The sequence below is a fragment of the Ceratosolen solmsi genome, unplaced genomic scaffold (genome assembly GCF_000503995.2).
Source record: "Ceratosolen solmsi marchali unplaced genomic scaffold, CerSol_1.0 scaffold10, whole genome shotgun sequence".
In the NCBI taxonomy this organism is placed as follows: Eukaryota; Metazoa; Arthropoda; class Insecta; order Hymenoptera; family Agaonidae; genus Ceratosolen; species Ceratosolen solmsi.
In genome coordinates this window covers 22,805,517-22,877,605 of record NW_011948412.1, presented here as the reverse complement: position 1 = coordinate 22,877,605, position 72,089 = coordinate 22,805,517, and the positions used below count along the sequence as shown (strand labels likewise).

General features: G+C 24.5%; 1 protein-coding gene across 1 annotated transcript; it reads right to left on the bottom strand.

Annotated features, from left to right (window-relative positions):
* Positions 1–34,072: 34,072 nt before the first annotated feature.
* Positions 34,073–65,423, bottom strand: LOC105366150 (uncharacterized). The gene is made up of 7 exons (XM_011504482.1): positions 65,352–65,423; positions 62,773–63,273; positions 61,722–62,115; positions 50,462–50,598; positions 48,495–48,747; positions 38,906–39,130; positions 34,073–34,224 (listed from the first exon to the last, which is right to left on the bottom strand). The coding sequence occupies exons 1-7, from the start codon at positions 65,421–65,423 to the stop codon at positions 34,073–34,075; spliced, it is 1,734 nt and encodes a 577-aa protein (XP_011502784.1).
* Positions 65,424–72,089: the final 6,666 nt, after the last annotated feature.

The window sequence follows — 72,089 nt, the reverse complement described above, 5'->3', positions numbered from 1 at the left end:
GGAACATATTTCACGGATGCCTGATCGATGTCGCACGACTAAACGACGAATGCTTTTACAGAGGCGTTAAAAGCGGTAGAGATTCCTTTATTTTTTATTGTCCTGAGCTTGTACTCGGAATTTCAGTTTCAAGTATTTAAGAGTCAATGCTTAGTCTGATCGTCAATAAAAGAAGAGGGATAATAAACGAAAATTATTAATGCACGCTATGCTTCGAATGTCGAATCATGTTATCTGCAATGAAGATATATTTATCAACTCTTGGTAATGAGAATTACAAGGTTTAATCAGGAAGTAAACTTATAAAATAAGTTTATGCAAAAGTCTAAAAAGTTCATTAAAAAATATTTAGTTAAAAATAATTTATTTTTTAAACAGAAATATAATTACAAAATATCATTCGGATTTTTATAAATATTATTCCAACAATTATTTGAAACAAATTATACTGATTCTCAATTATCAATTAAAACATTCATAAATATTTATAAGAAATGATCGATTATTTTTCAATGACCAATATATCAATTTATATTTATATACAAGAATACTGTACTGGAAAGGTATATCCGATAATTCACATATTCCTCATAATAAAATTTTATATTTTCTAATACAATTAATTAATAATTAAACTGAATTTTTTAATGATAAATAAGATTAGAATTAATTTTTATATTTATTTTTCTTAAGTTGGTAATATAAAACACTAAAGTCAATAGATATCGCAATATAATTATATATATAATAATATTATATTATTATATATAATTAATATACATGATATTCATACTTCATAGAATTATTTAAGACAATAATTTTTAAATTAAATTGATTAATAAAAGCAGGTACTTATATTGAATAGAAGAATTTATTCTTTTTTTAAATTAACACTTAAAATTATATGATAAACTATTAAAGAAAAATAATTAATTTTATAGAATAAAATTGTATTATTTAATAAAGTTAATTAAAAAATCGAATTGAATAGCGGAGTAATTTCAAAATAATTTTATAAAAAAAACTTTTCTTAATATTAATTAACGAAATTTTTTAAATAATTAAATAATTGAATAATATAAAAATAATTTATAGGATATTATAAAAGCTAAGTTTATCCTATTACATTAAAAATGTAATGAGTCTTTGCGGATGAAATGTTAAATATTCCACTGGTACGAGAACCAGTTGAGGCGGATTCCCTTCTCCCTTTTGATTTTGCTTAGTGGCGGCGTCGCCATCGTTTTATCGACGTGATCTCACATCTGCTGAAAAGTACACCTATATACGTGCTCGGCAATTGCAATGCAACGCTACTGAGATAAACACTCGCCCCAAGTGCGTGCGAGCGCGTGTCAAATTAAATTATAGTCCAGCGATGATGTGTCACGAGGTCTCCCATTCATGATAACTGTGTGAAGGGAATTTGAGATTTATCTAGAAATAATAATGACAGACTCTTGAGATAAAAAGAGAGAAAAAAGAGAAAGAGAGTCGGAAAAGGGGGTAGGGTAAAGCGAGAGAGAGAGAGAGAGAGAGGAGCGAAAGAAATAGTAGCGTTCATGGTACGTTGATCGATATCTTGTTGATTATATAATACGTCTCTTATTCTCATGATAATCTGTTGAATACTCGTAAGCACTGACATTTGATTGTTTATTGCTTTACTATTCACTTTAAAAATTCATTTCATTTAACTATTCAATATATATATATATATATATATATATATATATATATATATATATATATATATATATATTTATGGGAGTGCATATTGCTAAATATTATTACACAATCAAATATATTCAATGTAATTGAAAAATTATTTATTCGTATGAAATTATTGTTTTTATTCTTTAAATAAAAATTAATAAAAACAACCTAGTGCTTTTGTTTATTTTACAAATAAAAATTTTAATTTATATTAATTTAAATAAATTATTTCAATGAAATATTTTTAATTTATAAACCTTTATTATATATAACATGCGAACTGATTACTCAGAAAATAACTCTTGATTTTCATACTTTTCATTACATTTATTTAAAAATATGGATATCATTTTTATATATATAATTTTATATAATTTTATTCATTTTATACACACTTTTATTTTATAACAAATTCAATTTACCTAAAATAGAAAAATATAATTACTAAAAAGATAACTGAGAACTAAAAATAAACGTTGTATTATCATAAACACAATTAAATTTTTCTATCAAATTTTCTATCGAATTGGTATTTGCATAACGTTACAGATAAATTACTCTGTTTAATAGTTTGCAAATGTACTATCAATAAAATCATAAATGGTTTACTAAACAGAAATTTTTGTATTTAAATATTCAAATAATAATAACTATTTTTTATACGAAAACAAATACACACTATGCACAATGTTAAGCATATAAATCTGGAATTTTGAAACATTTCCAGATAATGAAACATTAAATCTAACTATTACATTTTTATGTAAAGCATTGTCTACTTGCTAAATGCATTATACATGTAAATTCATAAGTTCTTCCTAATGGTACTGTGATTCTCAAAAACACTTGTATTTTCATATAAAATGTAGATTATCACTTTCGTAGTCGCAAAAATACATTTATTTACGAAAATTCGATTAGCATTAATTTAAAGCGTGTTTTTAAATCTTCTGTTAAAATTTACATTTTGAAATCTGCGTTTAAGATATATTTATTAAAGAGGAGATTTATTAAAGAAGAAATCTTCAAAGAAGTTAAAAATAAAAAGGAACTTAACTTTAAGCCCATACCTATAAATTAATATTAATAGTGAACCGACAAATTCATTGGATACAATTATAGTATCTTATTATCTTTCAATTGATTTTAAATAAGAATATTTTAATATAATTTATGTATAATTATAAATTTTTTAAATTATGTATAAATTCATCATGTTAGTTTATTTATCCATACATTAGTATGTTTTGTATATATGCAATTTATATATTTTTTTTGGTTATTTAAATTTTCATATTATACTCTTTCATTTGTTCAGATTTTTTCATTTGTCATTATCATTTGATCATACTATAAAATATTAATTCAAGTCATAATTATAATATAATAATAATATTATTATTCCTATAATTTATAAAAAAAAAACTAACAATATTATTTTTATTATTACTACTTTTTATGAATTTGGATCAAATAATGATAAAAAAAATTACAAATAAAACAAATTAAATATCAGGAACTATTTTTCATATAATGTTAAATCATTACTCACATAAATAAATTAGGTTTTTTTTTTATTTATATATTAAGTTTATTTATTTATTCAATACTAATATTGGTATGTAATTATTTTACGAAATTACTTATGAAATTTTTTATTTTTCTATGTTTCCGAGAGAATAAGAGTTAAAAACCTAGTTATTAAAATAAGATTCATAACTATCTTTTAACCATACATACATATATATATATATTTTCAGTTAATTTAAAATAAAAATATTGACTATAAATGTTTTAAAAATTGATTTGTCAATCAAATATTATATATATTTGTTATTTTCATTTGGCAGAGAAAATATTACTGCCTTGAGATTAATATCTAAATCAAAATAGATTTTTTACTGATTAAAGTATTAGTTAGTTTTTTTTCAATTACGTATGCATTGTCTAATATTCATTTCATGTTTAAATGAAAGTAAATATATTTTCTACCGCGGTAGTTAGAGCTGCAGTAAAGATAATTTCGTGTAAACACTTTTAATTTTTAAATATGAATATAATTTAGCAAGTCTAAAGATATGCAGTGACAAAAGAATTTGTTACAAATATTACTGAGTTCAATTACTGCAAACTACTAGTTTGATTAGATTAATTTCGTTATCACAATTTCTAATTACAATTTTAATACTAATAAAAATTTAATTTTGTAAAAAATGTTATTTAAACAATATTAGGAAAAATTAGCAATTTTCTATAAGTAAAAGGATACAACCTTACTCACAATTACGAATTTTAATTCTAAAAAGTGAACGATTTATTTTATTTAACTATCATTCAACATCAAAGAAAGGGAGATTAAATTATGTAACTTATATAAAACTTAGTTGAAATTTAAAAATTAAGGAACATATTTAAACATATATTTTCAGATGAGCAAATTGATTATATTAGTGATGACTGACATTACATAAAAGACCTAATATTTATAATTTGTATGAACCTAAAATGTCCTAACAAAAGACTATCTATGCTTTTGCAAACAAATCAAAGTTTCCGCGAGAAAATTCAAATTTATTACAACTCTAAAATCTATAAAGTATCTATAAGTCTAGAAATACATAGTATTTTTTCCTATATTTTCATTATCTATTTAAATTTAGATTTCCAAATTCTAGATGTATGACTAAAGGTGAGAGCACAATATAGCGTGGTCTTCTATTTTACTACGTTAAATTCAACATATGTCGTAAATTTGCAGTGGCATTTGTATTAACCCCATCTCTTTGAAGACAATCACTAATTTGTATTTGCCATGTGCAGCTGGTTAGTGACCTGCGCTAGAAGACAATTTCAAGATGTAATGGAATTGCTGCTCGAGTGTTGTCCCTTATTCAAAACAGCATTGCGTTAAATGACTTTCGTCTACAAATGAATTCAAAAGCACCGAAGGAAATTGGATAAGCGAAAGCAAGCCAAAGGTCTAGTAATCAATTAGAACAGCTTCGAATAGATATTCTATTCTATATGCATTATATACATTCTTTTTTATAAAATACTAAGTTTATTCAATTTTCAATTCAAGTACACATTGAATTTTCAAAACACTTCAATCATTTTAAATCTATTTATAATGTAATTATAGTTTTAATTTTTTATCGAGGTTTTAATTATAATAAAGAATTATTCATTTTAATTTTCTAATGCAAGTAAAATATTCATCAATGTCTCTATACTTTATTTTGGATATTTATGCTTAAATAAAATAATCAGAAATTAATAATAAAATAAGAATCCACACTAAAAGTGTAAATGTAAACATTGTAATAATTTTATATAATTAAATGGAATTTTCAAAATAGAATATTATATATGTTTTTGTAAATTTTTATCATAAACTAGACTTCAGAAATTAGCCGTATTTTTTTATATATATTTTTTAGAGTAAATATCCATTTTTCTGATATAATATTCTTTTATATTTAATGATCAATAAAATTTTATATAAACAATACACACATACTCATACATGCAAAAATAATAGTTTATGATAAAGCAACTAAACTTTTCACTCCTATTTTTATATAAGAACTATTTTTAACCATTCTAAATTCATTCTTTTATATTCTAAAATATATTTTGAAATAAAACTATCTTTTCCAATATTTTCCAATTTCCATTAATGTTACAAATTCTCTTAATTGTAGATAACTGTTTGTTTGGAAGAAATAATAGTTTAGATAAATTAATATTTATAATAAACATTAATCGAAATAATTCGAGAGCTATTTTTAATTTATATATAAAAATATGCTTATATGAATAGTGTTATATATCAGTTCTCCGAATTGAAGCAATTTTCTTATACTAAAACAATATTATTATTTTAATCATTGAAAATTATTGTTTTTTTAATTCTTCAATTCTTATAAATTACCATATTATGAAAAACCTATGCTAACTTAGATCAAACATACAGCATAAAGTTTCTTACTATAAAAAACATCTACCCATTATTAAATATTACCGCTAGTCACCAAATAAGAAACACTTTGTGTAGCACATATGTGTGTTAATTTTGACAAATGTTATCAACGCTATTACTATTATCTATTCCATATATATAAAAACTTAAAGCATATATAAATATATAAAACTTAAACTTAAAAAGTCGAACGGAGTAGACCTCTCGGATGTAATCTGTTGATGATGCCTCTAAGGTCTAAAAATTTAGATTGAAAAAAAATATCAGAAGCTTATTGTTGATGAATCGAAAGTTCTATCTCTAAATTGATGTAAATTATGTTCATATTGCTATTGCACATTGTAACGTCATACAAGAGTTAGTAAGTATTAAATAAAAATAATAGATTCATATTTCAGTAAATTAATTTTGGTATTTTTAGATAAGTCTTATTGAGTAATAAACTATAAATCTTAATAAAATATATCGATATAATAGTAATGTACATGCACAAAATTTTATTTTTATGTAAAATTAATTAAATTCTATTTTTTATTAGTTATAAAGCAGTAAGCTTATGTTTCAATAACACATCTCTCTGTATATATGAATTGGCAGTAATAGGATATTGAAATGTCTCATACTTATTTTTTAAGTAATTAAATAGCATTGCTGCATGAATTTTTAAGCAAAATTCGATATCCGATTACTAAAAATTAAACCAGTAATTGCAATTCAGAAATAAGTTCTTAAAATAAATTAGTTTACAATGCGTATAAAATTCAATATAAACATTTTAGATAATAATAAGACATCGACAAATTTTAAATTCAGACATTCTATTAATAATGTTTTTAATATTTAAAAATATCTACATTAGGATTGGTATGAATTATATTTCATATGGAACACTATTTTAGTAAAGGAAGTAAACATTAACGACATATATCATTTATGGCACATTAAAAACTTAATTTTACGTAGTACATTAAAAAAATCAAATCGAAAAAAACATGAAATGTTAATATATTACATATTTTGCTTCGAAAACTTTATATTGTATAACATGATTTTAAGAAATTGAACAAAAACTTATATTAAACTAATGAATATGTCATAATATTTGAATAAATATTAATAATATTTATATTTCATCAATTTCACTGTAAGAATTTGAAGTAGTGAATTAAAACTTATTGCAGACAATTATCAATTTAATATAAATACCTATAGTGTATACTAAATCATTTATTATATATGACGATACATTGAAAAGAATAGGATTTTAATTGTTAATTGTATAAATTAAGAAGAAAAATGTTATCAAGTTATTATTCTTTAAAAATTCAACATAATATTCCATATCTTCCTTTCTATTGTAGAAGAACCGTATAATCGATTCGGTGCAAATAATTTATTCCTTTCTGGTTAATGTTACGATGTTCTCGCTTATCTAGCGGATCGAACGCATAAGCACAATCCACTTATTACACATATCAGCTTAATAGCTTTTAATTTTAATACTTCTCACGACCTTATAAAAGAATGAAATGTTACACTATTAATTACATATGTTTCTTAGAAATCATAATAGAAGTACAAAAAGTCTCGATTGTTAATTTTCTTAATACATTTATTGAAAAAGCGATTTATTAATCCATATTTTTGTGAACTTTTTTAATATCCATCACTATTTTACTATTTTAAAATAAAAGTCCTTTTTTATGGTTTCAGCGCTCTTTTATTTCGAAAGCTTTAATACTTATCCGTTAGTATAAATATATTTTTCCATATTTGTTCCCATGGTTGTATTTTATATGATTAGGAAAAATATTTCGATTTATTAATTACGTTCTTCATCTTAACTCTTCTCGTATTCACCATTTTATTATTACTATACCATTCTAATTTTTTTTCCTTGTTAATTCTCATATTTTCATTCGGTTAATTTTCATATGTTTCATTACTATTTTATTACTACTGTTATTTTAATTTTTTTTCTGGTTATTCCACAAATTTGTATTTTTATAAAAATTATGTTGATATTCTTTCACTTTATTTATAATTCTCTAAACATTTCAAATTTATATTGTAATTTTCTTCGTTTATTATTTCAATAGTTTCATTCACAAGAATCTTAAAATGATATATTTGTTTCTACTTCATTAGATTATAAAAAAAATTAACAATAAATAAACATCTTACCAGAATTCTTAATTTCTTTTGATTTATTATGAATCACATTTGTATTTATTAATGTAATTTACCTAAAAGTACAGAACTAAATCTTTAAGAAAATGGAAAGTAATAGATTAAAAAATTATTATTCAACATACAAAGCATTTATTCCATTCTTTTGGATCTTCTATTTTACGACAGTAATTGAGAGCCCTTTTGAAGCATTGGAAATCCCCTGCCTATTATTTAGAATTATATTATATTTACGAAGAAATTTTGTTGCTTAAGTTCAAATTGATTTATTTCTAAACATTATGTTTAATGTATCTCAAAAATATATTTTAAGTACATTGATATATTTGAAACAAATTCAGTATTATTTTTAATATTTCAGGTATAGTAAGTAGTAAATTAAGTGATTTTATATACAATAACATTGTGTAAGCAAGTATTAGCAATCTAACAAATATATCCTTAAATTTTATAATATTAAAATCTTTCAAAATTAATATATAACCCATTTATTTCCTAAAAATGATGTTATATTTTAAAAAAATGGAATTTTTCAGTTATGTTATAATATTAGTAATATTAATCACATTCACTAAAACAAACAATATAGTAACTAACTTATATATTCGTTACACAAAAATTTTATGGTGAACTTATTAAATTTTTAAATTGTAATTTCCACTTAGAAATTAATAAATATTTTGATTAAAATTATTAACTAATTTTTATAAATATTTTCAACTATAATTTAATTGAATATATTTTTTCTTTATACGAAAATAAATATAATACAATTGGTATATATATATATATATATATATATATATTATTAATAAGTGAATCTTTTGAATAATTAGAATACGTACATCTACATGTAGAATAGTTAGCAGGACACATAGAATTACGTACATATATAATACATAACGAAACATAGTGATTTTATCGTTATTTTTTTTTCTAAACAAGAAAATTCTTTTATATATTTTAAACGAAATATATTTTAATAAAGTATATCCTTTTTTAATTTTATTCACTAAACGTTTCTTTTTAAACACAGAGATTCAAAATGTTGTAGCTTAAAAGTAAAAAAATTGTAGTATTAGAAATAATATATAGCAAAAGACTATTATTCCATTGTACATATAGATAATAAGAACAAACAACTAAAAAATGTTTTTACTATTATGAGGTTATCTTTATGTATGTTTAATTTACTACATTATTTATGTTTCTTTTAAATTACAAAAAAATGCGTAGTGTAATATTTTAATTTGATTTACAGCAATTTTTAAGAAATATTAAATTCATGATTTTATATTTTCAAAATCATTGCTTTTAATAAAATATTTATAAAATATAATATAAAAGGTATATCAAATATAAATATAAAAGAAATCACATTAAGGTTTACAATATTGACACATAAGAATAATATATGAAAAGTATATTTTATCCAATTTTAATGAAAGTAATTGTATAATTACTTCATTATATAATTAAGTATTATATAATACCAGTAATTATATAAAAAGTAATTGTAAATTAATAATTAATTTTTTAAATATTCACAAAGGCAATTCTTTTTAGTGATTTAATTAATAGATTAAAAATTGTATATTAACTGAACCCATTGTATCATTCAATCAGTTGTAATATTTATATGAAATTAATTAACTAATCATAACGTTCATTTATTACTAGCGAAATATGACTACTAAAAGATTTCGTTAGATTAAAAGATATTACTAGTAATGCTATGAATTGGTAAACTGCAAAAATTATAATTTAAAATGAACAGAAAGTAAAATAAGTTATAATATTTAAAGTCAATTTAATTTGAAATTTTTGTTTTTGTGGCTACTTTATTGATTTAAATAATAGAGTATATCTCTCTTCATAAAACTATCATTTTATACGAAAAAAACTTAGTAATTATGATTGATTTATAAAATTGAATACTAAATACAATCAGTCAATGAAATATAATAAATTTATTTTAACAAAAATTTACTCGAATCTTTATATATTTTTTTTTAATCGACATTTCTGCATTAGTCTATAAGTAAAAAATGTTCTACTTCAGATAATGTATTAAAATTTTTATATTATTATATTTATTCATATATAGAATTATTTACATGCAATAAGATTTTTAAGGTGGTAGAATTTTTTGTCATAAATATAATAAACAAAAAAATGTTCAGAAACCATTTTTGTTCATATGTTTTAATGTATATATACTCTAGATACCCGTTTCTTTAATGAAGGAACCTAAATTTTTATAATGGTTGAAATTATTTAATTTAAATTATAGTTAAAAAGAATTTTCTTTTTCTAATTAAAGTAATAATGATTTTAGTGACAATTCTAAATTTAAGTATATAAACTCATTAAAAACAAGAATATATCATCGTGCGATATCATTGAATATTTAAATAATAAAAGTTAATCAACTACAACTTAATTTGTTTCTTTCTGAAGTGAAATATTGATATTTTTGTTACACATTATCTAGAAATATAAGCGTATATAAATGAATGATTGAATAAGAAATTATTAACTGTTAATTTAACACTTATTTAGGAATAAATAATGTAGCTATATGCAAAGTATATATTGACGTAATTCTACTTACTTCATTACTGTATTCAATGACGGTATTTTATATGACACATTTTGATAACATATTTTCTATGAGGCTTGAAAGTAAGTCAATTTAAAATTAAGCACAAATATTGTGAAATATAAATGAAAAAGAGTGACAGAAAAATTAACTCGAAAAAATGTAGAAAAAAAACTCCGTTAAATAACTATTGACTCAATGACCTAAAAGTAAACTTTAATGAAGAATGAAGAGTTAGGATTTATACTTTGAATAATATATTTTATTACTACTTTGAATTTTTATTAGATAATTCAAATTGCAACCTACATATATCTATTTAAAAAACTGAATTTATTCACATACTCATTTCATTCATTTCATTAATAAACTAAAAAAGAATTTTAATATATTTAAAAAAGGTTTTTGTTAACATAAATAATTAATTTAAATGAACTTAAATTACATATCCATCAATAGCTTAAAAAGAAATGAATGAAATGAATCTTGTAAAATAAATGTTGTGTAGAATTTTACTTGTGAAATCTTATGTATTTCGTATTAGCTCATATTTCGTATTACGGCAAATTTAAAAAAGGTTTTTGTTAACATAAATAATTAATTTAAATGAACTTAAATTGCATATCCATCAATAGCTTCAAAAGAAATGAATGAAATGAATCTTGGGAAATAAATGTTGTGTAGAATTTTACTTGTGAAATCTTATGTATTAAGAAGATGATATATAGCAAAAATGGATTCACAAAATTGTCAAAAAATTAGAAAATATAAATACCATAATTAAAGAGAAAATATTAAATTAAAGGTAAAAATTAAAATTAGATTAAAATCCAATTAAATACAGTAAATTAAATCAAATATGTTGTTTGATTAAATTAAATTAAATTAAAACCAAATAAATATTTAAATTTATTTTATGAAATCTTGAATTATTTGATCAATTCACTTTAATTTATAAAATATTTCGCTTAGATAGTATAAATTTGAAAAGATTGTCAAACATTTATTTTCTTTAAATAATAAAGCAAGGCAAATATTATTATAATATTAAATCAACAAAAATTTAACAACATAAAAATTGTTTATATATTGATCAAATATATTTAATCGAAATTAATTTAATTACGAGTATAAAATTATACGGTATAATTTTATTATATCATGTTTCAAAAAATAATTGGTATATCATTTATAAATAATATTGTTTATTAAGAATCTTAATTAGTTTAGTAATTTAAGTTAAATGTTAATTGAATCTATACAATGCTATTGATATTTGAACTAAACAGTTAATAATACAGAAATGAACAGGATTTTATATGGTTTGTCCAAGAAATGGTTTGTGTAGTTTCGCTAAATGTAACAAAATACGTACAACATCAATAAAAGGCACAGACCAATATAAAAAATCAAATTTCTATTCGCTAAAGAACAAATATTAAAAATTTTCTGTTTTGGAGTTATTCAACAACTTAGTATAACTGCCTATTTATTTTATATGTACAACTTTATTATCATATATAATTTAATATAATTACATATTGTATGTAATGGCTTGAAATATTTATATTAGGTATAAAATTTTAATCAAAGAAAAATATAATAACTAGAAAACAGACATTAATAATTTTATCAATAAGCTAACAAAGAAGTTTATACAAAAATGCATATACGTTCCCCTTTAATTACACAATTAAAAAATTTGTTATAGTCCCTATGAAAAATTTGTAGCCTTAGTAAATCTGATAATGCAGATCTCTATCAAGTAACGTCAAGTTCCAGCTGTGCCTTATGGAGATTACTATCGCATTGTTTATTAGATTTGTAGATAATTGAAATAATGTCGTTTGAATTACGCGATGAATTGGTAGAAGTATGGCCTTGGATATCCGAGCATGACATTACAAGCAGACAAATAAAATTGGTCGCGGGTACGTTGAATGCGTAGTTTTTTTCCCGATAAGTTAAAATATTTTATAATGAATTTCATAACTGTATTTGGAGTGCAATTTTTTTCTTTTCCTTTTTAATTTATCCTCTGCATTTAAATTATATATAAAAGATTAAAATACGTAATTTATTTAAAGTTGTTTAAATTATTGAAACACTCAGAATATTTTACAGCAAATTTTAGATATTTAATAATATGTTTATATACTGCGAGAAAATGATTTTAATTTATAAAATATAAAATGATAAATTGTAATTAATATGTCACTACATGTAATTAATATTATTAAACATAATTTATAGTATTTAACATTGTCAGTTTACAAATTTCATGTTTATTTTTACAAAATTCATTTATATATAAATATAATGTCTAATTACTTATAATGAATAGATTTCTTGAATAATAAGAAAAACTACGATTTCATTTTTTAACTTCAAATATAATTATATCATAATTATCATAATTATATTATATCGTAATTCAATAAAGTTACATAAAGCGAACTACAAAATAGATAATAATCATATAGTTCTTAAATTAAATTAATATATCTTTTTGACCAATTAATATATATTATATTTCTCTGCTTTGTGTACAAAATATTTATAGTATGAAATATTTTCACATAATTCTTATTGTATTCCATTTATCATCAGAATTATATATTAATGGGAGTGTATAGATGCGTGCGTATGTGTGTATGGAATTACGAATAATACCACTGAAAAAGCATTCAATCTGTAATTTAAATATTCTAAATATTTGTAAACTGTATACTTACATAAATTTTTGAATATTTACGACAAAAAAATTTTAGATATATAAATTATCTTTTAAGTGATCAAAATAAACCTTATGCTTCATTTTTCCTGGAAAATTTTTTATTTCTACTAGTATATTCTAGAACGATATTCTGTACTAACATTGTCTATGACAACACTTAGGTAACTATATTTTTTAAATATATATATATACTTATAGCATATATATATATATATATATATATATATTTCATATATGCATCTTATTATTATATTAAAACTTAATAAATTTAGCCTTAGTGATTTTCAATATTAGAAACTCAATATTTTATTCATTATATGAGAGGTTCTATCACAAAACCTCGGCCTGATATGATTCCTTTCTCTGTATGATATTTATATTATTGACAGAGAGGAATATCTACTATTTATACATGAAAATTTTATTAATTAGCAAGAATTTAGCATTGTCTTCAAATATATGTATAAGAATTCAATAATTATTTTGAAATATTCATTTATAAAGCACATTATAAAAGCACATGTAAATATATAAAAACTAAAAGTCATTTCATGATACATTGAAGGCAGAATTAGAATTTTATTCTATATATAATTGAAATTAACATAAAATATTGATTGCAAATTTAAGTTAAAAATAAATTTATTATTATAAATATATATTAAAGATAAGAATTATTTGAGGCATGTAAAAGTATAAAACATTGTGATATTATTTCTGTAGTTAATAAAATATATTAAAATCAAATCAAATCAAATCAAATTGGTTCTGGAGTGGTTCCATTTTATTGTTTATCTATATAAAAGTATCTAAATAGAACATTTATATATATATATATGTAATTTTGATAAATTTAATTATCAGATATTAAGCGAGATAAATGTTTAGAACATTTCATATATAAAACACAGTTTATCAGAATATTATTGATGAAAGTATTAATCATATAAAATGAGTTATATTTATTTGAATTAATTACAAATAAGTAATTGAGAAAAATAAAATTGCATATATGCATATAAATTAAAATGAAATATTTAAATTATAATAAATTATATAAATGATATTTTTTAAATATTAAGAATTACAGTTACAAAACGCTTCTAGTTTTGGTACAAAAATTAATATGTACAAATTGAAAGTATAATCAATTACCACTTCTTCGTATTATATTTCTGTATTGTTTGATTATGTTATACATGAATATATTCATGTATAAAATCCAAAAATTTGCTTTCTTAAATCCATAATAGTTTCTCTCGAATAAATAAAAAAATGCGTAGAGGCAAATATGATTTGATAATAGGCCTTAAGATTTCATGAAATGTGAATTACCCATCGTATTTAATTTAGATTCCTTGTAAAATTCTATATTATATTTTATAGATGTACTACGCGATTTATTTACTATTATATGATTTTATTATATTATACTATATTAAATTAAATTATATTATATTATATTATATTATATTATAATTTATTTTAAAAAATAGCTTGTATTTAAACAACCTTTTACTATTACACGATTCTACATAATTCAATATTTTAAATATTCTAATCATTTTAAATCGTTTTAAATAGTATCAATCAATCTTTTTGTCGAAAATAATTAACAAAACTAGTAGGATTCTTTTGTTACGGATAAGATTACAAGTAGAAATATAATACCGTATAAATATTTTAATAGGAAAGATTTAATACTCTTTCGTATTTAATGTGAAATCATCTATTAGCTCACCATTAATTATTTGAAAAAATGCATTATATGATATATATTCATTTAAGTATTTATCTTCTCTAATTATGCTTTAATACCATTTCGATTTTATATTTTGATTAAAAAAATTATATTTCTACTTCAGAAGTAAATAAAATTTAATACTCAGTTTTTGAATATATGAACATATACGAAAATAGAAGGGAAATCATTACGGTTTTTATAACTTAAATTTTTACAGATTTTTTACACTAAATTAATGTATCAATCTTTAAAATATTTTTTCATTTTAGAGCCTATACAATTTTTTTACAATTTAAGTTACTTTTTATAAAGTATTTCTTTTTAATACATTGATTTATGAATGTGTCACAGTAAATATTTTTACAGATGCATTGCTATGAAATATTTGTAATAGGATCTAATACTTTATAAAATTACTTAATACATAAATTAAAAATATATATAACATAATAAAATCTAAAAATGATAAAATAGGGAAGTTTATAATAAATAAATAGTTTTCGCTAATTTCATAATTTATTTTTAAGTGAATATTTACAGAGTATCTTGATATTAAAGTGAATGTTGTTCTAATGAATAACCTAATTAATTTATATAAAGAGGGTATGAAAAAAAAGTAAAAGCAATATAATTTAAGTAATGTAACATATACATCAATATTCCACTATTACAAGTAAAATTTGATATGGTAATGAAATACATATAAATCTATTATACATTTGTTAAATAATTTTTTATTTGATTTAAATTAGCATATAATCATGAAATGTATTAGAAAACGTATTGTAATACAGTAATACTAAAGCAATTTTTAATGTATAAACTTTTGTTAGTAATATAATATTTTTTATATCATATTCCTTATCATATTCCTATATATCATATTTTGATAAATCAACTTAATCATCAAATTTTGATAAATTATAAACGCATGTCATTTTAAATTTTACTCTTACAATAAGTTGTAAATTTTCTTTTCTTTATTAAAACATAATTTGTTCATAAAAAACATATTTCATTTATCAGTTTAAGGATCTTATAAATAATAACTACAATAAAATTATTTTGAGACGATCTGTATTTTATAAGTATACTATATATTTGAATATTAGTGTTAAAAAATTATTTTTAATGATACATAATATAAAATCTTTGAGACGATAAAAAATATTTTTAGTTAATAAGATGATAATGTTATGAAAGAAAAAATATTTATTATAATAATAAAATCAAAGTAAATATAACTATATTGTATTAATTTACCATAATAATTAAACTTACTAACCTATTATCTGTCTTGCAAAAATGACTGGTGTTGAACTGATAAATTAAATAAAAATAAAAAATAACCTCATCATTTAGATACTAATGTTTATATACTTCATTCATTATGTTATTTCTTGCTTTTTTATTTTACGAAATACTTTTTCGAGCAAAGGAATTCGTTTAAATCAAATTAATTCATCATTCATCAACAGAAAATTATTGAAGTTATTACGGAAAAAATTTTATTTCCATATATAATATTCATAGCTGTAATTGAGTGTTTTACCTTTACCATTATTTATAAATTTCCACTTGCTTTACTCTAAATATTTTACGATATTTAGAAATTAGTTGAAATTTATAAATATAATTTATATAAAAATTAGTTATATATTATAATGGAATAATAAATTAAAGATATTGTTTTTACCAAATACTCAGCATATAAATGTATGGACTATTTATTCAGTAATATATTCATTTAGACCTTTTTACTACTTAACGAGTTATACGTTTATGTGTGAGCGTATATACGTACATTCACGAGTATTTGGAGAAATAAAAATGTTATAATTTATATATATATATATATTGTATGATTTAATTTAATGTTATTAAATATCGGAATTGAAATTATATTGAAGACTGCACTTTTTATATAGAAAAGTATTGGTATGGCATCCAAACTGTTGCAACTGTTACCGAAGGTACAACTGCTTTATTATTTTATACTGATTCCACAGATGCGGCTTTTTCTCCAATTGTCAAATATGCTTATATACATTTTTCAATAGTTTCAATTTATTTCTAATCATGCTATCGTATTCCGTGACGATAGTTATCTATAATAATGTTATTTCAGAAGAAATAAAGTAATATTTGGTATTATTTACATAAATAATCTATAAGTGAATTTCTAAATTAAAGTTTTTCTTTAATTCTTAAAATAAACGTAAATAAATGTGATATTGCACGCGATATATCGAATATTCGTAAGCTAATATTATTATATGTATATGTTAAATATGTATTTATGTAAGAATTCATGCATAGAACTAAACGAAATATAGTAGAAGTATTAAATCAATTGTAATAATTATATCTCGACACTGTTTATTATAAGACAAAATGCTTATAACTTCTTTGAAAAATAGTAGTGACAATTGCTATAAATAATGTATTCGTTCGTATCACGTACTCTTTCGTAAATACTGACCAATCTAATTAACCTGAAATAAAATATATAAACATCATTTTTCGATACAGTTTTTTAATGTTCTATACCCCAACGTGAATAAATAATATTTAAACCGAAAATTTGTAATTAAGTATGTAATTAAAAAAAACGCTTCTTTGGATAAACATTTTATTCTGAATCCGTAAGAATTTATTCTGCTTTTTTCTAGTTTACATGACTGATTCGTATCTGATTATTTCCATAGTTAAGAAACCATTTATACATGAAAACCATGTAGTTGAGAATGTTTTGTAAATTTGTTTTTATCAAAATATGTAATATGTTATAGAATTAAATTAATTTACTTCAAACTTAAATGAAAATATGTTTTTTTTTAATATTTATGCTATATAGGATGTTATCAAAATTTAAAATGAAAAATCAAAATAACAGTTTTATTATTGCAAAATTTGAATGTTATAGTAATTTTCGTATTGTTTTCACGATATTATGGTACTTTAACAATAATATTTAATATACTAAAATCATTGTAATATTTACTTATAATATGTCATAACTACGATATAAACATAATTCATAATAATTACTTCAAATGTTATATTACAATTCCTATAGACAATTACTCAATACATCTTCTAATCTATTGAGTTAAAATATTAAGTAAAAATAAAAAACAAATTCTTACAAAACATGGACAAAGTACCGCAGGAATTACCTACAACGGAAACGATAGAGAACGATATATATAGACAACCCCAGTGAGGAAACAAAAATTAATATTTAATAAAAAAGGTTGTATATAACTTTATAATTAATCTACAACAAATATACAAACATTTTTAAATGTTAATAAACAATTATATATATTATGGGTCAAAAATATGAAAAAATTTCAAAATAAGCATTAACAATACTTAAAATAAAGGTATTAACAATTAAAAAATTTAATTCTACTATATAAATATGAATAGTAATATTAATTAAATAAAGAAGAAAGATTATCCACAAATGGATATATCATAAATTTATACAAGTAAGTGATTAAAAAATATGAATATATAAAAACAGGGAAGAAGATATGAATCTGAATAATTAAAGAAGAAAGTCATCTCCCATTTGAAACCACGTTTTTGCCGACGTGTTAAATATCAGTAAAATATTCAGTATGGTCTATTGGTCAATTAATGTTAATGTCCATACAACAACGTCTTTGTGCAGATGAACTGAAAAGAAATATTTTGAAAACTTTTTCCATAACGAAAAAGCGTAAGCATATTCTCTATTGAGGAATAATTTGACATGTATTTTCATATACATACATCTTTTTTAATTATTCTGATTCTTCATTTATGGGATCATTGAAAATTTTTTTTGATATATTAAGTGAATATTTTACAATATTATTTGTTAATCTATTTTAACTACTACTCAGTTTTAATAATTTCAAACATACAATCATGTAAATTAGGTATATAGTAATTGTGTTATTCAAAGAAATGGAACTTCATTAAATCTCATTATATTCAATTGTTCTAAATATTGCTTTAATATGCATTTTTTAATATATGTATCAAATATTAACAATTAATAGAATTTATAATTTTATTATCCATTATAGGAATATAAATAAACTTATGATATTTAAAATATAAGCACTTAAAAAATCACGATTTCTTTCTAATTAAATACAATAAATAAAACCGTTTTCAAAAATCATGAAAAGAAAAAATATGAAATTACAAAATGTGCAGCTTTAACAAAATTTATAGATTTTGTATTAACAAATAATATCTATTTTAAATATTATAATGAATGTTAATTGATATGTATAATAGTGTTAAATATATTATCTCGAAAATTTCATGGCAAGCTTTGAAGAAATTTTCACCTTATAATGAGTAACGAAAATATGATGACATAATACTAAATATCAAGAAATGATACAATTTTTTACAAATAAATTGTTCAATGTAAAAAAATAAACAATTTTTTATATAAAATGTTCCATAATATCAAAATTATAGTTGGTGCAATAAAAATAAATAACTTAATGTTAACAATTGATTATATATCTAAAATAAAAGTTGAACTCTAAATTAATAAATTATGTATTATATATAAAGTTATTCATTACTTGTTATATTAATAAATAAGTTGATTATTTATCAAAATATAAACATGAAATATTACGTTAACTGACAGATAAATTAACTAAAAACTTTTTGAAACTTTCAAGATTTATTTGACCATATTTTTTAATATAATTAATTACATAGTTAAATGCACGAGATGCTAATGAATTTACTTATATTCAATATAGAAAATAATTTTATTTGAAATTCTTATTAAATATAAAAATAGTACACGGTTTAAATAAAGCAGTTATTAAAAATAAAATATGAATCAATACTAATAGAAATTATTAATAATATTGAATTTTTTAATAATACTAAGTTATATAATTAAGGATAGTTATTTGAAATAGAAATATATAACTCATTGTAAACAATTGTAAAATTCTAGGATAAAGATTTTCGTTTATTTAAAACAAGAATTATTATTTAATTATATACATTAAATATTAAGTTATTTTTTATTAGTTATTTTTTAGTTATTTATAACTATTTAAACATTTATCGAAATAAACTCTTCATATTTTGGTTTGCTCATTAAATATATTTTATTATGAAATAATAGTACAATAATTTTATTTGAAAATCATATGAATTCATTATGCAACAAATTTTACATTTGCATGTTAGATTCAACATATCAATATATTAATTATTTAAAATTTATTTTACTTTTCAAGTATCTAATTTTATGAGTCAATTAATTAATCTACATTAATTTACAAATATTTTTTACTTGCCTTATCTAACGATATTATCAGGCATCGTTATTAAGAAAGAACAAAAGTGAAGATTAACTTTCTTAAAGTTAGGATCAAACAGAAATCTACTTATTCAATTAAGTTAAAGCATAATAATATTAGTATTATTAAAAATAAAAACTAAATTAATTGATTTAATTCTATTATATTCTAAAAAATAAGATAGGAATGGGTGAAAATAAAATTCTTTCATGTTATGTTCTGATATCTTGTAATATATTGTTTTTATTGAATCTTAATAATATAATTTTTACATGTAATATTTTATAATAAACATTCATATATGCTTACATAATTTTATAATTCCGATTGAACATTAAATTCGTAACATATTCAGTATATTATTTTTATCCATGCAACATATGCATGTAGACTCCTAGTCCTACATTTCTACATATAACATATATTTTTTCTAACTCGCAAAATTATATTGTATATATGTATCTGTATATTATATTGTATACATGTATTGTATAAATTTTCAGTTACACTCTCGACTGTTATTCATATCTGTTATTAATTAATTAAGAACTTCTTTTGTACGAAATTATTTACAAAAATGGTTAACCTGTATCTCCGTGAACTGAAACTTAATTCTATAAAAGTATTTAATAATAATATAATATAAATATTTTAGACATTTAATTTGATTAATTCATTGACATTAGTCAATTGTATACAATTATTTAAATATAAAAAACTAAAATAAAACAAGTATCTTTAATATATAATATTGTTTACTAGAATTATATTAAATTTAGCTCATAATTTTCTTAAATTATTATATAATTCAAAATTTATAATATTTCGATCCTTAGAGTGCGTCAATAACATGTTTGTAATCAAACCAATAATATTCTATTTAAAGGTAATATTTAGCAAGTAACTAATTATTTTTATATTTAATAGAATAATTTAAGAAAATTTAGCCTAGATCTATGTAAACTGTCGAAATTTTTATAAACAAAGATCATATTTAATTTTTAAAGAATATTGTATTTATTATATATAATCATTTTAAATTAATAAATTTGAATCTCGTAAATTATAATTATGTTAAAGCAAATAACTTTAATGTGATATTGGCACTTCCATTATTAAATAAAATATTTCTTGATAAAAATTTCTTCTTGCGGTTATTTTACTATTGATATAGAATATAATATATTTTAATATTTGTTTTTATATTTGTAATGACTAACAATAATATAAGAAGTAGTGAGTCATTGATATAATTTTTTATTTAGAGATATCATTTATTACTATTAAATTTTAAATATATCATATTGTTGTATTTAGCTGAGATTTGATAATTACGATAGATATAACATTTCGATATCCTAAAATTGCCATTTTATTAACTCAGATATTATGTATTCTGAAATTTTTACTTATATTCTTAACAGTATTTTAAATAAAAATATACCAGAATATGTATATTGAACATAATACAAATGTAGTATATACTTAGTTATATAACTATAGTTTAAATTGTTGTTAGAATCGTATTTAAAATTTATCATTAGAATTAGGTGGCATGTATTAATATTCATAATAATTCATAATAAATTCATTATAAGCAATTTTCACTTTCCTTTTTGTTGTTACATATAAAACTATTAAACTCATTTTTTGCAATTTGTTGTAACCTCAGTAACTAACAGATTTATAATTCAAAACTTACACAATAATATAATTCAAAACTTAGACAATAATATATCTACAAAAATATACTTCAAAATTCTCCTAAATTTGTAAATAAAATATTTTATCTATTTCTTATTGATTGATGTCCAATTTAGTATTGATTGCATTTTTGATATTTTGATTGATACTCCGATATTTCTTTTTTTAGAAAATATGCTATCACTAAAAAAGAGTAATAATAAAAAATGTCTTGAACATTTATATAATTATGAATAAAATTTTAAATTATTAATCGGTCTGATTAACTTATAAAACATTAAATGAATTGGTAGATATAAATAGTTCTATATTATGTAATTGTAGATAGTTATATGTATATATATATATATATATAATTTTCAAAATTATAAAAGAAAAGCATTTCATTGTAAATTATATTTTTGTATGTATATATTTATAATTGTATTTGTATATATGAGTGTATATTTAATATTCACATATACGCTGTATAGGACAATATATAGAATAGTTACATAAATTTGGAAATATTATATAATTTAAAAAAAAGAATGATTTATATTCGGTTCTGTAATATAATGCTTCAATATTACAAGTGTCGTTAAGTGCTGCATTCAAACTAGTGAAAAATAATATATATATATATATATATATATTGATTAAAACATATAAGGTTAAATTTTCATGATTACAATAGAACTAAGTATTATATCGAACTATTTTTATTTCAAATTTTATTAAACATACAATTTGAAATTCTTAAAATAACTTTATTTTATAATTTAATATATCAAAAATAAAATTATCACATTACTTAATTTGATATTGTTTGATCAATCAGGACAAACTTTGATATATTTATCATATATACAAAATGGTTTAAGTTTTACGATGAGTGATAAGTCAATATAATATTAAAAAATAATTTTTTATGAAATAAGCTCGTAATATACGCGAGTGCATACACTTTAATGGAGAGGATTTATTTATAATTTAACTCTCATTATATTTTTACGTATTACACGAAATATCAGTATAAAATATCACACATTAATAACCTATTTTTTTTAATTTTAGCAGTATATTTCATAATTGTCTTAATTTCGGTTCCTGCCTACAATATAATCTTAAATTTGTTTTTGAGTAATTAATATGTTTAACTGGTAATAATTTAGATATTGTTTTTATTACAATTACGAAATATACACGTAAGTCTACGAAAAATATGATACGATATCTGATTCAAATTTTGTGATTTTCTTTTGTTTTGAACAAATTGCGGATATTTTTGATATTTGGAATTGAATATTCGAGATTGCATATTTCTCATATTTTAATACTGTGCAATATTTAAAGTGAATTAATTAAAATGTATATTTATTCAATTACTCCTTTATGCAAACATTTATAATACGCAATTGTAACGCAAATTACAAGTAAATAAAAAAATTTAATAAAACACAAGGATTTTGAAAAAATTCCTTAAATTCTTTCTTTTTTTTTAATGGATTAAATTATAATTTTCATTGTTTTAATGTTTTTATTTTGTGTTGTCAAAATTTATTAAAATTTACATGTTTCAAAATTTAAATGTTCCATTTCTAAAAATAATAATTAATTACACGATAACAAAATGTGAAATAATTAATTTTATTTTAATCGTGTTAGGATGATAAAATTTTAACGTAAATTGTCCATTACTTCATCGAAAATATTAGATCAAGTCAATGAATATTTATAAATATCTATATATGCTGGCAATTAATTTGACTCAAATTTATTACTTTTTGGTTCATGTAAAACTATATATTTTTCTTTAAAATGAATTCATATAATTATACTGAAAATAATTTTTTTCATGCAGAAAATTTGTTTAGTTTATACTGAAATATGTAACTATTAACTAGTATTTTTTATAATTATAGTTTGATGATAAAAAATGTATAAAAGTATAGTTTTATCATACATGAAACTGCAATAAGGGCGAATAAAAATATAGCACTGTTTGTAGTATAAAAATATAACACCCACATGTGTAAAACGATAAATATTTTGTTTTAATTTTGTTATACAATGTTTAAAAAATCTAAAATAAATAATTGTAATAAAAACAATGCAAATAATATATTTCATAAATTTAAATAAATAAAAGTAAAATTATTTTCTATGAAAATAGTATTGTATATGAAATAATATATAATAAAAAGATTATCGAAACTAAATATGACCAAATTATGTGGTTTTATACAATAGTATTTTGATTTAATAAAATTTAATTAGAAATTTAATAAAAAAACATCTTATAATCATTAATTTCTTGTATAATTAATATGCAAATATTATAGCTGCCTTCGATAATATTGTAAAAATTATAATGTATATATACAATAATTTTCCATAAAGATACGTTAGCAATTGCATAAGTTTATAACACAAAAACAAAGAACGAAGCTCGTACTGTAGAATCACATCGAATTTGCGTGTTAAGTACATATTAAGATACATATTAAGTACATATTAAGTACGTATATTATTAATCTTATGGATCCGTTTTCAAACCACTGCGCAGTTGCAAATATCTAAAAAAAATACACAACAAATAAAATAATAATAATTTTTTTTAATAATATAAACTAAAGATAGATGTTTCTTTACTCACGCCTTATGCCAAATGACATCGATTATTTTAGACTGAAGTAAAGTTAACATTACAATTATCAGTCGCATTCACTTAGAATAATTTTATCATCTGCAATAATTTTTATCATCGACTAATCCCAGCATATTGAAAGATATTAATATTTTGATATACATAGTGAAAAGGAAAATCATTGAATAGATTACAATCCTATATATTAACCCTGGATATTTATGATAAGTAATTATATTATTTTTTTTTTTTGGAGGGTTTTCTTCATAATACAAAAACTTCACTTTAGTGTGGACCATTATACGTAATAAAATATTCAATACTTATTAATTATTTAAATTATATTGTGAATCCTCTTGAAAAATCCTCACATATCGTTACTAAAGCTTTAATTAACTATATATATATATATATATATAATAATAATAATATAGAAAACATGTTTTCTGATTTTAAAATATGTAATTTTTAAAATTTTAATTTCCATACATTGGCTCATAGGATAATTTATCGTAAGAATACTTTGAATTAAAATTTTAGGCATGAAATGTATATATATATATGCATTCATAAATATATAATTACCTTTTAAACTTTTTCTAAATCATATAGTAATCGTATGCAAAAATATATAATGTACTGAAAATACGGTGACACATACACTTCGCCTAAAAAGTTAATGTAGTTATATATTATATAATAGTTATAATGTAGTTATATATATATATATATATATATATATATATATATATATATGTACGTATACATACAGCATACGCATACGCAAACACATTGACTAAAGATTTTTAAATTCTTAACACTCTTAATAGAAATTTATTTGTTTAATACGATATACATGTACCAATACCTATATATATGCTTATCTATTTTTAAATTAAACAAAAAATAAAAATGAAATTAAAAAAGCTTTCTTTGACAAAATTAAGTTTTTAATTTGAATTTATATATTTTCAAATAAATGCAGTACTTTGTTGGAAAATGATAAAATATAAATGAATTATTCTAAAAATGTTTCGTATCTGAAATTATGCAATGGATATGTAATTAGATCCATTAAATATTCTATATAATTTACATTATATTTTAAACCATTCAGATTTAATTATTAATAATTTAATATCACAAAGTTATTATAAATTAAGAAAATAATATAATAATGATACTATATGATTATTTTTCATAATAATTTAATTTAATATTTCTTGAAACTATTTAATTTGTATATTTGTATATGTATTTTAAACACAAAATATAAATATACTTTTATTACGTCATATGATTGTTAATTATGAAAATATTATAATAAAAGTATTAATTTAGATTCATAGTATTGAAAAATGAAAAAGAAAAAAAATAAATAGACGATACAGACTTTCAAATATTGAACCTAAATTTCTTTTATATACTAAATGCAAATAAGCTTCATCTTTTTAACTTTATAAAATTTAATTGAAGCTTAGATATCATACGAAAATATTTTTTAACTTAATATTGAAAACAAAATTATACTGATCGTTTTAAAGTGATTATATTTAATTATATTAAATATAATCGAAATTGAAAGAAATAATGCCTTTTAAATAAATTTCTCAGGTATTAATTAGTTCATGATATTAAAACATCCGCTCCTATATTTGCAAATAATTTATAATTTTTATAAAAAGAAAATCATAATAAAATAAAATCCTTTACATACTATGTATCACTTGAAAATAGTGTTGAAGGGATCAGAACAGATTAAAGAGCAAACTCACTCGAAGAAATAGAAGAGACTATGGATCATAATTCGATATCAGGTAAGTGATAACACGCCTCTTTAAAATGCCATTTTTTAATTATAATCTTCTCTAATTCTTCTGAACTTGACTCCCCGGATGCATCTCCTTCTATTGACCCAGACATCCTCTCCTCGTTCTTCTCTATGTTCGTATCCATCTCTACTAGAATCTTCATCTCGAGTGGCTTCTCACGTTTCGCAACCGCCGAACTTTCAGAAAATCTTCTTGAGTCTCTCAACTCTCTGATTTCCTTCTGTTGTGTCAACCGTCTTGTTTATATATACCTGAAAATAAAGAAAAGAAAGCTAAATCACGTATAACATGAAAAATATATAATGCACGACCATGTACAATCATATATATTATGCATGAAAACGAGCTTATTTTTATTCCCAATTTCATATTGAATAGCTTTATTGCACATATGTATAGAGTTAATGATTAAACTGTATTTTATATAGAATTATAATTTATATGTATTACTAGTCTCAATTTCGATTTTATGTTTATATTTTTTAATTTATATGTGAATTCAAAGCTATATCATGAATTTTACTAAATCAGTATATTTATCCAAAGTATTTAATAAAAATGTTTATGATTTTCTAAAGCTAAATTCCTATACATATTTCTATTTTTTTATAAAAATATACAGATAATATGTAATAAAATGGTTACATAATATATTGTTAAAGAAAAGTTCATGGCATAGAATTAGTATATTTAATCGAAATTAGTATAAATACATTAAAATTATATTTTATCTAAATTATAAATATTAATATTTTTATTAAAGTAATGTTTTAAATGTAGGTTTCAATCACATGGTTTATTAGTGATAAGTGTGAAAGCTTATTAAATTCACAATTAAATGTAGAAAATACTTCCAATATTTACCATTAAAGATTTTGATGATTAAAGAATTTGTTTTCAACAAATAGGTAGTCATCATTTTAAAAATTTATTCTTAAATGTAAGAATACTGTTCGAGATTAAAGCCAGTTTCAAGACCGCCGATTGTCGGCATCGCTGACCCTTTCAGATCTCAGATTTCTGTAAACACTTGGATGAAAATTTTTCGTCTACTTATTATGTTTTGATTTTGAGTGGCCGGTAATGTTTATATGGTCTTCGGGTAATAACATCGCCCGGAAGTCTCTAAAGTTATTATGTCGTTTTTCTTCTTTCATCGAATTCTCGAAACATCTAGCTTTTTCTTTCTGCCCTCATGTAAGGGCAGCAACGATGATGATTTGTTGCCAGCTAAGTGAGCCGCCGCGTGGATATATAAGACAAGCACACGACGTGCCTCGCTCTCTTGCTAAACATCTCTTGCAGAACCACCCTCGCCGAACTGCGATTGCAGCTAACATTTTGCCGTGACCCTACCAGTAGAGTCCCCTTCTATCAGTAGACGCCATAGCACACGGGTCTCGGTCTGCCCTCAGCAGGATCGCCATGGAATGGTCGGTATTTTCAGCAGAGTCGCCATGGAACGATTCGGCTTCGTGCGCGTATTCAAAAGGCTTATAGGCTCATTGTAATTCTATTTCGTGTTCGCTTAACTGTAATTACAGCTCAATGTTTTAATATATTGTGACGACGACACGTGGCCGCATATTCTGCAACCAATTTAAAATTACACGTAAATTATCAAAAGGAAATCAGCAAGATTAGGTAGTGATTTAACAGTGAAGCCAATTGGTATCGTAATCAAAAGGGGCACATCAGCTACGCAGAAAATCAACACACCTTGTCAGCAGTTTACAAGGTACATCTCTTATATTATCGAATAAGCTAGTCACAAGAGTCTATCGGGCATAGTTATGTGCTCTCCGAACTAACACTTCGACACCGTACAAGCTCGCAAGAGTTGCCACAAGTAACGCAACACGTCAAATACATTGTCAAATCCAGACAACAATTTACAAAATAATCGACAACAAAATACATGTTCATCAAGTCCTTCAGAGCTCGAAGCCTTGTCATTTATGATTCTTGCGTGTGACTAGTCCTTTCTACTGCTCCCATTATAACTAAAAACATAATTGTTTACGCACCAATTTCCATCAAGATTTTTTACAGTCTATCATGTATAATCATTCTTTCTACCAAGCATCTTGATTTCAAACACCATCTTCTCATGCTCTTTCATGAGCATGATCGACTACACAGGTTGATATTTACAACATCAGCATAACCTCAATTCTCAAGATACACTATAATTCCAATAGCATCTACAACAATCAAGAACACAAGGAACAGCCTCGCTACTACAATAGAATAATTCTCTCTCTTTACAACAGTGCAATATTATTATAATATTTAACAAATAATAAACATTGGTTTTACTAAAAATACAATCCACTTATTTCCTAATCAGTTATCGTGACGAGAGACTAATCCACTGAACTATTGAATTGGCATTTCGAGCAATAACAAAAATCCTTAATAATCGAATAGATACAGAAAACTTATTACATAATTGTAATAAAATCCAATTTTAAACATAAATTTAATCAAACTTGGGTCAATAGTTTTATAACAATCACACCATTATTATTGTTACTACAAAATTAGATCAGATTACCATAAATTCAGTTAAACGCCAATACATTAAAATTTATTGCTACAACTCTAAAATTTTTCAGTAACTCTTCCTCATATTCCCCTCTTCATTATAAATTATAAAATATTGAATTATTAAAAGGTACTCTCAAATTATCTTTGAAAAAAAAATTTTTATTTGTTAAAATATATTTGAAAATAATCTGAATTTATGTGTGTATAATTGAGTTAATTTTTAAAGTATAAGTAATATAATTATCAATTATTAACTAATTATGATTATTTTTTATTTTATTATTATTAATTTATTATGATCGAATTATTAACATGAAAAATGATGTATCTCTTATTTACTACAGTAGTAAAATAAATAAAAAAGAATTTTTATTTTAAGTAGACCTAATTAATTAAATATATCGCATAAAATCAATATCTTCATAAAATTTCATGCCAAATTTATGAGCATATGAAAAAGCATATGCGTGATTATATGATCAGAAGAGAAATTTTAAATATAATTCATTCGAATCATTTCATATTATAAAGTTATTAAGATCCAAAAAGTAACTTTGTAATCAGCTTTCTCAGATTGCAAGCTTAAAATATGCATATTTATCGATTACATTTCTTACACATATATTAATAATTGATTATATTCCTAACAATATAAAAAAAATCTTTTTAACCAGATAAAACCCTCGAAATATTTTACATATTACATGAAATTTTCTCCATGTTGATACAGAAATATATATTTATAATTAGTAACTACATACTCTTAAAAATTGCCATTTATTATAATACCTAGATAAAAAAAACTTAGACTAGCTACCATTTGAGTATGTAAGACGAAAAATCATATTGAAAAATTCATTATTTCATCAGTTTTTAACATAAATATTTCATGTAGATATTTTTAATTAATGAACATTAAAATATAATATCATTATTAATTTTTTACATAGTTATTTTTAAATTTTACTTGTAATAATTTTAATCGGTATAATTTTTATTTAAATACAACCTATTTAAATACTTGTATAAATATAATATTTGAGAAATATTAATATAAAACTTTATTGGATTATTAATTTTCAAAATTTTAAAGTTGTAGAAAAATCGATATTTCATATAATTATAGATTTATACATATTTATTTCTATAAAATGAATAAAAAAAAAAAATTAATAATCTGTTATTAAAATATTAGATCATCGATATTTATTTTTATCAATTATATAACATTTATAAAATCCGTAGTTAATTTACAGAAGTCATTTAATTATAAAATTTTTCTGATGTATAAGAGTGATCAACGATAAACAACATGCACAGCAGATTGCATTCGAATGAGTTTGTGAAAGTAGACGATTTATTTTCATTGCGTGGTTTGCAGGAAGTTGCATATACCTTAATTTTTTGTTGTAAAATCAAAAGTCGATTGGTTTATTGCATAAGATATAAAACACGATTGGTTTTAACAAAAATTTTTAATGCCATTCGTAACTAAAAGAACCGCACTTTCGAATAAAATTTTTGAAAAATTAAACTTACGACAAATTTATTATTACATCATAAAGTGTATTAATAATTTTTTCCCAGTAATATATTTGTATAATAATTAAGATACATTATTTACAAGCAATTTTGATTCAATTTAATTATTTCTAAAAAAAAATAAGACATAAAGATTCATTCAATTATTATATTTTTATAAATGAAACCAAATAACTTTAACTTTTTAATCGCTTATACTATTAAATTTATTTGAAACCTTCACAATGTTTTAATCTATATTAAAAATTTCTAGAAGCAGATTCTAATTGATGAAAATTAAATATGAGGCAATTTAGCCAAGTCAAAATCCATTTAATTTGCGATTACAACATACTTCATAATCTCCAGTTTACTAATCGCATTTGATGTTGAATAATTAGACAATCATATCAAATGATAATAAAGATTAAAAACTGTAGGCAAGTAATAAATTTAAATACAGACAGCTGTATTTAAAGTTTCTTGGTACTTTGTAATGCGTTTATTTAAAATCATAAATGCTTTCATTTAGAGAAAATGAAATAAGTATATGACTACTTGAAAACAAAATTAAATGGATTCAAATAATTTTTTTAATACAAATTATTATTATATAAATCCTTTTTTTTAATATATAAAAATTTATATGATACTATATAGCTCATATAGATAATATTTATTAAATATTATGTAACATAGAAATTTAATGTGTTTTAATTAATATATAATTAATTATTACAATATTATAACTTTTGTAAAAACAAGGAATGACTTTAATTTTTTTATTAGACATATTTAAATAATATTTGTATGGTTGAAATTTAAATAAACTGACGTTTCATTTTTTCTAATTTATTTTCTAATATTTCTTTATATACAATAAAGTTATTTTCAGCATATTGATAAAACAACAAATTTAAAACTATAAATGACATAAACTAATTATATATATTCCTATTTTTTGAGAAATTTGCAAATTAATAATATAACAAAAATTAAAATTGTATTGGTAGATAATAAATAATATATCTTTATACTAATAAATACTTAACAAATTTGTATATTATTAATAAAATTTGGTTATTTATCTGTAATACAAATTTTTTTAAGGACAATATTTTTTCTATCGGCATAGTAAACATTCCTTTTTATAGATATACTCTACATCTACTTTTAATAGAAATATCTATTGCAAATATAAATATAATTAAGACTGCCTAGCCACAGTGTAATTATAAAATTTTAATGCTTGTATCTGCAAAGAATATAAATTGAATTTTTATTATAATTACTGTACCCATTAGTTAACTATGTATGTTGGTATCAATTCTGAATTAATTGTAATAGCATAAAATTTTATTTTTATATAAATAAAACGTATAATTTTTATATAAAGAGTCATCAAAATAAATAAATAAAAATCGATAAGAATAAATTTTTCTATCATTTTTTATTATTTTATTTTATTTTATTTTATAAATATTTATAAAATTATTTTATATAATTTGTATATTATTGTAAAGTAAATAAACTCATTTATAATACACAATTATCGCCAAAAAATAATCATAATTTATTTATAAGTTTTTATAATTTTAACGATAGTTTGTTTTTATTCATAAAATTTATTCATTCATAAAACAATTTTCATAAATAAAATTTTCTAAATTATAAATAATTATTCTATGTTTTAATACCTTCACATCTTTAATCATTAAGTTCTTTTATAGTGTAATAATCAATTTTATTTTCATTGACAGTTCTTCATAATTCTTTGCATACCTTTTTCAATTTTATAATTGTCTGAGATCAGACTAAAAACCGCCTTATGAGGGTGGGTGGAGGCTTGCTGGCAAGTGGGAGGGGCAATGCAATTATTCAATACTGTCTTTTGTGCTTGTAGTCTTTACTTTATTAAACATAATAAGTAATGAGTAGTTAATAATCTATTAATATTGGAATGAGTGTATGATATAATGAATATATTGGTGTTTCTTCAGTAATGGTGGTGGCGATAAGTTTGTAAGTGTGTTCTTGATATCCTGGAGCGTGATTCCTCTTCTTCCTTGTGGTTGAGTAGTTGTAGCGGGGAACTCGTGGTGGTAGGGGAGGCAAGTTAGTGCCGTCTTGGCAGCCGGCGAAGGGGTGAGCTGTAGTGTACGAAGTGGTGGGAGAACGTCCGTGTGACGTCACAGCTTGTGTCCTTGAGCTCCAAGGTAGTGGTAATATTGGTGCACGTTCGTGTGCTCGATGCGAGCGTAACCCGCGGTGTAGAGGTAAAGGTAAGAGCTAGCGTCGGTGTTACTTACATGCGGGCGTAAACCGCGGTGTAAGGTAATATGCAAGAACGAGCGTAAGCGTTGCTTGCACGTGGTGGCGGGAACTGCGTGAGGTGGTAGCAGGAACCGCGTGATGAGATAGTAAGAACGAGCGTCTGGTCGCATCTTACTTGTGTTGGCAGAAACCGATGCGGGCGTAAACCGCGAATGTAGAGTAGTGACGGTCCTGTCGTGATGGGTGCTTGTTAACTAGAAGAAGTAGTAAGGAACGAGCATCTGCGTTGCTTACGGAGGCGTGGGTGCCAGTATAGTTGTGGCATCGCTATTAGTTCCTTAGGTTGATTGATGCTTGCCATGGCCTCCCAATGACGATGGCAAGGTTGGATAGCGATCCCGATGTGAAGAGTGCATGATTGGTACTAGCAGGGCAATCGCGACACGTCCATCTCCTTTCACATTCTCGTACGAACTGGATGCGTCGATAGCGCATCGATGGCTGTTACTATGCCGTTATTTGTCGTGACGGCAATAGGGCGTAGCTTGTCGGGTTCATTTGTTATTATTTTTCGGAATTATAGTCGTATGTTCTAGTTTTTCGGTTAGAAGCATTCGTTAAGTCCGTTGGCCAATGTTTACCAAACAATGCTTCGCGCGCTCATACCTCTCCAACTTTGTATTCCGCTTAAAACTGTTGTAATCCGTAACAATAATATTCAATTATTATAGAAGCAAAAAAAAAGTAATTAAAGCATTTGTTTAAAGTTTGAATGATTAGATGATAATTAAATGCATAAACTTAGGAACTTTCTTATACCGCTTCTAGTTGAAAAACACTCGTTACTCGGTTTCTTGATTCTTTGGATACGCTTGATGTATGATTAATTGCTTTAATATGCTTAATATTTTATTTGAAATATGATTTTCATATTCGATTCCAATTGACTGTCATTTATTGAAATAAAATAATGTTTGCATTTTTTTTATGAAAAATTCTTGTTATTATTTAGGATAACTATTATTTATGATGTTATTAATTTATTATATGAAGTATTTTTTTACTGTTGTTCTTTTACAGTATACATAAATAGTTTTTGAATTATTTATATTAATGACTTTTAATGAACTCACTTATTATTTATTAACTATTTTAAATAAATTTTAACAAATAATTTAAATATTTAATAAAATTTCACTGTTGAATTACCTTTCTGGCCACGGACATGCGAGAATCCTGCATAACAACAGGCTTATACATGCCAGTACGACTGCAACATGCTTATGTAAACTACACATAAATGTGATAGAGAAAAGATGTAAAGTGTTTTATCACACCATAAATTTCGCTCATAAAACATTGGTTTGTAGTTGGGCCATCGTATACTAAGAATCCAATAATTTCCTGAAATAAAAATGTATATTAATTTATTACTTATATCATTAAAAAGTAATTATGAATAAAAATTTTTGTAGCGATTTTATAATAGTTAATCGAGATATTATCAACACAATTAGAAAATAAAATTTCCCATAAATAATATTTTGATATGAATATGATAATAAATGTAACAATAGAATATCATTAACCATTTTAATTAGTATTATTGTAATAACATTTATTCTAATAATTTTGAGTTTATAATTTTAATAAATATTCTATTTTCAACTTTCCGTAGATGATTTTTGTCAAATTAATTAATTGATAATAAGTATTTAAATTTTGAGATAGAAAATTGTTTATTTAAACTATTATGAATCAATTAATATTTTCAATTATATATAAGCGCTTATAAATAATATTTATACTATATGAAATATGAATAAATAGTAAATCGCACGCGCGTGCACACACACGCACGTAATGTAATCACGTTGTATAAGAAATTAATAGTTTTATATTTATAAGATTTGAACAAAAAGTGATTAAAATATATTTGTATATATTTGTATGCATATAAATATGTATTCATTATAATTTTCATAAACATTCAAATTAAATATATATAATAGCATCTATAAGATATTTTTAATTAGTCTGCTCATTTTTGAAATCATGTTATTTATGTTATCCTATTTATTTAATTAAAATTTTTAATTCAATACCATTAATTTTATTTTACTATAACATTTTACATTAACATTGTAATGCTTTTTAATAATAACATTTTAGTTTAATTCTAAAAATTAAAAATATATATAACCACATATTAATTATTTTACATTAGAATATTAGATATTTTATTATAAACATTACTTTTTCTAATACAAATTGAGGCTAATGAACTTACGATATCAGTGCACTAAGAAAATAAACTCCTTCAACTTATACAAATATAAAGTAGCTTGAATTTAATTCAATTTGTTTCTGATTCTATAATTGTGCATCGACCATTTACGAATTCCTGATGTTTATAGATACCATTTATTAGATAAACTATCTATCATACTATTAGATAAAGATCTACCCCTGTTTAAGTTATAAAAATACTTGTATACCATTAAATTAATCTTTTTTTTAATGTATAAAAAAAATAATATAAAAAAAGGTATAAAACAATCGATATTTATTCTGTTTTGATTCATATTTAGTGCAATTATTTAAAAAGATTCTTTTATATTTAATATTCAATTATTTGTTTTGATGCTGTTCAGAATTGGAGCATTTACCAAGACCTTTGACTCTCGAAAATTTATAAGCCTTCTAGTTCTCGAATTTTTTAAACATTGTATTTCTCGGAATTCTCCAACCTCCTAAGCTTAGATTTCCCGGAATTCTCGAACATTCTAAAGCTTTATTCTTGAATGTCCTGCAAGTTTGCCTAGTCTCCGCATAGCAACACCTACCCATTGTTGCCAGCTAACTAAGCTGCCGCGTGGATATTTAAAGCAAGCACACCACGAGACACACACGTAGCAGCCAGGGTGTTCAGCCTTGAGTAGTCAACAGGAATTACTCACTCCATCACGCTCTTTCAGTGAAGCCATTACAAAAGGAACACAGGTCAATTCTCCAGTGCGCAACAGTTAACAAACAGTGAAGGGTGTTGACTGCATTATAAGAAAATATTCGACTACGAGAAGCATGGTATCGAAGTACTTCTTATCACCAAGGTATACCAGTAATCTCTCTTGAGAGTAACTATTACATAAATATGTCATACTCCCTCCAATTTAGTATGCAGAACTCTTTGCTAATCGTTACAATTTGTTAGCAATGGCCTCAATTACAAATAAGCCATACTCCCTTCAATTAACAACTCCTTTCCAATCCTTACAAGATCAGCAACGGCTATTAATAGCATGGCATAAGCAATACTTCATTCCAAAGAGTGTGCACAATTCTTTGCTGATCCATACAAAATTAGCAACGTCAATTATTAACATATCACAATTCCATTTTCCTTCAATTGAATATGCACAATTCCTGGCCAATTCTTACAAGATTAGCAAAGGCTATTATTAACATAATATAAGACATAAGTTGTATCAAGGAGTATGCACAATCCATTGCTGATCCTTACAAGATTAACAGCATATTAGATATTATGCAACAAGTATCTTATTGAAGCATCCGCTAAGGCGGGCGACAAATTAATTGAACTATCGAACTTTGGCAGCTCGAGCCAGAAAATAAAACATTTTCGAACAGATACATATAATTATAGATAAAAAGATCTATAACATTTTTATAAAAACTTTAATAAATATCATATACACATTCGAGTAACAGAGACCGTTCGTTTTAGTGATGTAATTCTTGGCTCGAACGGCCAATGCTTCAATAGCTTAGTTTGCCGCCCATCTTAGCAGACGCCCGGGAAAGAAATAGGTGGAAGGGCTTGTACAAAAATCGTGAGAATTGATTAATTATACATTTATTATACAATTTATTACACAATTTACATATGGGTGTTGTAGAATCTTCTTGAGTCTAATGTGAAGATACGATTTCTTGAACGGTTTCTTGTATGGGATGTTTCACTACACAAGATGCTCTTGAGACCGTTTAATTGATGTTGAATTAAAGGATTGTAAAGACAAATAATTACTGCACACTCCTTGTCACAGAGTGTGAGATAATGTTAATGGTCATGTTGTGCCGGTTTTGCCGCCGGCTGGCAGTAATTGAGTAGGTTGTGAGGACAGTGTATTTACAGTGATGCAGTACCTTGATCTGATTCTGTGTTGAGTCATTTACCATAAAACACGCGGCAAACACTAACGTGCGTGATCGGCCTTCCGTCGGCGATTGAATACTACGGTTGATGTATCTTCTTCTGGTCAGTGGATCTCCGCAAGTACTTGGCTTCTCTACCGGATAGCCCTTTTCTAATTAACTTTTCCACAGAGACATCCCTTGGCTACCCACGCGAACAGTTTGCTCGAATTCTCCCTGCGGAACGCGATCTTTCGCTGTATTGTCCCTACCTTTAAGGCCTCTTGCCATGAGTCCCCACTGCATCACGAATGTGCACGCCCTTTTCTCACTTCAGAAGAAATTAGGCTTAGACAATAAGAATATCGAAGGAGTATCTCTGGCGGCAACGCATATTATGGAAAATTGCCCCTCTCCGGGCCTCAGCGTGGCGGAGGTTGATTCTTGGCCTATGCAAGCAGCAACATTTGTCGTACTTGACAACAATGCATGCTTGCTGGTGGCATTGAAAGTACACGTGCGGCGCAGATTGCCGAACGTCGCTGTGCCGAGTTTCGGGTTGCAATGGATTTTAAGAAATGCTTTTCACTCAATTGTTTTTAAATAATTTAAGCCTCAAAATATACTCTAGTAAACAAGCTAACCGGATTTTGATGGTAATTCGCAAGGGTCTTCATGACATTCAAAACAATTACTACGTCTGTAGTACGAAAGACAATTAACTGACTGTTTACGAGTATGTTCCAGATATACTAACCTTTTCGAGCCTTCAGCAACATTGATGAGACTTTCTTAGATTTTTATGTCCGTTCAATAATTCTTTGTATAATAGTCGTTGAAATTTTTATAATGAATACTATTCGAGAGCTTTTCATTTCACTCTTGAACAGAGACTGATAACAATATTTTTCAGAATAATGTTTGTATTTGAATTAAACAATATTTGGAAATTAATTATAATAGATCATAAACTATAATTATTAATATCAATGTTATTATTATATTATTATAAATATTATATTTACATATTCATATTTATCTATAATTTTTACTATAACTTTATGAAAAATATTAAATACTTCCTAAATTTGATTAGTAATTAATTATTTTGAATGTTGATATTAATATGAAATAAACTAATGAGTTATTGAATACGCTAAAGATATATGTTACACTCGGTAATATAAGGCATTACAAAGATAAAAAAAACTTAAATAAATTTTTATTTCTTATATATATTAATTATTCATTTTAAATATATTTTTTACATATTCTAACAAATTTTAAAACTAAACCTTAATATTACTGTAAATAACTTTTATCGAAAAAAAATTCATAGTAAATCGTTACGTAGTTTATGTATAAGAAATAGCAGAAATTTGTTAAAATGATTAAAATTACAAAATAATCGTATTAGAAAACAAACTTTTAAAAATAATTCATTAATAACCTTTTATAATTAAAATATATTTTTATTTCTCTCTTAAATTATTTTACAACAAAATTTATAAATTGGATTCAATAAAAGACATTCATAATTTATCGAAATATTTTCAAAACCATGTAAATGATAATTATTCGAATAATTATTATATAATATATTTTAAGTAATATGCTTAAATAAAAAATTTAAATATTGTGTAAAATTTTTTATTTTATTTAATAATATCATATTCTTAATTATAAGCACAATAAGATTACAGTATTTTTGTTTCTAACTGAATATATTAATAAAACCTTATAATACATTTATAATTATATTATCCATAATGTATGTAGTAAAGCCAATATCACACCTTATGAAATGCACTAATTAGCGTATATTGACGATTTCTAAACTGAATGGCAAGAATCAATATGTCTCTCTCTCTCTCCCTCTGTCGTTCGTTCGTTCTCTTTCATAAAATAAAATAAATAGCAGACTTACCAAATCCAAACCATACAAGAAGAAAACAGGTAAGTGCAATGGAGGTTAACTTCAGAGGCGTTATATTGGGGGTTCTGGTTGTCGGTACGGTGAAGGTTCGTACACGTCTTAAACGGATTTGAGAATAAAGGGTCCAGAACATACGAATTCCTCCAAGGATGCCACCAACTATCATATAAACTGGAATATATGGTTCGCGCGGACAATCTTTGATGAACTGTATACCTGTAACCAAAAAGATATTCATGTGAATTAAATAAAATATAAAGTACTCCATACTTATTAATCTGTACATATAGTTTTATAATACTAATGTATACAATTTATAAATTCACTTACAGTTTGTACTAAGGAAATTTTGTATATTGCATATATTAGTGAATATGAACTAGTAATGACGTTTAAATTTAAATCTACAAAAGGTATTAAATTAAATATATAAATCATTGCTAATACATTGTAATAATTAGATTCAAATGTAATAGTTGGATTTGACAATGAAATAAAAATTCAAATAGTGAATCAGTATCGAATTTTTATGTGTAATATCTTTTTAAAATACTTTGATAATGATTATACATAACCTTGCTCATAAAATTTACGGTATTATGGCAAAAAATATAAATTTAAATATTTTACATACTACTACATATAAATTCTTCTAAACTATAAATTACTAATTTCATCTAACTTATAACTATTCCAACAAATAATCGTATTAATTTATATATTGTATATTATAATAAACGAGAGGAAATACTTTTATTTCAGAATTGTGTCAAATTTACTAAATCTAAATGCAATATTATAAATGAAACATGAAAATATACTTATAATTAAAATATATTAATAGAGCTTTAACTAGAAAGTTCGACATTACAATTTGATATTTTGTGTAAATATCAATTAATACTCGAAAGAATTTCAAAAAATGTTTAAGAATTAATTATACACAATGAAAACATTATTAGATATTTTGTTAGATTGAATTATAAAGATAATTTTTAAGATCGAAAGGAATAGATAAAACAATAAATAGAGAATATCTAGTAGTAAATATCGTAATGGTATATTTGTATTTATTAGAGTACAGAATTTAAAGAAAAAGACTTATGAACCTTTTTCCTTATTCATTTTAATAAAAAATGTAAAGTTCAAATAAATAACACAATGTAATTATTTTCTTATTTCTTCAAAATAAGAAAATCTGAGTTGAAAATATCTCTTATATAAATGAAACAACAATTAGATTCCCTTTGACTATTAAATAAGTTATAGCTAAAAATAATATATATAATAGTAATATAATCTATATTTAATAACAATAATATATAAAGCAAAATTTTGAAATAAAATATCGTTTAATAAAAAATACTTATATATATAAATAATACTAGTATATGTCAATATATTCTATTTAGAATATATCAAAATAATTTAAATATAAAAAAAATGTTATAATTACTCAATATAATGTAGTATGCTTAGTATGGAAGAAAACAAATAAAAATAAAATTGTAGTTGAAAATTTTTTAAATTACATTAATGATTTGTATTGAATGAATAAAATTAATTTAAGAACACATTCATCGTTATTCATGAATCTTAACTATAAAAGTGAAAATACGATAATTGACCTGAGCATTTATTTACAGATTTTAATCAAAAGATTTGAAATGGTTTGTTAAAATATCGAGTATTTAGTCAATTTGTAGAATTATAATATTTATATAATGAATAAATTAGATTAAACTTTATATTTATTTTCAATACTAATTTCTAAAGAATCAAAGAATGAATAAAGAAGATATTTATCTGAGTAGTATTTTACATATTATTTTTTCATACTTATTGTAATTACTCAATTACAACCGTTCACATTTACTTCTACCAATAAGTAATAAGAAAGATAACTACATAGGTAGTTATAAAGGTAACTACATAAGTATCCGGAGAGCTTCGATCTCTTACCTCTCTGTAGTATACGCCAATATATATGGCAACCAAGGAAGCTGCGATGGAAACAAAGAATATTAAGATTCCTAAAACTACCATCGCACCAGCAAGGGAAGGCACACTTCGAAGTGCCTTATCTGTACAATTGCCCATGGAGCTCATTTTCAAATTAAAAACACAATAAAATCATATAACAATATTGAAGAATCTGGCTGAGAGATTCACTTCATCGCACCACGATGTTACTCTCGAAGAATTGACTAACGCATACTCACACACGGACGAGATCCACAAGGCCTTCATCAAAGAGCACACGTATATGGAGATGACTTGGCCAGCTGCTAAGAATGATCACGAAGTTTTGAAAATAATATCTATTTCGAGAAATCTTCGCAATACACGACGACGTGGAAGGCAGGAAGACTGGTGTGGATTCAGCGACCTCTTCACGGCATTGGTCATGAAAAACAATGACATTACCAAAGTTGAAAAGATGCATTATCTCCGCACCTTATTAGAAGGGCCAGTAGAACAATTAATTACTGAACCCCCTCTAACAAAGGAATCATTAGCCTCAGGAGCTATTTACTGAACGTTGTATTAACAAGCCACTATCGATTCATTCAAATCTCAGTAAGATCCACCCCCTCCCCCTTTAAATCCAATCAATGGGACGCAGCTACATTTGCAAATCCCGTTATTAGTTCGGAAGAAGCAATTAACATATTCTATCAATGGATATCACAGAAGATTTGTAGAATTATATCTTAGTATATCAAATCTCCCAACAACTAGACAATTTCTCGATGGAATTATGGGAGCCATCACTTGGCACGTCCACCTTATAATCGCGCCTCGATCAACTAAAGACGTTTCTAACAACGCGACTAAGAGCACTAAAATAAACCAAGATGATGACACAATCTCCCAGATCTACAGTGCGGTCGTTACCTTCGACAAGATCAGTATCAAAAAGCTACTAGGTATCTGTGAATAAAATTCTGTCAGCTTACTCGGCAGCAAAAAACAAGTCGAATGCGTGCAAATGTTTCACCAACTGGGTCAGTGAACTATTTAAGAAGGACAATGTAATGTCTTATTTATATTATTCATATTCTTATTCATTCCACTTATTCATATTCTTCTTCTTATTGGCATTGAATGTATAAGTCACGACTCATTCTCTGGTAGAGGACCAGAGACAAAGTCGTTCAGCTGAGTTTTGTAAACTGTCTTTCTATGGCTGTGTTTCAATATACAGTTATTGCTGGTCTCACCAAACTCTGATAGAATATGTACAGAGATTCTTGTCATCTCAGCAAGGAGACAAGAAAGAAGTTAAGAGCTGCAAGTATTGAAAGGGAACTTCTCATCAAGCCTGTGAGGAGAAACTGGAAGCATCACACTACAATTGCAAGTAAGTCCTGACCATTAGTGCTGATTCTTTATCTCACGGCTTACTCTGAAAACGGACTATCGTTAATCCGACTACAGAAGCTTCCCGCGCATGCTCAAAGGGCAAAACCAGCTGTTGACGTCACACTGGTGGCGCACAGTTCTGCATAACCTGTATTTTAGACACGTGCTCACTCACACGGTCTATTGTTCAGAGGCAACTGCAACAAGTTACGATACAAACAAGAATTGTAGTGTTCGGTCAGAGCACTACAAACGATCATAACCTCGAAAGTGATAATATTCAATAGATTATAACCTATTTCTTTTCACTGTAAATAATAATCTCAACAGTAGCTTCCAGAGACTAAGAAATTGATCATCCTCTAGTTCTCCAATAAAAATACATCACAACGCCACAAGATTATTAAGAAATATAAAGGTCATTTGTAATCTCATCACGATTAATCATCCCAACTTGGAATTAAATTGAAATAAATGGAATAAACAGCAGTAAAATTTATATGTGTTACTTATTGAATCAGTGCATTAACCCTTGTTTTTTACATTATTATATTATATTATATTATATTATATTATATTATATTATATTATATTATATTATATTATATTATTATTATATAAATTACAAAGTCAACAACAAATCATCATCAAGGAGCATCACCTGTATATATCTTATTTAATACAATATCAGTTCATAGCAACTGCAACGACGTAACTGAATATAGTTTATATCTTTCCATAACATATAAATCCAACCAAACAATAGTGTAACTGTAAATAAACCATATTTTTCGAAGAAGCGCATACTGTATTTTTACAGCCCATCCACTTAACTTCTTCCCAAGCATCCGCTGGGGCGGGTGGTAAATTACAGCTATTTAAGAAATCAGACAGTTCCCAACACACTGATACCTTGGAAAGGGTAAGGATCTTCTGGATAAAGGCGGCCCAAATGACATATTTTTCACACGAACTAAATGTTATACGCTCCAAGGCTCAATTACCAAAAACTCGTGCATTCAGTAGACTAACTGCATATGTCGACAATCAGAGAATAATTAGAGTTGGTGGAAGACTCGACAGATCTTTAATCACCCAGGAAAACAAGCACCCGGTCATTCTCCCCCGACATTCATACTTCACGAACCTCGTCATTGATCATGCAAACCTACGAACTCTCTACAGAGGCATGTAACTCATGTTAGCATACATTTATCAACAATATTGGATTTCTTGGTGGGAGATTCCCTGTAATCGCACATATCTAATGCTGCGTTGTATGCGTTGGGCAAAGGGGAATCCGTGCAAATCGGTTAATGGGCCAACTCCCTGTTTCTAGATGGACGCCATCATGTTCACTCACACAGGAGTTGACTATGCTGGCCCCATCGCACATATCTAATGCTGCGTTGTATGCGTTGGGCAAAGGGGAATCCGTGCAAATCGGTTTATGGGCCAACTCCCTGTTTCTAGATGGACACCATCATGTTCACTCACACAGGAGTTGACTATGCTGGCCCTATAACCATGAAAACCTAGAGGGGGCGAGGTGCAAAAACTTACAAGGCCTGGATTTGTATTTTTCTGTGTTTTGCCATATGAGAGGTACACCCCAGCAGTCTCTGATCATACAACCACTCGTTTCATTTCCGCATACAGACAATTCACTGCTCACCAAGGACTTGCAAAAACGTTATACTCAGACTGTGGAACGTCCTTCATTGGAGCTAATACAGCTTTCAAAAGACTGTTCGTTCAAGGCACCCTCGAACAGCAACAAATTGGAAGTATTATGCTATAAGACAATACTCAATGGGAATTCAACCAACCGCAACGCCCCACATGGGAGGTAAGTGGGAAGCTATGGTAAAAGTAAAACACCATCCAAGATGCACTATCGGAGAATCTTTGCTCACCTTTGAAGACTTCGCTACCTTACTTGCTCAAATCGAGGCAATACTCAATTCAAAGCCTTTAGGGCCAATGAGTGACGACCCCGAAGATATTGCGGCACTCACCCCAGGACATTTCCTTATAGGGAGCTCGCTCACAACTATTCTCGAACCGTCTCTCAAGGAACTGTCAATTTTTACAACAACGTGTACAACGATTTGGTCACTATTTACAACGACAACAATCAATTTCCAAATGGCATCATGCACATAATGACATTAAGATTGGTTTGGTTAGTACACATCACCGATGAGCCCTTCCCTCCTTGCAAACGTCCCCTAGCTCGAGTAATCGACATATATCCCAGCAAGGATGAGCTAACAAGAGTAGTGACATTAAAAACAGCTTCTACCACCATGGTGAAACCAATACACAAACTTGCAGTGCTACCAATTCCTGATGAAAGAAATAATTATTAACTAAATTGATGATGGCGGGCGGAATGTTCGGAACTGGAACATTTTCCAAGACTTTTGTTTAATCATAATTTTATAAGCCTTCCAGTTCTCAAACGTGTAAACGTTGATTCCTAGAAATTCTCGAACGTTCTGCAAGTCTGCCTAGTCTCCGCATAGCAACACCTGAGCATTGTTGCCAGCTAACTTAGCTGCCGCGTGGATATTTAAGAAGCGTGCATCAAGAAACATCGTCATTTATTCCTCCGAGTCAATTACTCATCCTAGTCAGTCATCTACGCTTCAGCCACGCTATTAAGCCGGAGTCTACAGCCGTGAGCTCGTCACACGATCACGCTCTCTCAGTGTAGCTATTACATTTGTATAACGCACTTCAATTCTCCAGTGCGTAATGGTTAACAACCAGTCAAAGATGCTGACTACAGTACAAGGAAATAGTCGACTACAAGAAGTATGGTATCGGACTACTCGTTCATACGAAGGTATACCAATAGTCTCTATTGAAGGTATCTTAACAACTCAATTAATTCTATACTCCCTTAATGAGTATGGTCGGCTCTCCTGCTAATAATTACAACGTTAACACAGATCACAAAACCAAGGTATATTCCCTTTTAAGCAGTATACACAATCCATTGCTGATCCCTATAACCTCATCAACGACATCGTCGCCATCACCAAGCAGCAACTACATTGTTGTGATAGAACATAGTTGACATTCTCCCATGTGAAGTGAATTCAGAATCAACAATAATATAATTGCCATTAAACCAAAATATACTATGTTTTAACGAAGTTTGCACACACTGTACATCTCTATAGTCCTTTCACATAAGTCCTCACCTAAGCATCGCTAAGGCGGGCGTCAAATTAACTGAACTATCGAATTTGGCAGTTTGAGCCAAAAAATCAAACACATTTTCGAACACATTTATTAGAAACACTTAAAATAGAAATTTCAAATTTAGTTAATTATTAAACTTATTAAATAAAGGAATAATAATAAAAATAGTAAATATGATCATTTTTTAATGGAAACAAAACGTGAACTGATTATAGATATTTAAAAGTAGTAAATATGATTAATAAAATGTTTCGTATATTTATAATATTTAAAAATAGTATGTGCATATAATTCTGTAATATTTAACAGAAACGAAGCAAAGAAAAAATATTACTTATGGCTAAAAAATAATATTTGCATATATATTGTGATTTTAGTACAAAATCGTTGACAAGACTGTTATCACGATAGTGAAGGCCATTATACTTTGCGATCTAAAAAGCGGATTAAATTCCACCCCTCTCATTATCGTCCAAGTTATACCATAATCATTCGGTTTTTTTCCATTACCGTCCCGCATCCCGCATCTATTCAAATATCTTCTTCACTCTATTACTCCGTCATCATGCTCCCACTGATAATTCTACAATTATCAAATAAATATTTATAATATTTATTAAATTTAATAAAATAAAAATATTTATTTATTTTAATAATTGAAACCTCTATTTGATATAAATTTTTTTATAGCATTTAACATTTTATTAATAGAATATTATTTAACTTTCTTCTATTTCACAATTTTAATCTAAAATTATTGAGTTAATGCATTTATATAAACCAAAAGTTACTTGTATGTAATAAATAACCAATTTTACATAACTTCTTTTGTAAGGAAATATTTTATTTTTATATTGATTATTCTAGTCATGATCTGTTTTTATTGATGAAAACTCGATAGATGAAATATTTTTCAAATAGATAAATAAAGTAGCAATACAATAGAAAAATAAATCGATTGACAATTGAATAATGTAGTTTCTCGTGCTTGAAAATTTCATTTGTAATTCAACCCTTTAAGCGAAATAAATTAATAGCAATTTTATATTATTTGATATGGGGTCTGCTTGTCCTAGTTTAGTCTTCGATTAAAGATCTGAGAACACGCGACCACCAACGTAAAGTAATACTTCTATAAAAGATTGCATTGTACGATGTATTATTGTAATATCATTACCGGATTCTTAGAAAAGGTGACACAAATTCTTATTATCGCTTCATTTATATCAATTACTTTACTGTTTCTCGATTGATCATAATAAAAAATTATTGAACCAATAAATAGATTCTTTAACACAAATATAACAATTGTTATAAATTATAATATAATAAATATATAAGTTTTATAAAATCATATAAACAGAGATACGTATAAGTATAGGAATATGCAGGATTAACATATTTTTAATAAATAAATATTTAATTCACCATTTATTAAAATTAGTTTTAATAATTTTAGGATTTTATAGATGTATGTACCATATAGTATTTACTGAAAATAGTTGATTAATATTTTTTTATAATTTTTATTTGTTTTCGAATAATTTTATAGCTCATACAATAACTTAATTCCACTATTGGAATTTAAGTACTATTATTATATAGTAAGATAATAAAATATTAATAGTTATAAATGACTTATGATATAGTAAGATCTGTATATGAAAATGAGAAGTCAATAATGTTGCATTACAAATTACATATGTTATATTATAATCATGAATTCAACTTCTTATCTTGATATTTATGCTTTAATATTAAGTAGTGATTTTAAAATTTAGGTAAAATTATTCTTAATAAAATAATTTTTAATTACTATTAAAATAAGAATAAATTTGTAGGCTATTATCGTTTTTAGACGCAAACCATATAGTTCAAAACTTCATCCATATGAAAATTATAGGAAAATATCAAATAAAAATAGATACTTGTTTAGCATTGAACATATATTTTTGAAAGTTAAAATGATAAAGTAGCTTTATGGAGGATATAAAGCCAAACAATCCATTAACTTCTTTTAATTACTAAAACATTCTTGTTTTTATTATTTGAAGTCTCTTTGAAGTTTTTATTAATCGTTTCACTACTTTAATGACTTAGCTTCGACTTCCTTAAGCAATCTACAGCCTGTGAATAAATCGTCGTGTTACAATACAATAATATGTTGCAAATATTATCAAATTTAATTGATTACTCAAATCTAAAAATATGTACTATCTTACCTAAGCTTTGCAGATCGTTTAATATTTTTTATAATTAATAGATATTTTTGCCTAACCCTAGAATTTTACATATTATATATAAAACTTTATAAGTTTCACAAATCGCCTTTTTTTAAATAAAATAACCAAATACTTTTGTGGTGCAAGCAATCTTCATTTAAATTGTAACTGAATTTTTTCAAACCATCGCTATCACGAAGCTTAATCGTGCTATACTTCATTGAGCCCTTAATGACTTTGATGTGCATAACACTTTCGCATTATTGTATCCGAAAAGCATCTGCGCGGATGCTGCGGCTACGGAAATACTTGGATTACTGCTCATATATATATATATATATATATATATATATAAGGATCTAATTACATTTGTTGCTCGAAATAATAAATTAGATGAAACTATATTATATAATAATTATGGATATATAAATTAAAATTTATACATTTCGATTATAATATAGGATAAGAAATTGTAAATAAAATTTTAAAACTATCAAGTGTGCAAGTTCATCTGTATAAAATGCAAGATGTTTATAAAATATGTAATTATGATATAATTTTGCGTTATCTATTCTTGGATAAATAATCAAAAAAATTTGTACTAGATACTTTATAATACTGTGTAAATGTATGCGTTTAACTTGATTAAAATTCAACTATTTATTCAATTCAACTATTTATTTAGATACCCTGATGTCAATTCATTTTTAACAACAAATTTTCAATACTAAATTTAATTCAAAATTTAAATCTATTAATGTTAATAAAAATTCACTTACCAATTATGAACATAAGAATAGGTATTATGGAAAAGATGACGAGGAGAACGATGACAAACATAGTTTTGCTCAAGACTTTGAGACCGCGAAATATGAAATCGCACATCCCATTTGCTTCGTGGTACGCATCTTTCAACTCGAAAATAAAAGAACCATAGGCAGCGGCACCAGTAGGTCTACTTGATAAAATACTGCCTTTCTCAGATTTGTTTATGTTCTCATTGTACAACCTTCGTGATTCTGCGACTGAAAACTTTACCACCAGTTATAATTTATTTACCACAAACAAGTACATCATACATAAATATTATTTTATTCGCGTATTGATAATCTTATTAATATTATAAGATATTAATATGATACTTTAAGAATTATTAAAAATTGTAAAATATTTATTAAAAAATAATTTTTTGTAATTTCTATAATAATTATATCTAGTTTCAATTATTAAGGTGATTATAAAATATAGTATAACGAGAATCTTATTTAAACATAGAATAATAATTAAAATCTGATTATTTGAACTCATATTTATTGACTAACAATATATTCTGCGCCACAAATCATAATTTAAATACTACTTAATATAAACATTATTAATCATCAGTATCCTAATATTAAAAATTAAAAATTAAATGAGAATAACATTATATGTAAATGCGTACTTTATAAATACATAAGTAAATATATCACCTAATGAAGAAGCAATAATAGCGTATATATTTATTTAGAAATATTAAAATATGTATATTTGATTGCATGTATAATACATTGTGTACAGTAGAAAATTATGATTTTATTATATTTAGTATTTTAAATAAATAAAGAATTTTAAATAGAAAATCCATTAAACTGAATATTAAACTTAATATATTTAAATTTACTATAAAATTAATACATTAATTATTATTCAATTAAAACATTGAATAACTTTCGATATAATACATAAGAATAATAATACAGATTTAAAATTGATATTAAAATATCAAGTTTTAATTTTTTATTATTTGTTTGTATTTTTTTTTTATTAATGATACGTTTATAGCGAAAACAATAACAATGAGTAATTAAATAAAATATTGGTAACAAAGAATAAGTTACGAGCAATGAAACTCATATTTTTAGGAAATAAATATAGAGAGAATATAGATCTGAACATTTTTTAATAATAAAAATTCATTAAATATAATTCACAAATGTATACTAGTAACTGGTTACTTTTTGCCTGTAAAAAAAAGAATCAGATAATGTATTTTATTGAAATGTCCTATTTAGAATTTTAATTTACTGAATTTTTTTACATACTTCTTCTGAGTTTTATTTTTATTTTGATAATGTAAAAAATTTTTAATAATATAAATATTATAATTTATTTTTCATGTAAAATATTTAAAAGAAAAAAACTTAATGAATTTAATTACTTCAAATAGGTTAAAATTATTTATTTTTAATCTTTCACATATTCATGAAATTTTAAGATCAAACACGAATGAATATCATAATTAATTAGTACTTGCAATTAGAATGCATTTTTTTGTGTACACCCGAGAACTAAAATCACGGGTTCATCAACATAAGAGGTGTATGTCCAATATTAAACAAAAATATTATTTGAACTTGCAATTATTATTATATTACAAATTATTAAGAAATTATCATAAAACTTACTGTTAATAAAATATTTATAATTTTATATTTTAATTACTTTTCATAGTTCAGTTTTCATGTGCTCTGTATAGTAATAAAAAAATTACAGGCTTTTCTTCAAACTATATTTTTTAATAGCTAAAAACCGTACTCATTAATAAATTGAATTTTTATTTTTACTAAATACATTTTTTATAGTTTAGTTTTTATTATTAAATAAATACATTTCGTTTTATAAATAACTTTATTATAAAATTTATTATAAACTTTATTATATAAATGCCTGTTTTTTATGAATTTAAATGCGGAATGTGACTTACTCGTCTTGAGTCAACCTTGGAATTAGTAGTTCCATAGCCGAGGTGCACTTGAGTTTCTGTATTTACACGTAATTGAGAGCTTCCTAATACATCCCGCTCATGTCGATAAGGTGAAGTAGATCGGTTACGTGAACAGCCTAGAACATAAGATTAATTTATATCATTAATCATTTTTCAACTTGGTAAATTTTCGCAATTAATATAAAAAATCCACTTGCACATTTGACATTTTATTGTTTTTATAATTGCAAATATAAAAATATATATTATTTTATCATTCAATTCGTACAGCAATTTGCAAAATACTTGCATAGTTGTATTTTTACGATATTTTCATAACCATTTAAATTATATTCTAAAAAATAATTTGTGGTACATTTGAAAAAATAATTTCATCCTCAATTATACAAATATAATCGTATTATTTCAATTCCCTTTTTTTGACCTTTTCGACAGAGGTTTGTCGACAGTCGAACTACTCTACTTTTTTTGTATTACGAAAATACGAAATGTTTAAATAATTTATATTTAAACAATCGTTTATATTTAAATACTTATTATTTCAAATAAAGTGGATTATAAATTTCAGTACGCATCAAGATTTGTTTATTAAATAAGAAAAAGTCAGTTGAAATATTAATGTATACATTTTGATAATATGTATAATAAGACACAAGTAACTAATAAAGTATTTAATAATTTCGAATTTTATAAAATTATAGTCCTATAATATAACATACTATTAAAAATATAGTTTAAAAAATTTTTTATTTCTATACAAAAATTTTGTACATTTCATAGAGTAGACACATAAACTTCTATATGGGAACAATCTCAAAAAATAGGATCAAAAAGTAAATATCTACAGTAATATTTTAGAGTAATTAAAATTATATTATTAACACTAAAGAATTTAAATTAAATAAATAATCTTTCATGAAAAATAAAAAGAAAACATTATTATAATAAATAAATAATATAATGATAAGTTATTGAACATAAAAGTTAAAAGCAAATAAGAGTAATAAAATACATTAAAGTGATATTGACAATATTATACTAACCAAATAAAAATAATTTATTTTCTTTCAAAGATAATAATAGTTAGCAGTAAATAGCAATGCAAATCTATGATAATTGATTATAATTTTAAAATCACAAATCCATCCTAAAAAATTGATATTTTTAGCCTTAAATTATTTTAATATAAAGCATATTGAAAATATTAAGAAATAGAACAATTTAATTTAAAAATAATTCGATTATTTATTGAATTTAATATTATAATATACAGTCGGTCATTAATTTTCATAAATATATTATTATAATTTCAGTGCAAGTTGCTTAAATAAGCTAAAATTCATTATATTAAAAGAATAGCCAAAATAATCATAACAATATTCATTATTATATTCAGAAAATATGAATATAATATTTAAAAAATTAAAAAAAGCTAATTGCTATTTTATCAATATTGTTATTGTTCAATTCTTTATACTAAAATTATAGAAAATATATTTTATACATTTTTCCATACAGTTCTAGAACATCTACTTTACGCAAATTAAAATTGATGAGAAATAAATTTAATAATTTTTCATATCGTAAAACGACACTTGATATTTTGATAACATATATATACTTTTTTATAAGAATTTGATCAGTACATTGATAGTTATTAGGCCAATGAATAGTATCAATGTATTTGATTATTGAGATTATAACACAATATCTGAAAACTGTCTGTTTGCGAGTAAAACGAACCATGTACCCTCTTTTGAAATATCATAAACAGTCGCATCTGTCATATACATTGGGACTAAATGAAAAAGAAAATAGAATATTAAAACATATCTATTTAAAAAATGTAATGAAGGTACAATAAAATATACTTGCTAAATAACCTCTTTTCTTAAATTATTAGAATCAATTTCATTTTTCTTCTTCTCATTTTTAAATTATTCAATATATTAATATATAAAATATATACACAATAAACTTTGGAAGACCCATCCATTAGAAATAAATTAAAACTATTATTTATTTCTTAATTATTAAATAATACTAAATAATTAATTAAAAAATTTATATTCGACCGATGATTTCTATCTTATTAAATAGATTCTAAGTAGATATAAAAACTGTGTAAGAACATTGATCATCGGCTGGATAGTGAAAAAATATGGTGGATAATAGAAATTGGTGAGTAATTGATAAAGGCATAGGAATTTTACAGCACACTTTTATTCAATATCTTTAATTGTAATCTAAGGACAATAAAAATAATTAATTAAATATAAGTTAATGTTACAAATCTAAGCTTTCATTATTAATCTAATTTATTAGATTTACTTGTAGTTTTGATAAATATTTATTTTTCAACATTCACGAATATTCACTTTTGTATCTTTAGTATATTAAAATACTCAAATGAATTATTCAAATAATAGCAGTAAGAGATAAATTTACAAAAACTAGAAGATGAGTAATGAATAATGAAAAATAATAATTCGAATTTATCAGAGAATCTGAAGATATTAAAAACAAATTACTACTAAATCTCAGATTTTTTAAAAATATAGTTTTTTATAAATTCTATAATTTTTATAAATTTCACCAATAACGTATTCGGACATTATTCGAAAAATTATCATATTTTTCTGTTTAAATTGTTAATTTTTCAGTGAAATAATAAATACTTAGGGAGTAAAACTTTACTCAATGTCATTCCAACATATTAATTATTATAAACAATTAAGAAAATATCATGCAATACCAACTGAATAATAAAATAGTTTGTATCTATTAATTAATTCGCCATGTCTCTCAAAACTGAGATTTTCTATTGCAGTTGAATACTATAAAATATTTGTAAGAGTCTTTTATAATTGATATTCCAAAATTTTTACTCAATAGTTAAAATAAATTTAAATAGAGTTTAAAAGTGGATCTATTTGCTACAAATTTCAAAACTTTATTACTTATTTATTTTAAGCTAAACAAATTTGCAGACCTAAATATTCATGTAATTAATCAGACGTACTAAGTATATTAATTCAAGGTATTATGATTTTACAACAATATAATTTACAATACAACAAAATACAAATAATCTCTAAACATACAATTAATATTTATGATATATACTGAATATATTAATCATTGCATATTTGCGTAGCTAGATGTGTCTATATGTCGACGATCGTACATGGTTTTTTCTCTAGTTCTCAAGATCACGGCCGATGGCAAAATATACAGATCTAAACGATTACGATATTGTTCGTTCTATATACAGTTCAATAAAAAGAAGAGATTTCGTACATTTTCAAACATATAATTGAATTTTTTACTTTATTTATATTTCGAACAAATGAATTCTATATTATTAAAAAAGAATACAAATACATAAACACATTCATTAGATTGCAAATCTAAAATGAAATACATTGTACAACAACATTTATTAGTGGCATATAAATAAGATGTATATCATTACCTTATAGTGTATTTTGAAAAATTTGTATTGTAATCGATATTAATATTATAAAAAAATATAATTAAAAAATAAAATAATATCAATTTAATTTAACATAAAATATTGTAATACAAATAACAACGAAACATTTTAAATATTGGTCACAATCACAAATTCCGATTATAAGTCCTGATTACGTAAGCGAGTATTTAACAATTTAACAATATTCTATTCTGCTTTATTATTATTATCTATTAAATATAATTAAAAATTAGAATTTTCTAATTTATAATTTTAAAACAATTAACTAATTTGTTCAAATCTTAAAGACCAATAAAAAATTTCATGTGACAAAATTTTCTTATATTTCAATTCGATGTTTGTAAAAATACACATTGTATTAACATAAAATTGAAATATATTAAATTTATAAAACTGTAAATTTTAATTACATTTACTTTAATTAAATAAATATATGATTTTAAATAATAAATAAATATTAATTTTTAAATACTATATTAAATAGATGACTTAATAAATTATAAATTACCTTGCAACATTAAATTAAAATATGTGTGGTTAACTATGTTTTATGTTTACTATTAGCCATATTTTTTTAATATCATTTCAATGTTTGTTAAAATAAGAATATTTAAAAAATTACTCATTAATTTTAATTATATTTATTCCTATTAATTTTTTACTTATACTTACATTTAATTTTATAAGATAATTTCATTCTTCTAATAAAATGAGTTTCATATTTATGAAAACAAACTTAATATTCATTTAATACAAATCTAGATACTTTATAATATAATTAACATCTATTAAGATATATTAAGATATATTATAATATATCAATATATTAAGGTTCTAATGCCGTTAAATAATGTTAATTAACATATATTATATCACCTATGTGTTTATATATAATTTCTAAAAGTTTTAAGTGAATTGACAATCATTAATTTCTACTAATTTTTTCTAAAAATAATGTATATATGTATATATATATACCTAATTAAATATAAATTACTTCAAAATTATCCCTTTACTTCAAAATCTCATAAACTCATAACATAAATAAGAAATAGTTAATAAACATAAATAGTTATTATTATCCCAAAACGCTTAAGTAGACAATGAATATGTCATGAAACGGATATAAAAATGACAAGTAAGTATATCCTTCAATTTATATTATCATATTTACATTAATATTTTCCATTTATTTTAATATGAGGTGGAATATAAGTTGTGATGAAATTGAATTTATATGAATAATTATGAATTATGAAACATTTGATAATGGACTTTAAAATTTTGGTTCTTCTTTACTATGTCTGATATATATTTTTAATCAATAATTTATAAAAATATATTTTCAAATGATGAATAATTATTTATTAATAATTTTAATATTATTTTAATATCACCATTTAATCTTTATTCATAAGATTATCGAGAAGATAAATAAATTCTTATTCCTAATTTCAAAAAAACACATACAGATAACTTTATCAATAATATTGAAATAATTTGTATAGGTATATATAAAATTCTTTATATATAATGCATATAAAGAATTTTAGAACGTTTTCTATTATAGAAATTATAAATATATGCATAATAATATTACATACATAAATTAGTAAAAGTTAATTGAGGGTATGAAATAGAAATAATCAGATCAAGATGCAAACTGAGTTCACAAATGTTACAAATAATAATATTTTTATTTGATTTATGTCGGAAATGTTTAGTAGAGTTGGACGGGCTGTTGCAGAACTGTAGTGATCCATTAAGGACAAAAATTGAGGAAATCTCGTTTAATACAAAACAGGCATTTTGTTTTTCGTTCCAATATAAAAGCGCTAAAAAGTGAGCAGACAGAAAATGGAATGAAGTTGAAGACCCTAAGCTGGTAGAGCAAACATAAGTTGTTCGAAGGGGAGCCGAGACTCTGATCAGGGGTGGGCCGGCGACGATGGTCTCGACGGCGGTGACAAGAAGTTGGAAAGGTGACTGGGTAGTCGGGGAGCTGCGGAATAAGATAGGAAATTTTCTGTTACTGCAACGGCGGAAGTCGGATGGAGCGAAACGACAGCCACTTCTTCGACCCCATTAAGCGCCAATACTATTATTGACAAGCAAAAATTTAACGCATTTGTCAATGTTTAATTCAGGAAGATATTTCTGTGAAACTCACCATTAACTCATTAACAGAATTAACATATTTTAGTCTTTTATAAATATATCCGATGTACAACTTTAATATAATATAAATGAATATTTCATTTTTAAACTAATTACTAAATAACTTTAAAATATAAAATAATATGTAGATTTATATTCCTGGTAAGTTTTTAAATCAGCTTTTAAAACCAAAAACTGAAATTGAATATAAAAAGAAATCTTGTAAAAACTCGTATTATTCAAACTAAATTGAACTTTATAATTTATTTTTAAAATCTGTAAACTTTCTCGTGGATTTGCATGAAATTTTCAAATTAAATAAATAATATTATAATAAAGCTTATATTATAATATAAGAAATAATATTATAATTTTAAGAAATAATTTTCAAAATTGTTTTAATCACTTATTTCTTTAATATATATTACATTCATTTATTCTACAATTATTTTTTTTAATTTTAAATTATTTTAAATTACAAGACTTTATTAATGATTTATAAATATTTACTTTATTATAATAATATTTCTAATTTTATTAATATACGATTAATAATTAACTTAAACAAAATTGAATTTACCTCTTTTATTAGTAATAATAAATTTAAGTAGATGATATATTTTAATTTTATAAAATCACTAATTACTTAAATTTCGTAACTAAGGAAGAAATATTATAAAATATTAACTTTTTATAATATTAATTTTTTATATTTTATTACTAAAGTTAAAATTAATATAATTGTCATAATATCATATATTATCATAATTGAAATAACAGACATAAAATAATAGAATTAACCCTCAAAGAACAGTTTTTATTAAACATTTAAAAGTTTACATGCATTGAACTCTCATGTACTTTTTCGATGTAAATTAAAAAATTGCATTCTTATAGTATTGTAAAAAATTTTAACCATGTTATATGGTTTTATTTATTTACCATTTATTAATAATTATTAAAAATATACTTATTTATATATAAATATAATATATTATTCACATAAAAATAAAATATAATTATAATCATGCCTAATAATTATTTCATATTAAATATTTATAATTAAAAAAAAATCAACGAAATATGATCGAATTGAAATATTCTTGCAGTTTAATGCTTTTTTCTTGCTTTCTTACATTGCTAGGAAGAAAGTATCAAAAAAAAATTTTTTATCGTAACTTTATATAAAATCCTGTTAGTCCACTGAATCGCTCAGAATTATGATAGGTACACTTTTTAACAAAATATTTTACATAAATTCCATAAACGTGAACCAATAAATTTCAATAAGACCAAAATTCAAAGAATATCATTCCCAATTATAAAGTTTGTTTTAATACAAGAACTAATAATTAGAATATATGAAACTTGCTAAATAACACAATGATGAAATCAATTTATAAATAATTCTAAATCGAAAATAAAGTAAAATAAAATAAAACGAATAAAACGTTAAATAAAACTAAATAATTATAATAAATTATATTATAACGATCGAAGTATTAAATTATTTATTCATATTAATATATTACATCTAATGCAAACATTGTTATTATGATATTAACTTAGAAATCTTACCTAAGATAATTTTTTTCGCTGATATTTATTTAGTATTAAATTTAATACACAATAAATACATCAATATATATAATCAAAAATAAAAAATTTAATAAAAAATAACAAATTTTAATATAATATATTTGTTCGATTTTAAAGGTTTAGTTTATGGCTCGAACTACCAATTCAATAGTTCAGTGGATTAGTCTCTCAGCAGGATAACTTCAAAGGAAACAATAACAGACAAGGCTGAAAAATATAATATATTTATTAAAACAAGATTAATGATTGTAAAACAATTATAATAATATTGCACTGTTGTGTCGAGATAAATAATTCTATTGAAGTGTCAATTGATGTGTTCTTGTATTCTTAAATTATTGTATCAGAAGTAATGCTGATGTTGTAAATATCAGCTGGTATAGTCAGTCAATCATGCTTGTGATGTAGCATGAGAAGATGGTAGTTGAATCAAGTATGTTTGATATATGGAATAACTATACTTGAAATGATGTAAGATGTTTAATGGAATTTATTAAGTAATCAATTGTGTCTTTAATTATGTAAAGGGACAGCAAAAGAATCTAGTCACAGGTAAAAACAATTAATGGTAAGATTTCTAATTCGTGAAGGATTTAATAATCTGTATTTATGTAGTCTATTAGTCGATCTGTTGTTGTCCTTCTTTGACAATGTGTGTGAACCACAGTGGCTCTTGCGTCAGCTGTTCAGGGCCTGTACGATGTCGAGGGTTAGTTCGAGAGAGCGTAAGTGTGCCCGATCGACTATAGCGCGAGATGTGACTTGTTTATTTATTAATATGAAGGTGTACCTGGTGAACTGCAGGCTAAGTGTATTAGATGCTGTGTAGTTGATGTCCCCCTTGATTACTATTCCATTGGCTTCACTGTAATCACTAATTAAAACTGCCGATTTCCTTTTCTTATGCACGCGTGTAGTCTTTACTATGATCTAATCTGCAGATTTCTTATTCATATGCACGCGCGTAATTTTAACTATGATGCGTCGTCTTCGCAGTACACTATACACTGAGCGGCAGTTACGATTGAGTGAGCGCGAAGTGATCTTACAAATGAGCGTATGAGCCTTTTGAATACGCGCACGAACCGAAGGCTTGATCGTTCCGTGGCGGCTCTGCTGAAAATACCGACCGTTCCATGGCGGTCCTGCTGAGGGTAGATCGAGACCCGTGTGCCATGGCTTCTACTGGTAGATGATTAAATCGGTTCACTATGGTCGGTCACTGCGGTCGGTTTACGGCAAGATGTTAGCCGCAAGCGCAGTTGAGCGAGGGTGGTTCGGCAAGAGATGATTTTCAGCAAGAGTTATAATATTCATAATATAATGGTGGAATTTTATAAGATTTGTAAATAAAGAAAGAATAGTTGAAATTTTTATGAATTACAAATATATTTTCACATAAAATAAATTACTTTTATTACAAATCATTCATAGCCATCTATAATTTATTAATTATAAGTAAAAATGTATAATTTTAAGCTAAATAAAATAATCGAATAATGTCAGAAAAAATTGTTTACGGAGACAATGGAATTTCTTTATTAAATCATAACCTTATAACTTGTTCGAGATTGACGCAGTTTCCATGAATTTAAGAAAAAGTGGGTCATACGCGCTTTACGACGCACAGCACGCGCGCTCGGACCAGTACGCGCACTCGGGCAAATGTTTATAAACAAAACTGAATAATATCGCCCGGAAGTCTCTAAAGTTATTATGTCCTTTTTCTTCTTTCATCGAATTCTCGAAACATCTAGCTTTTTCTTTGTGCCAGGCAGCAACGATGATGGTTTGTTGGATAAGGGCAGCAACGATGATGGTTTGTTGCCAGCTAAGTGAGCCGCCGCGTGGATATATAAGACAAGCACACGACGTGCCTCGCTCTCTTGCTAAACATCTCTTGCAGAACCACCCTCGCCGAACTGCGATTGCAGCTAACATTTTGCCGTGACCCTACCAGTAGAGTCCCCTTCTATCAGTAGACGCCATAGCACACGGGTCTCGGTCTGCCCTCAGCAGGATCGCCATGGAATGGTCGGTATTTTCAGCAGAGTCGCCATGGAACGATTCGGCTTCGTGCGCGTATTCAAAAGGCTTATAGGCTCATTGTAATTCTATTTCGCGTTCACTTAACTGTAATTACAGCTCAGCGTTTTAATATATTGTGACGACGACACGTGGCTATAAATTCGGCAGCCTAGTTGTTCGAGAATGTAAGAAAACTCCCAGATCATTAAACATCTGGAAAATTCGAGATAAGAGTTCCGAAAAAGGCGAACTCTCGACTACTCGAGAAATAACATTCTCGCGACAAAACGCGCCTCGGATTAACTAAATCTAAACAATTCAGCAAAACTTCGAATATCTAAAGAAAATACAATTCATAAATACATCTGGCGAGAACAAAGTTCCAAGTGTCCAGCAAAACATGTCATAAAACTAATGCTACGAGACATTTGACACGGCCTCGCCACAAAACATCTATCGACGACAAGTCATAATACTTCTGGCATAATCAAGTAATAAAAATATAAGCAAAAACCACCTCGTCTTACATCCGAAACAAGGGATATTAAAGGCAACACTGCACGCATAAGCTGTTGTCAAACCCAGCTACATGTGGCTCGGATAGTGAAGCGAGAACGCGCCAAAGAAGTCCCCCTCATGGTGGGGATACAAGTAAGAAGCGCTCTGATTGGAAATGCCAAGGAGGCAATTCGTAAAGACCACGCGGTGGCCGAGAATGCTTTTAAGAAAGACGCCGACAAGGTAAATTCTTAAGGGCCATGCGGTGGCCGAGAAAATGCCTTCAAGAAAGACGCCAGCAAGGCACACCACAAGTGTCTCTTGTCACCAGAGAAGCCGGCAAGGCTGCTTCTCCAAGGAAACGCCAATAACAAGAATGTAGGCATACACAGTAAAGGCCAAGAATTAAGAGGCAAAGGATAGTCATATCCAACTCATAAGTTACTATATCCAACTCATAACAAGTGCAAGATAAGTGCAAATCAAATCATACACTCGCAGCAGTGCAAGATAAGGAAAACGGAACAAGTAAACAGTGGTGCACAGAACACAACATAATCATAACCTATAAGGTGCCGCTCGAGGCAAATTCAGCAAACCATACGAGGTATAGCCAGAAAAACACAAAACATAAACTACAAGCTGCCGCACGAGGCACAACCTGCAGACATCACTAGCTGCGATCAAGAGCACAAAATCTGCAGAACTCACAAGGTAAAGAACTTTAGAGCGACCAAGCTCACATAATATGCAAACGCAAAAAGGGCAAGTTTAGTTCCCACAAGATAGACTTACGAGTCGCCGTACGCGGCAATATCTGCAGACTCAAGATGAGCCTTCAAGGTAAGCAATAAGACAATAACAATGCAAACTCAAGCTACTGCCACGTGCCACTACACAAGGAAGCGCGGGGGTTTACGACGTTGTTCTTCTACGTGTATAACTCTACCACCACGTGCATTACATATAGAGGACCAGAAGGTTACTACACCCTTCTACCTGTACATGAAACGCACATTATAGTTCTATGGCAATAGCAATACAAAACTTAAGAAACAAAGGCATTCAATCATACACTAAAAATCATTAGAATACAAATAATGCAATTATCGCAATAAACTGCAACAAATACCAAATCTATTTATTATTGAATACATGCACTATCCTGTCCACTTGTTCGCAATCCTCCCTTCCACCATCTGGGAGTTTACACCTAACTGTAGATATTTGGCCCTCCTAACCCGGTACTCTATTTTTAGACACTAGTAAATAATATACGTGTGCATTATTAACAAATAATAAACATTGTTTTACTGAATACACCATATTTTTCAGCCTTGTCACTTATTATTTCCTTTAAAGTTATCCTGACTAGAGACTAATCCACTGAACTATTGAATTGGTAGTTCGAGCCATAAACTAAGCCTTTAAAATCGAACATAACTAAAAAATAAAATGTACCTTGATCTCCAAAGGATCTTCTGAATTCCTGAACATTGTAACCAGCCTCACTTATCTGCTTGTCTTGATTAAAGCAGTTGAATCTACCTCTGGGGCTCTTGTTAAAGCCGGCAACTGTTCCGATGCTACCGCAAGGACTTCTCCTTGTAGAGTCTATGTTGAGACTACAGATGGAACCCTGGCAACTATCCTGATATAGATTGCCCTTGCCTATGCTGCTACGTGGTGACCTGTTGCTCTGCATTTCGTGCATCTCTATAGATTCAAGAGAGATGCGATCGTTTGCGTCAAACGCGATAGCACAGGATGAGCGATTCGGCATCTTCGTCATGGTCGAATTATATGGACTCTGATTTAAATAGTCCGATACGTTGAATCCTCGTATAGTTCTCCCCTGTAAATATTTAAACTATTATTTAAACTTTTAAATGTTTGAACTTTGAACTTGTAAATACTAGATAATACGAGTTTTTTTAATTATATATTTTATTGAAATTGTTTGATTTATTTATATTAAAAAAATGTTATCATGAATATTTGAATATAAAATTTAAACTACAGCTTTTTTGTCATAATAAATATGGTACTATTATTTGCTTATTAAATGAAACTTTTATTATATGTGAATTAATAAATTTAACTGATAATATCTGATTATATATATATATTAAAAATTATACTAAAATTAATGGATATAATCTTCATTTAAATTATTATGACTTTAATAGAATGAGATCATAAAAAAAATTTCATAAAAATTTAATAAATATTACAAAGGATAACAAAAGAACACAAATTAAATATATTATAGACCTATTTTTTTTATATAAACACCTTTCGTATGGAAGTGATTTGTAAGTTTATCAAATTTATAGATAAAACTTTCTTTTGTACATTAGCCACTGATTACAATGTAAAGTAAACCGTTCACATAATGAGCATTTGTTTGCGTATTACATGCATGTTATTTACACTAATATATTATTGATTAATTACATTAATCAATACATAGAAAAAAAATGATGTGTAAAAATACGTAGATTGTAATTACCTTTTTATTTGCGTGGACTCCTACTGTCACCTCCTTACTCCAGTCCGATCTTATCTCATGACGTATAGATTCCCTATTGAACTCCATATTGATAACATTGCCTCTCGGGCTCGTCAACATGCCGGGTATCAGTGAATATCTCTGGTTCCTGCTTATCCCACTATCCGAAATAAACGGTATTCGGGGACTCGTAGCCCCGCGCACGGGACTATTTCCCGGACTGCGGTTGTAACTAGAGAAATCTTGCAGCATAAGGGACTGTTGTGGACTGAGCGAACTGTTCAGTACACGGGAGTGTCGTGGGCTCCACATCGTCTCGGACACGGGGCTACTGGGGGATAAGCGGCCAAGATTCGGGACAAGAGAACCCCGAGGATTACTGTTTACAACATACTCGGGCACAAGGGAGTCACATGAGCAGCTACGATTCCTATCCATGCGTGAAGCCAGCGAAATTGAGACGCACTGTTTTGGGTCGGGGAGCAATCTCCGGGTGAATGTCTGTAACTACACGCCGATCACGTTACTTAGTCTTTACGATATTACCGACAATAAATTTATTAATATTATCACAAAAGTGAATAGAATCGGTATTCGATGCCTTCAAATAATCATTATTTGAGTGTCATTATTTAATTTATCGTCTTTAAATATTTTATAATATTTTATACGTATGCCTATTGACTGGATAATTGATACTATAGTAATTGAAGACGTATTATAGTTTCATTTATTAGAATCGAAATTTAATTATTAAAAAAATTGTGGGCGAAATGCATGCTTAATAAAATATTAATTGTTAAAGTATTAATAAAACTGAAAAAATAATACAGTACATTTTTTATTATTTGAATATTTCGATGTAAACTTCTCTTAATTTAAAAATATTAACCTTTATTAAAAATATGATTGAAAACAATATTAAGAGTAAAAAAAAATTATAAATAAAATAATGAATAGAGTTCCGTATACAATGAGCATAGTTTTAATAAAAAGCATTGAAAATAAAAGAATTGATGAAAACTTTAAAAGATGATTAATTTGAATGCATACAGGTGTCGCAAGTACAATTGACATTTCCGTCTTATATTTGCTGAAATAAATTTCGCGTGTTATTAATTCATCGAGAAAGCATTATTATATATCAAGCATATTTGTAGTTTAATGTATTAGTATAGTTTACAGTTATGTTTCTGATAATAACTTTGATAAATTTATTTTTATTGTTAAAAAAAAAGGACTAAAGCTATTTTCTCATATATTTACATTCATTACAATGTAGGCTCTTTTATGATAAAATAAAATCACAAATATTGTTCCCCTTTCTTAATTGTTCTATGAATATTTTTAAGAGAAAATTATATGTTTGAAATTTAGATTAAAGTAAAAAAAATTCGTGCATTTCGCAATATGACATACATTAAAAAGTCGTTCTTTAAATTAAATTTTTCGAGATTATTATTTATTGATATATTTTCAGTATTATTGTAAATTAAAATAAAGGTCGTCAGGTTTACTTTAAATTTAACATATAGTTGTAAATGTTTTCTTCCGTTCTTTGTTTAAATAGAAATTTTGACGTCTCTTATTTACAGTCTTATACTTAATTCGCTCTTATGCAGATAATAAAATCTATCTTTTATTTTATTATTTATTATATACTTTTACTTTATTATATACTCTGACTGTATTAATTCCATTATTTATTATTCCCTCGATTATTGTTATATTTTGAATATTTTAAATATTAACGTTTGTTGCATTAACTTTCAAAAAATGATTATACATAGAGAAATATCAATTATATATAAAATAAAATTAAAAATTTTATGAATTTTATTCATATATAATAGCATAAAATAATTAATCCGTTATTTTCAAATAAATTACGAAGAGTTTTTTTATTTATATTGATAATACACGTATACCTTTTATTAAATAATTTTTGTTAGTATTTTAATATAAATATTTTACTAGTCACTCGAATATGATATTAACCTATATTTTGTAAAAAACGTAGTATATTTAACTTTAAAAAGTTAAGGCATCTCTCTTTCGAATACCTTCGATGATGATTCAAAATTGTAAAGACAAATCAAATCTTAATCCATCACCCTTAAAAACAATTTTAGATAAAATATTAACATTACTAAGTGATAAATATAGCAGTTACATTTGGGCTATTTCACAATAAAATTTAAAAAATTCGTCGAATAATATATATTTTCTTAATATTCCACGTATAGAATTCTTTCTTATTCAAATAAATTAATTTCTCCTTTGCCTGATTTTTGTTTATAATTATAACTAATATACGTAATTTTTAACAAAACACTATGCAATATGTACCTCTATATTATTAGATATATATTTTTCTCTAATTAAAAAAGCAAAATAGCAAGAATATTATTTTATAGGTTTTATGATCAAATAAATACTTTTCGAATTAATTTAAAAACTTAACTACATCAGAAAAATATTATTTATTTTATAATTTATTATTTATGAAAACATAATATCAAAGCCTATAGGCTTAACTCTAAAATAAAATGAAACTGAATAAAGAAGGATAAACTTACATCTGCGTCGCTCTCATCTTTGAAAATGATGTTGGGTACGTATCTTCCACAAGATGATGTTTGCCTATCCATTCCAGAAATTTCAATAAAAGGGCCAAGATATTCGATTGCTAAAGTTCTGGAAAATAGATTCACTGGAAGCTAACGAAGCCCGCCTTCTCCGAGGCTGACGCTTGACATGCAGTAAGAATGAACGTTGTTTCAGCCGTTGTTGCTGTTGTTGCACATGCTATTAAAATTGATTCGGCTAATGTTATGATTGTTGTTTTTACTACTGTTGTTTTTGTAACTATTAAGATGAATTATTATTCTCCTAATGGCACGTTATACCGCTCCTGAATTGTTTTTTACAAAACATAATTGCGAGTACTTTAATTATGACTATTAATAAATAGTATTATTTATGGGAAACTTTTGTTTAAGTTTTCGAAATATTCATTTTTTAATATGTTTAAATAAAGATATTGCAAGACTATAACTTAAATTAAATAATTAAATAACTTAAATAATATAATTCTAATAGCCTAAAATTTATCATATATATATAATATATACATAACATTTGTTATGAAATACAACATTGAATAATTAATATTGATTTTTATGTACTTCTCTGTCTTATATTTTATCGTTATAAAAGTGGAAAATTATTATTAAAAAGTCAAATGTATTTGAGATTTTATTTCAAATTATAACTAAGTGTTTATTTATTCATTTCAGAATATTTAGTCAAAGTATGTATTATTCTTTTTTATATAATGAATTTTTTGCGGCTAACTATTTTAAAATATACTCTTTTATGATAAATGATATACTTTTATTATCTACGTTATACGAATTTAAGATGAATTTTTGGTATTTTCAATTTTTAATCAATCAGTTTTTAATAAAATTAACTTAAATGTATGAAATATAAATTAAGATACACTTTTATTTACTTAATCATGTAGTTACTAGTTACAATAATTCTCAAAAACAGCTAAAATAGTACGTAAAAGAATAATTTAATAAAAATCTCCTAAAACTGATATAAAATTAATAAAACTACCGATTCCTTCCTAATAAATTTCACTTCCTCTGTATAAAGTAGGCAATATGAACGTATCGGATATTTCAATAAGAAAGCACTTTTCAGTTAAATATAATTGTGTAGAAATTAATTAATAATCTATCTGAATACATTACATTTATTAGATTAGATTTTTATAAATTATCATTCTTATTTTCAATAGTACAATAGTTTTAGCCTTATCCGATATTTTTAGTACTCTTGAATATGTAAGGAATTATAACTGACAGAGTTCTAGACTTATTCGTATACACTATTCCAATCACTTGCTTTACACATCCTTGCCAACTGTGAATACGTATATAATACAGAAGAAGTATTATTTGTATTTTCGTAATATCAATACTATTTATTATTCAACTGTTAATTGCTATTAAGTTATCTATTGAAAATTTTAACTTGTATAAGATTTTAATCTAATTTATAAAAAATAATTAATTTCTTCGGCCTATAATTTGAGGCACTTAAATTGAGTTGTTCTTCTATTTATAAAGATGTCTATAATCTATGTGTTTGTACGTTTGTATAAATTGATATTCTAATAATAAATTAGAATATTGATAAAGTAGTATAACTATTTTGAATGGCAAGGAATAATATACGTATATTAATTGACGTCTCCATTCCAATCTCCATACTTAATTGAAAACATTTTTTCTTAATATTTTCACTTAAAGTATGATTTTAAAATTGATAAATCTTACGATTATTTATAAAGTTATAAAAATAAATATATTTCAATAACACTTTAAACAAACAAAATTAGTACAAAATTTTTCTGTATTCAATCATAAATTAAGAAATTTAATATTAACATTCTATAAATAATTTTTATTTTTTTTTAACAAAATACTTTTAACAATAATTATTTCAACTATATTTAAGATATAAAAAAAATGGGTGAAATACATACTTATAGATATATCATATTGTAGATTTAGTAAAATTAATACAGAAATTAATATTAATCACATTGTAATTATATAAAGGCTGTGAAATTAGCAGAATTTCAGTAGAAAAACTGTATTATACTAATATAGTACATTATTTCAGGAATTAATTAAACAGAAATTAACATAAATATACGTGACTGATTAAAAAAAAATATATAGGCTTGAAATAATTTTATAAGAGCTATAAATATAAATATTCATAATAAATTTTAAATAATAAGAAAATAAAATATCGAAATCAGTCAATCAATCAATATCCTAATTTATTTTTTATCTATAGATTCTTAAACATTAACAAAAAAAAATTACTTTAATGTCTAGCAACTGTTGCGTAACATAAATATGAATTTGCAAAAATTTAATCCAATGAAGTACTTTAAAGATATAGTTGACTTTATATGTTAAAAAACTAATCGAAATTACTTTCTAATAGTATCTTACAATAAATAAATTATAACAATATTTTAGTTTCATTCATTATAGTGGGCCTATTACAATAAGTTCGTATTACGTATAAACAAACATATTATTTTTATTCTGAAGAAATATGAATAAAACATATATTAATAACTCTAGAATTATGATTTTCTATTACGTTTAAATTATAAAAGAAAAATTTCATTATTCAAATAAAATAATTGCAGCTAAATTTCTGCTTAAGTAAATAATTAAATTTAATATAAAATATATTAAAATTTTTAAATGTATTTCTTAATTCTAACGTACTTTTATATGACATATAAAATAATTCTAAGTTTCATATCAATAATTTCAAAATTTGCTCAACTTGCAATTATATTTGGTCTTAAACTTTCAGATACTTCATTGCTCATGTTGATACAATTGATTTTATGGCATCTTTAATCTACGTATATATTATAATCTTCACATTTTTTTATTTAAAATATAATACATTTTATGAATTAATAACCATTTAAGAGAAATTATTAAAATACAATTAATAAATTTTAATAAATATAAAATAAAAATTATATTTATTATTTAGAGAAAGAACACTATTTATTCTTTATTCTAAATTTTAATTATTATTAAAAATAATATTAAATGGTGAAATATTGTTCATCTATTTTTATTTAAAGTATACACAATATGAAGATTTTAAACATATTTAAATTATCAAATTAATTGATTAATTTATAACAATATATTTGGCCAAATATATTCTTATATTCAAAACTTATAAATTTAAATAACACTTGATTACATTGAATGCAAATTAATATATATTTTATATATGAAATACAATATTCATGATCATTTCAATTTAAATAAAAACGAATTAAAATTTGAAAATTTAAAAAGAACATCATTAAATATTTCTGTATGTTAGACTATAAACTATTTTATGAATAAATTTATGCTTAACAATTAAACAAGACAGAAATATAAAACTTAAATAATGGTAACTTTAATCAAATAATAGTTTTTCTTTCGAATTATTTAATTATATATGCGTAAATTGTACCACCTATATAGAACTTTAAAGAATTTACAATGCCCATACAATTTGATTTATAAAAAAATAAAAGTTTTATTTTTTTCAATCAAAATAAAATAATTTTATAAATAATACCTAAGAACTTCTAAAATACAAAATATAATTGAAAAAATTAAAATAGATCTTCAAAGTTATTTTAATTGAATTATTACAATTTAAAAAGAAAGCTTAAAAGCAGAATTATAACATTATAATCATTACCATTAAAATACATTTAAAAACGTTATGAAAGTTAATTATCTTACCTCTAAAAATATGATTGGTATACTGTTAGAAATGAAGTGATGTATATTAATATTAAAGGAATCATGAAACTAATTTTAAAGATGAACAATTACTAAAAAATTGTATTTTGTAACTAGTAATTTTTCGTTACTATACTTAATAAGCCATTTTTACCAGTGAAATACTCGGCGTTCCTTCAATATAAGGAAGATTTATTTCCATCCAATATTTTCATCTTGTTCCCATATTATACTGTCATTTACTTTATAATGCTGCTATTATTTTAGCAATTTTATCGTTGGTTATGATTTGAATATTTTTTGTATAATACTAATTAATTGGATAACAAAATTTTTTAACGATTTAATTTGGAAAAAACTACCATTAATAATATAAAATTTATATGTATACAGATATTTTTATATAAATGTACTTCATTTCAATTGATGTGAAAATTATATGTTTTGTGTGAATTGCAATATGACATATATCTTCAGAATCGCGTAAAAGCGGATAAAAAATAGTATAAATCACGATCAAAATTTGTAAATTATGTAAAAATATGAAAAAGAATAACTAATAATATTAACAGTTTGAAAATTTATGGTTGGTTATAATTAGATAGACCAAGTATGGAGAACAAACGGTGCTGAAAATTTTTGAAATTTATCATTCATTTCTTTGTTTACTTAAAAAATGGAAAATTATTGTAGTTATGATTATACAAATTCTAACTTAGAGATCTTTTTTTATTTCCCTTTCATTCTCTTCTCAATAATCTACATAGAATAATGGAAAATAAATCTAAAAATTAATATTTAAATTACGTTATTATTAAGAATATATTATTTGCAATTATGAGAAATTTTCTAAATTATAAATACTAAAATGTACTTAATATAGGCTCATAATAAGATAAAAACAATGTTACTAATTAAACTACAACATTTTATAAAAAAAACATTCATTTTCTTTTAAAATTTTCATTTATCTAAATAAATTTATATACATCTTAAAAATAGTATGGTAATAATTAGTATGAATTAAAAAATAATTCATTAAACTGAATCTGAGTAATAGTAGAATTACTTACATTTCAATATACTTATATAAAATTATCGAAACATACACGAAAAATTTACAATTTAAACAATTTCATTACGTCGAAAAATAGACCTTAAAAATAATTGAAGCTACATTAAGAAATTATCAAGAAAATCAGTTTAGAAATAGATTTCCATATAATGTATTTCTGTTTATTAATATTAAAACTTTATTAAATATAACTCACGTTTCTAATATTTTTTATTAAATGAAATTTTAGTAGTTTCTTTTCCTAAAGCTTTTCTGTATTAGTTATGATTTCATAAGTAAATATCGAAATATTCATAAAACATGCTATAATTTTATTATTAAAATAATTAAATATTTAATTTTAAAACAATATACAATATGTTAAATTTTAAACAGTTAAGTAATATTAGGAGATCCAAATTAATTTAATTAATTATTGTATTTTGAAGATATTGTATAAGCTTAAGTTAATGTGAAATATTGAATAGGCTTATATTATTGATGTACTTTCAATTCTTTTATAATTGTTAGCAATAAACTTTTAATTTTTCATTTTTACTTTCAGATATAATAATTTTAGGGTTAAATATAAAAATTATATCCTTCATAAGTTTTCAAGTTTTCCTACTATACGAAACATTAATAGTTTTTTTTCATAACTCATACTCTGCAGTTGCTTTTTGTATTTATTTAAATCTTAATTATTATTCGGTTTTTATTAGAGTTCTTTAATTTTCTAACATTTTAACCTTTTAATCCTTTAACCAATTAAAGTTTTAGTGTACTTCATATACTCCCAAGTCTACAAATAGATGCATAATCGTTAATTTTATTTAATAAATATAAAAAATAATATAATATAAATAAAAAAAATGAAATTAATTTAAGACGTGATACAACGTATCATTATATCAAAATAATATTTTATAAGTCGCATATATGACTCTTTATCATTAGAGAATTTCGTTCAAATCGAAAATGAATTAATACACACAAAAAGACTAATAAGTTTACAATTAAAAAAGAAAAATTTTTATCAATACAAACTCAGAGATCTACCATTTTTTAAAAAATGTATAGATTTTGTGAAAAGAATATAAATTGAACAAAAATTTTATTTAATTAATTATCAATATTCTGATACGATACGTATCATGTAATAAGAAAAATATTTCGGTTAACTACTACATTATATCCATATAATACCTACAAGCACAACCAGTACACTTTATATGGTTGTCACTGTTCAAAAAAAACATGATAATAAATTACAGCCAAAACGCTTCAAATTTATATTCTATTTAATTAATACTTTAAACAATCTTGTTTCATCATGATTTATTATAATTATTTGTATGCTTATATTTCGCTTTTGTGTTTAAGTTTAAACAATTAATCTCCATTTATTACAGAATTTGCTACTAATATTTACAAATTTTATTATTATTTCATATTTTATTATTATATGTAACTTTATATAAAATTTACTATATTTGATAACATTTTTTCAGAACAGTTAATACAATGTATTAAAATTATGTAAAAATAGATTAAAAAATTGAATATTCAGTGCTAAATTTACTGCGAAATTAAATTATGCAACATCTACTTTTTTGAAATCGTCATAAAACTATATTTACCATTTTATGAAATTATAATAATTTGTTAAATCTTCTATTGTTATTATAAAACAATATTTTGAAAGATCCATATTTCAAATTGTAATTATATTATAAATGATTAATATTCACTTACTAATTACAAATTTTTCAATTATAATTTCTAAAATAGATTTAAAAATAAAATTTTTTAAAAATTTTAAAATACAATATAATAGTAAACGATAGTGAAGTATAATTCGCTAACGAAGATTTAGAATGATAACACTCTTATGTTCA

Excerpts from the sequence above, each read along its gene's own strand:
- LOC105366150 (XM_011504482.1), bottom strand. The coding sequence starts at position 65,423 with ATGGATAGGCAAACATCATCTTGTGGAAGATACGTACCCAACATCATT. Across the intron at positions 48,748-50,461 it reads CCAAGGTTGACTCAAGACGA|TTTTCAGTCGCAGAATCACG; the intron begins GTAAGTCACATT and ends CTGGTGGTAAAG. Across the intron at positions 34,225-38,905 it reads TCTTGTATGGTTTGGATTTG|GAAATTATTGGATTCTTAGT; the intron begins GTAAGTCTGCTA and ends TTTTTATTTCAG.